This window comes from Tasmannia lanceolata, unplaced genomic scaffold (genome assembly GCF_043159265.1).
Source record: "Tasmannia lanceolata isolate RefF3 unplaced genomic scaffold, GAP_Taslan_0.1 ptg000008l, whole genome shotgun sequence".
Classification (NCBI taxonomy): Eukaryota; Viridiplantae; Streptophyta; class Magnoliopsida; order Canellales; family Winteraceae; genus Tasmannia; species Tasmannia lanceolata.
The window spans coordinates 25998406-26055895 of NW_027518685.1; the positions used below are offsets into that span (position 1 = coordinate 25998406).

Sequence of the window (57490 nt, forward strand, 5' to 3'; positions counted from 1 at the left end):
CCGTTGATTTGTGGTCATATCAGAGAGACACACGTCTCTATGTGAAAACTTGCTCAGAAATATTCTGTGAGAAAACTTGCTCGGAAATGTTCAAAAAAAAAACTTTCTCGGAAGTTCCGAGAGGCAGTGCCGTGCCTAGCCTCGAGGATTTCGGCCCGGCACGGCATGGCCCGTGAACCCTTCCGTGCAGTGCCGTATCCGACCCGCGGACCTATCCGGGCCTCATTTGGTCGTTTGCCACCTTGACCTCATCAGTGAACGATTTTACTTGAGGGGTTTTTGCAAATGAAGTCTCCTACTTTGCTTTATTTGTAAAAATAGTCTTCAAGTTTGACAATTTACAAATCGAGTCATCGCATTTGAGTGAAATTTGCAAATGCGGCCATGCCATCAATTTATGACCAAAATACTCGTGATAGATTTTTTGGTTCAAAAAAGAACAAAAATAAACTCATATAAAGATGAAAATTACCTTGTAAAAAGATTAAAATACCAGAGAAGCTCAATGACATGCTTTGATAGGGTGTGGGCTAACTTTCCCAGCCCAAGACTCACTCTCTTTGAGGCAGAGAGTGGTTTGGCCTCGGTGGAGGATTATGAGCAACAAGGAAGATTAATTCAAGAGCATAAAGAGTTGTTGATGCTTAAAGAAATCTCTTGGCGCCAAAGATCTCAAGTCAAGTGGTTGTTGGAGGGAGATAAAAACACAGCCTTCTTCCATGCCATGGCTAGTGCTCGCAGAAGAAGGAATAGAATTGAATCCTTAGAAGTGGAGGGGGAGATTGTATCTGACAATGAGCGAATTATTGAAGAAATTATTGAATTCTACAGATCTTTATACTCAGCTGATGGGATGTTACGCCCAATTCCTCAAGACATTTGTTTTGCTAGCTTAAGCCTGGAAGCCTCAGCCGGATTGGAAATCCCTTTCTCTGAGGTGGAAATCCGATCAGCACTATTTTCTCTGGCAAAAGATAAAGCCCCTGGACCCGATGGTTTTTTTTGGCTTTCTTTCAAACTTGCTGGGAAACAGTAAAATCAGACATTCTTCGATTCTTCATAGAATTTTTTGAGGGAGCCATCTTTGACAAAGGGACAGGTGCAACTTTTCTCGTCCTCATTCCAAAAATTGAAGGAGCAACAAAAAGCTCGGATTTTCGCCCGATTAACTTGGTGGGCAGCCTTTACAAAGTCCTCGCAAAGGTTCTGGCGGACCGTATCAAAGTGGTTCTTCCTTCAATTATATCGGTCTGTCAAAGTGCCTTTATAAGCAACCGGCAAATTCTTGATTGTTCTTTAACAGCCAATGAAGCCATTGACTATTATCGGAGGAAGGGGGAAGGTGGCATTCTATGCAAGCTTGACATGGAGAAGGCATATGACCGAGTGGATTGGGCAGCATTAGATTTTCTCATGGGTCGTATGGGCTTTGGGGGTCGGTGGAGAGGGTGGATCCGGAACTGCTTATCGTCCGTCTGGTTTTCTGTCCTCATCAACGGATCAGCAAAAGGATTCTTCAAATCTTCTAGAGGATTGCGGCAGGGCGATCCTCTCTCTCCTTTTCTTTTCCTGATTGTGGCCGAATCACTGTGCAGACTGCTGAAAAAAGGAAGTGAGTTGGGGCTATATCAAGGGTTCCTTATTGGCGAGAGTAAGGTGGAAGTATCGCTTCTTCAGTTTGCGGATGACACTCTTTTGTTCTGTTCTCCGGTCATATCCCAGATTCTTAACCTTAAAGCTATGCTTCGTTGTTATGAGATGGTTTCGGGTCAAAGATCTAATTTCGCAAAATCTCGGTTGTTCGCGATCAACGTTTCTGAGAGCGATGCATCCTTTTTCGCCGGAATTATGGGGTGTGGTTTAGATGTCTTTCCAGCAACCTATCTGGGTCTTCCTCTTGGTGTGGGTCGACCGAAACACAACCTATGGGCTCCTATTATTCAAAGGATTGAGCGACGTTTGGCCACCTGGAAGCGCCGGTTGGTTTCCAAAGGAGGTAGATTAGTGCTTATAAAGGCCGTTCTATCCAATATGCCGATATATTTTCTATCTCTTTTTCAATGTCCCGCCTCGGTTGCTAAACGCATCGAACAAATTCAGAGACGGTTCTTGTGGGGCGGATCAGGGTCTTCCAAGGGGGTCTCCCTGATTAAATGGAGTATGGTCTGCTTGCCTACTAAAAATTGAGGTTTGGGTATCAGGAGGGTTTAGAGTTTTAACCAGGCCCTTATGGGCAAGTGGCTGTGGAGATTTGGCGAAGAATAATCCTCTTTGTGGGTCCGGGTCATTGGAAGTAAGTATGGTTCAGATCATGGGCATTGGGACTCTGTTGATAATTTTAAACTCAAAGGTCTCACGGTTTGGAGGGACATCTTGAAGTTGAAGTCGTTATTTGCTCCTGGCGTCCGATTCAGAGTATATAGGGGGGATCGGATTCGGTTCTGGCAGGATCCTTGGTGTTCGGACGATCCTCTTCAAGTCATGTTTCCTGACTTATTCATCGTTTCATCTCAAAAAGAGGCCTGGGTATCGGAATGTTTTGCAAGGGAACATGGGATGGTGGCTTGGTCTCCTAAGTTTCGCAGAGACTTCTTTGTTAGGGAGTTAAACTCTTACAGTGCCCTCCTCTCCTTATTGGATTCTTGCTTCATCAAGTCTTCGGGCGTAGATCGTCGGATTTGGATTTGGAATCCTTCGGGGATATTTTCAGTCAAATCTTTTTATAACCATCTGATCCCTTCTTTAGTGGAGCATGTGTCCTCCTCGGTTTGGAGACAATCTTGCCCTCCGAGAGTTGCTTTCTTTGGGTGGTCGGTTAGCTAGGGCCGCATTCAAACTATGGATTTTTTGAGGAAACGAATGTGGTTGGTAGATCACTGTCCTCTATGTTTATCCGCTGGGGAATCCATTGACCACCTTTTCATACACTGTAAGGTTGCTCGCCATATTTGGGGTCTTATTTTTTCTCGTTTTGGAATCAGTTGGGTCCCCTCCAACTCTATGGCTGAATTCATTCAGAGTTGGGCCTGGACTCTTTGGAAAAGGAAAGGCAGAACGCTGTGGAAGATGTGTCTCCTGGCCTCATGGTGGTTCTTGTGGAAAGAGAGGAATGCTCGTATCTTTGAAGGGAAGGCTAGATCTCCCTATTGGATTTATATTCAGTTGATAGCTGCGGTCATATCCTGGGCTCGAAGCCTTCCTCTGTTTCGTTTTGTTTCAGCTTTCGACCTCTGGGAAGGATGGTCAATCATATGCTTGGAATCGGCTACCAAAGTGAAAATCCTCCCCTCCTGGATTCCTCCTCCTCCGGGGTCCCTGAAACTTAACTTTGACGGATCGTCTATTGGCAATCCAGGAATGGCAGGAGTAGGGGGGTTATGTAGAAACCACAAAGGGGAAGTCCTCTGGGCCTACTCGGGGCCTATCGGAGTGGCAGACTCAAACGAGGCAGAGGTCCGAGCCGTTCATAGCGGGCTTCTCTCGATGCCTCGTCTAGAGTGCGACAAAATTATCGTCGAAGGGGATTCCTTAAATGTTATTCGCTGGCTTTCGGGTAACGCTTCTCCCCCTTGGCGATTTTTGCCTCTCTTAGAGGAAATAGAGGACAGAGCTAAGGGCTCCTCAATAGTTTTTCGCCATGTCAGGAGATCAGCCAATGCGGAAGCAGACACCCTTGCCAAGAAATGAGTCTTTCGGGCCGCGTTTGAGTGCTTTGACTATCTACCTCCTTGAATTATTGTACTGCTATCTTTGTATTATCTTTGTTCCTTCAGGACCACCTCGGTTCTGTTTTTACATATATATATATATATATATATATATATATATATATATATATATATATATTCTGTTGCCCTTTTCAAAAAAAAGACTCACTCTCTTTGAACCCGACCCATGATATTTTTGACGCCGGGTAGGGCTGGTCAGGTAAAAAGGGACCCAAGTTGCAATCCTAGTCATATTTGCTTCAAGTTATATTTCTCTTTGAAACTCACACTTGGAAAAATAAAAATGTTTCTTTGATTTTTGGGTCATTCTTTTATTTGTGCGTTTGTGTTGATGAATATGCTCCAAGTATATGGCCCTTGTGTGGGAAGGGTGTTTCAGCAATAAATGATTGAGATCCTCTTGGATGCTCTCTGACTCCTGATTAGTGTATGAGATCTTCTTTTCAAGCCGGCTGGTCATTTATGGTAAGTTTACCAAACCGTTCCATTGGGTTTTAGCTTGCACTGTGCATATATTGGTGAGCCATCAGGGGACCATAGATGTCCATTAATGAGTCCTCCCATTTTTTAGCCTCTTTCCAATCCATTTAGTAAGTGTTTTCCAATGTCCTTTTTTTAAGGGTATGTCGTTTTAGAAGTGTTTTCCATTTAGCAAGGCCTTTGGGAGAGTAGGATTTATTTCAAAGAACTTTTGTTTGGACCGCTGGCACTTAGTAGAGACCAAAGGCTGAGATAGGGTAACCAACCACTCCCAATCCACGGGGCGCATTTAATGAGAGAACAATATGAGATTTGGACTTGTTAGAGAATAAGCTAAGAAGTCAGATAACGGTGTTGGAAATACAGTGGTGGCACTGATGGATAAGGAGAGCGAGATGAATAAGCAGAGCGAGATGGCTGGCATGTCCTCATGGTCTCAATAATAGGGTCCACTTTTGAGATAATTGGATTATAGATTTTGTTGATCCACATATTTGCAGGTAAAGGAACCTAGACTAGTAAATGGCTTAGCGTTGGGCCATATGCCGCTTCGAATGGTGTGTGACATATAATATTATTAGCTAAACTGTTGTTAGCATAGTCAACAACTCAACATGCGTGAATTCAATGTTTTTGTTATTAATCTTAACTGCTAGTGTAATATGTGCCATATTCCTTTTTAATGTTGCTGAATCGCTGATTATTGAAATTTAAGGGAGATTGCTACATAATATAAAGAAGTGGGTTTGTTTGTGTTTGTCTTCTAATTTTAATTTGTAATGCAGTAAAATACAGAAATCTTTACTTCCATGAGAATCACAATCTTCCTCCATTCATCATCACAAGCTTGAGCCCATCATAACTTCCCCATCTAACTTACTCTCCTTGGTTCCCTCTCCAACAATCCTCTTCCAGAACCAATGCTTCATCCATACTCGATTCATCTGTTCGATCGGTATGTTCTTAGTCTCCGGCAATAAAAGGTAGATAAATCCGGTCATCACCGCCACCCACGCTCCGAAAAAGAAGAAGAGACCAGACTTAAAATGACAGAGCATGGATAAAAATGTCTGAGCAATGATAAAAGTGAAGAAAAAGCTCACTGCCACTACTATACTCTGTCCGGCCGATCTGATCTCTAAAGGAAAAATTTCACTTGGAACCAACCAACCCAGTGGCCCCCAAGACCACCCAAAACCAGCAACATAAATAGAAATCAAAACCAAAACCAAATAAGCATAGCCAGTGCTCAAACCTCCATGATCAGAGAGTTTCGCTGCCATTATTCCTCCTATCAACATTTGCGAGATGAACATCTGAATTCCTCCAACCATAAATAGAACCCTTCTTCCCAATCTGTCCACTATCAGCATCGCTATGAAAGTTGAACCAGTGCCCACAACTCCCGTCACCACGGCAGACATGAGAGAAGCACTCTCGCCCAATCCGATCGTTCTGAATAAAAGTGGTGCGTAGAAGGCGATCACGTTGATGCCTGTTACCTGTGCGAAGAATGGGATTGCAATCGCCATTACCAACTGAGGCCTATACTTTTGTTCCATGATTTTTCTGAATGGGTGATCAACAGTTTTTGAGACCATACTAGCTTTAAGGAGATCATCAAACTCTGCTTGGACATCTATGGTACCTCTGATTTTTTGTAGCATTGTCATGGCGTTTTTGTGATCATGCTCGCGTTGGATGAGACTGTTGGGAGTTTCAGGGAGGAAAATGGCAGTGACAGTTAAGATTGAAGCTGGAACTGCGGCCATGGCGAGAGATATGCGCCACCCCCAATCTCCTTTGATCTTTTCTGTTCCAAAGTTGATGAGGTTTGCTGCAAGAGCTCCGATGCCGACACTGAACTGGAGGCCGCTGTTGAATGCTCCTCTGTATTGAGGTGGAGCCATTTCTGATGAATATAGAGGGGCTGCCTACAAAGAGAAGATGAACAGGTGGATGAGATATACATAGAGGAGCAAAAAAAACTAAATTCCTAAGAAAAATAACCACTGTCCTGAATCTCTATATCTAACCAATCAAAAAGAGACTTGCAAAATTGAAAATATAAATATTTAATACAGTATGATTTCTATATTTTTTTGTTTTAAATAGTTTTAAAAAGAATTTTCATATCTAGTTAAAATAATATAATATAAGGAAAATGTTTAAAAGTTCACTTTTAACCTCTTCCTAAAGACACTTATTTGGCCCCAAATCTGCCTCGCATATGTGATTAGATCCATTGATCCAAACAGCAACCATAAGGCCAGTGTGATATATGGAATATATGACCAGCTGGGTGGAGTAACAAATGCCGGTGAGAGCACCTTGATGGGATGATCCTAGACCCCCTAATCCATCAAGCATTAAGCGTTATTTAGGGATCTTTCAAGAAAATCTAAATTATAAATTTTATAGTGCTTAAGCTAAACTATGAATTTTATTGAATCCCTTATCTTACGCATGGGATGTTCGGTAGGGATGGGACAAGGACTATTTGGGTCATCACATCTTGTACAAGATCCACCCTCTTGATTTCCCACGCATCCCCTCTAGGATCCAAAAAGTGCCTTTTAACCATTGATTGTAAAAGTGACTTTGTGCATAGTGGTTAAAATAATTAAAAAAGGGACGGAGAGACCATGTCACATGGCTCACGATTGCCTCATTTGGAAAACGTTCAAGCTTTTTATCTCATGGCTATTGCATATGTTTTGTATTTAATGTTTTTTTGGTTTAGGCATCTGTCATTGCCTGGAGACTTCTGAATTAGAAAATATTGCAATTCATTGACAAAGTATTTCTTACACTTCGTCATATATTATACGAATAAAAATAATTTTAGGGAAATGATATCTGCACCAAGGTGTTTAGATAAACAAGCGCTCCACTTGATTGTCGTGTAGTATTTCAAGGAATTTCAGAGGATATTACGGTTGTCGTGTAGTATTTTAAGGGATTTCATAGGATATTACGGTTCTCAAAAAGCTCTTTAAACCCTTTAAATACTACACAACAAACAAGTAGAGCGCATGTTTATCGAAACACCTTGGCACAGATATCATTTCACTTATTATGTATAGAAACTTAAATTATTGAATGCGCAAATCAAGCAGAGCAAATTAATACTCTGATTCGGACTCTCCCTCATGTGTGGCTCCTCTTTTTAGGGTTAGCCTACACGTGTCATAAGTGGCTTTTGGCCATTACATTTGGATTTTTCATATTAAAGAGTTTTGAATATATCCAGCCCATTCGTGTGCTCTGATACCATGTGAAACAACTATTTACTCCAAAAGCTTAAGCATACTGGAGATGGCGTTGTTTAATCTTTTATACTTTAAGAAGTGTTATTATTTGGTTATGAGACGCACCCTTGCTTTAATTTTATATTTTCAGTGTTGTTATAAATGTGGTTGGGTAACGTGGATATAATGGGGCGCCCTTGCCACTGTATTTTTCCTTTTTTACAAGTTGCCCTTGACTGTGATAGATGAATGCTAAACTAAAGGGCACACTTGGAATAGAGGGCAACTTGGGTCGGGTTGAACCTTTGCTCAAAAATGTATTGGAATCAACCCGAACCCAACTGATTTTCATGTAACTCAGTTCGAATTCCCAAAAATCGACCTAGTTGCCCTTGACTGTAATAGAGGAATGTTAAACTAAAGGGCACACTTGCAATAGGGGGTCGGTCCACATCCCCCACGCATTATCTATATCTACTTTAATTTTGCATTTTTAAAAGCAGAAGAGCCATTACATATTATCAACTAGGAAAACACTTTGAAAACAAGATTCCCTGTTGAAAATAAAAACAGGAGTGGCACGCGTGACCGTTGATTTGGACCCTTTTCAAGGTGTATTTATTGCTTTTAAGGGATTTGAGCTTCCTTCATTTGTCTTTTAGTGAGTGTGGCTCCAATGTTGCAGCCTGTTTTTTTTTTTTTTCCACAAAACGGATTCCCATTTTCCTAGCAGTGAACATGGGTTGAAGCACAAACGATTTAGCTGATTGTCTAGCCAAATGCCAAATTAGGAGCATCTAGCAACTTATTGCATATGGGGTAATCTTTACCCCAATATGCTCTCTATCTTAATAAATTAGGTATCTATTTCAAAAAAATCTCACACGCAAATTTTCTACCTGACAAGCAAATCCGACCCCAACTCCGAGTAGAACACGGCCAAAGATAAGCATATAAATATTGACTGCTGCTCCTCCGAGAGTTGCACCGGCGAGAAAGGTAGCACCCCCGATCAGTATCGATGGCCTGCGCCCAAAGGTACGCGTGACGGACGAGGCGAAGAAGGTGGCAATTAGGCCAGCAATATAGAGGGACGATGTGAATGCCGTAAGGAGCTGGCTATCGAATTTGCAATAATTGCTGATCTTAGAATCCTCTTTCGCCTTGGTGTAGACTTCTGGGAAGAATTTCCTTAGAAAGGGCTCCATGGAAGTGACCCCACCTTCACATTTTCGTTTGGAATTCAATTAAATTGTTAGGAATTTTGTGAAGAGAAGTGTGAAACAACAAGTTAATCCAAAAGCATACGCTGTTGGAGAAGGCGTTATTTAATCTATTTAACATTTTAACACTCCCCCTCACGTGTGGCCCTTTTTTTTTAGGTTGGCCTACACATGGCACATGTGGCCCCACTTTTGGGTTGACCATTGCATGTGAATTTTTTTGACATCAAGGAGGTTTGAACTCAAGACCTTTGCTCTAATACCATGTGAAACAACCAGTTACTCCAAAAGCTTAAGCAGATGGAGAAGGCGTAATTTAATCTTTTATACTTTTTAACAAGCAAAATGCATTTCTAAAAATGATTTTGAGGAAAGGAATTTGAATTCAAAAGTTTTAATTGAGAAATTTAAATTTTAGATGGTAGGCAGTGTGTGGAAATTGAGATAGATTCAATAAAGTGAGAATTTATATGATGTATGGCAGTTTAAACCGTATTTTTCAAAAAGTATGGTACGGCCCATATCATAGACTGATCCAAACCGTCCATTTTTTGGGCCACTACGTAAATAGAGTGTCCCCCAAAAATCATTTCCATAGGATTATCCTAACCCTCCAATCTATAGAAGTTTCCATAATGTGCAGTCCCTCTATAGATCAAAGGGTTAGGATCATCCTATGGAAATGATTTTTGGGGCACAACCTATTTATGTTGTGGCCCAACAAATGGACGATTTGGATCATCTTATAATGTGCGCCATACGGTACTTTTTGAAAAATACAGGTTTATACAGCCACACATCATATAAATTCTCCAATAAAAGCATTAAATGAAGAAATGTGACTTGGGTAGACAAGTGAGACAATATGACCCACAAATAAAAACACAAGATAAGAGAATAAGGATTGGTAGTAAGAGAGACCTGAAATTCCAATGTCATAGCCGAAGATCACTGCTCCCATGGCTGCCATCATACAAGAGAGGATAACAAAGGAGGTTATTCTCCCATTGTAACGGCCTGTTTCGCTTTTCACTGCGAATCCGACCGCCATGGCTTCCCCTCAGCTCAGCTGTGTGTGTGTGTGTGTGTGTGAGAGAGAGAGAGAGAGAGAGAGAGAGAGAGAGAGAGAGAGAGAGAGAGAGAGTTCTATTATAGGTACTGAAGAAAACCCATAACCAAATGAGGATGGGTTTTCTTCACTCCAATTATTAGAGAGGATAAAGGCCAATAAAGAAACATAACAGTGAGTTACATTCTTTTTTAAATGTGAGATGCAGAAAGAGACGAAGGAGCAGTCTAACTTGACAGCTTGAGTGGCTTGAATTGAATGTGTTTCAGCAGCAAAAGATTAGGCTCCTCTTGGATACTTTTGGATTAGGGTCCTTGTTTTTAAAATTCACTTCTGATTACACTTATTGGATGACTTTGGGACTTCCATTGGAAACATTTTGTCGCTGTCAGGCATCTAAGATTTGACTTTTGCTAAAGCCCCGTTTGTTTGGATATTGATAACCTATTGGTTTAAGTCCAAAACTGATTATTGGACTCAAAATTAAACATAAATTTGAGTCCGATAATCAGTTTTGGACTCACAATTGGTTCTCTTAATCCAAAACAAACCGGACCTTTGTTTTTGGGGATTTGCTTGGGACCATTGCAGAAGGCATTTTGTGGCAGGGCTGTTGCATGTGAGAGCAGCCACACAGGCTCAGATTTGTCTCACTCTGTGTGGCTGCTCTCACATGTAACAACGCAGCCCCAAGATGCCTTGTTTTGGAATATGAGAAACATTTGCGAGTCCAAAACTGATTCTTAGACTCAAAATTAAACATAAATTTGACAGGGACAAAATGTTTCTAATCAGTTTGAACGTTTCTTGCCCAATGTTTCTACGTCACATATACGCAGGGGCGAACCATGTAGCATAAGGGGGGCAGCTGTCCATGTTCCTTAATAGGCCAATTCAATTGGGCCAGCCCACTTTAAAATCTGAAGCCTGCCCCCCTTGTGTATAAATCCTAGCTCCGTCAATGACATAGGTAAGTTGCAAAATCATCACTTCTAGTTCATATTTCATCATTTTTCCTCATCTCTTGATTACACGATCATCGCAAATGTCCATAGTTTCATCATTATGTCTATTTCCCATCCATTTTCACAATCTTCTAATCATTCTCGAATAATTTTTCAAACAGTTTTTTATTATTTTTAATCATTTCATAATCAGTTCTTGTTAGGTTTTAAACGAATTCTTGATCATTTTGTGATCCCTCCCTCATCCGCCACATCTTTTATGTTTAATTGAGTATAATATTCAGTTTTTGGACTCGCAATTGGTTCTCATAATCCAAAACAAACAAGGGCTAACGGTGTCAATGGGCCGAGCTACTGAGCTTGGTCTAGTTCAGAGATGAGCATCTTTATGTTCGAGCTTAAGAAATATGATCAAATGCTAATAGATGGATTGGGCTATTTTGTCTGGCCCACCGATCAATAAGCTTTTATAAAGGAGAATTTATATAATGGGTGGCCGTGAAAACACGTGAAGTCTAAAAAAGTAAGTACGGCCTACTTTTTTTCTATGATCCAAACCGTTCATCTGTTTGGGCACAACGTAAATAGGTTGTGCCCCAAAAATCATTTCCATAGGATGATCCTAACCCTCCGATCTGTAGAAGATTCCATAAATGATTTTTGGAAATCTCCATTTTCATATCAGTTCAGATCGGAGGGTTAGGATCATCCTATGGAAATCTCCTTTTTTCAGACTTCACGTGTTTTCACGGCCACCCATCATATAAATTCTCGGTAAGAGTATACATGCATTTGCTGTAAACACAATGGAGTCCGATCCACTTATGTGATGATCCAAACTATTCATCTCTTAGGCCTAACCATCTGATTTGTACAGATCATTTCCCATGGATCTGAACCGTGTTTTTTCTCTCTTCTCTAATCATCATCTAAAGTGCACAAATGGGAAGGCCCGGATTTGTGGGCCATGTCTTCCTTGGATGGACCCTATCTCAAAAATTACTAACTGGGATGATCCTAATACTCTGATTTGAGGATAAATGGCAGAAATCAAATAGCTAGGATCTAATTAGATATGTGGGTCATGCATGGACTATCAATAGTGAGTCCAATAGGGGATTGTCTTGGATAGTGGGCCCCACACTCACTTATAGGCTCCCCTGCTAATACCTTCTCTCACAACAGCACATAACAAAGCGAGTGAATGTAAATGAGCTATAAGCGTATTTTAGTCACAACCAGTAGATGAAAACCAGAAAAGCAACTGGTAGGAGAGGTGGAAAAAAAAAAGAATAGAAACATAGAGAGAGGAAGAGATGAAACATAGGAGAAACCCTAGATGCCCAAATATTTACAGGCTAGCCTTCTCAATCTCTATCCTTCTCTTATTCCTCTTTTTCTGCTTTTCCTACACTGAAATACCCAATTCCTTCTTACCCAATTCCGGAAAAACCCTAAAAGCCCCATTTCCCCAATGTAACATAGAAAAAACCCTAGATCTCTTCCCGAGAGGCGAGAGATTCCTCTGGTTCGCCCCACACAGCGGATTCAACAATCAGCTTTCGGAGCTCAAGAACGCGATTCTGATGGCCGCTATATTGAATCGGACCCTGATCATCCCGCCCATTCTCGATCATCATGCCGTGGCTTTGGGTAGTTGTCCGAAATTTAGGGTTTCGAGCCCGACGGAGCTCCGGATTTCAGTCTGGGATCACATAATTCAGCTCGTTCGGACTCGCCGGTAAGTTAGTTTTAATGGCTCGTTTGATTTTGGTATGGGTATTTTCAGGACTTTGCAATGGGTTTCAATTTTATGATTGGATTATGATTTATGAACAGAGAGGGAAAAACGATTATTTAATATACCGTTGGATATCTCATAATTAATGCTCCATAAATTTATAATCACTTCTTTTCAAAAAATAAAAAAATAAATTTATAATCTCTTATACCCTATGATCATACTACGAACCTGCATTGTTCCTATGTTGGTAATTTATAATCTCTTATTTCTAGTGCTTAATAGAAAAATCTAGTGATTTAAGTTATAAGAGAGTATCTTCTTAGAAAATTGTTGAAAGTACATAAAATTTACTGTACTTTATGTAGGCACAACATAGGAGAAGGTGATATATCGGCCTTATGAATGGGGTTTGAACTTTGAACTGTTAGAAATAGTTTCAGTTTTGATCACCGTTATCATATATCCGCACCTGGTTGAGTACATATGATCTCCTTTCCGAGTCAAGCCTTCGCCCTTGTCACAGGCACAAGCATTGAGGCGAATTAATTGTAACTTTTTGCTTACTTATTTGTAGAGAATTTCAGATTATGGTATAGTCAAGAAAACTCTGGTTAAATCCATCCATTTATTGTCCCTGATCACTCGAACACAGATAAAATGTCTTTGTTAGAAACAATCAAAAGGAAATATCCGTGTATATGTAATCAGAAGGGAAATTAAGTGTTTTCCAGACAAAAAAATGGAGGCGGACGTGATAGACTTATTCTCTAATACTTAATATTCTCTGATATTTTATATAAAATGGTATCACCGGGAATATAAAATATAAGAGCTCCAACGGTAGATGGAATTGGCTTAGAGAGTTTTGTGAAGATGGATTGATGGATAGATAGATATTGCTAACACTAGCTTTCTGTGTAGAAAATTGGAAATTGTAGGAGTTAGTTTGAAAAATGGCTGGAAAACAATTATCTGACCTGTCATATAAATATCGTTTTGAAAGATCAATCTAAAACGAAAACTGAACAAGATTTTCTTTTAGAGAATAAAGGTGTATTTAAGGATACTATAATAGAGAGATACCTAGAGAAAGAGAGAGAGAGATATTTCACGATCAAAGGTGTAGTACTGCTTGTAGTAGCGGTCCTTATATATCGTATTAACAATCGAAATATGGTCGAAAGAAAAAATCTCTATTTGATGGGGCTTCTTCCTATACCTATTCTTCCTATACCTATGAATTCCATCCATTTCTTGAAATCTCTCTTCTGATTCAAAATCGTGGTGTAACGTTAATTTCTTCATGCTCGTTCCAAGTTCGAAGTACCATTTGTACAAATAAGAATCCCCTTCCTTACATGATTTCTTCTTCATATAGATAGATATAGGATCTATGGGGATTTGAACACCTATTGATTCTAACAACTGATTGCAGAGTTGATCATTCGGACCTTTCAATTCATAGATGTGGATCTCGGACCTATGAATGGGGATATTCCCGATACTCGCAAAGAAAAAAGGAAGTAAGTCACGTGAGTGTTGAAATAGCATTACCCTTTTTTTCTTGTAGACGGTTACAATCTAAGGTCCTGAATAATCAGTTTTGGACTCACACAATCGTTTCTGAAAATCCAAAACAAACAGGACCTAGCCTAACGCGTTCCATCAGTCCTAGGGCTTTTGCCAAATTGGTTTGGTACCTAACATTTGGTATTAGAGCCTACAACATGTGTTCGAGTCATCGAAGGGGCGACTTGTAAAAAGGGCTACTTGGAGAACAACTAGAGTGAAGCCGTCACTGAGTGAGCTGTCGGTGATATCGGCTTCGGACCATAGCTAAATGTTACGATCCTAAGTGGTTTAAGGGCCTAGCCTATCATGTTCCATCAGTACTGAGGCTTTTGGCGTATAGATTAGGTGCCTTCGAGAAAAAAAAAAAAAAGGATTAGGCACCTTACAGACACTTGTGTAAGAGAAATCTGGAAACGATATCTGATTTTATGCAGGTGGTGATTTTATTCCATGAAATTTAGTCTGGACCATAAGAAGTGGGTCTTTTTTCTATCATATCGAAAACTAAGAATTTATTGGCTGTTTGGTGTTCTATTCTCTGAGGAAGAATGCGGAAACTTTGTTCTATATTTTTAGTATGCTTCGTCATTTGCTTTTTCACTTTTGATTATCTGCCTTCCCCTTCTCTTTGTATTTCTTGACTCAAGTGACATGTTACGATTTTATACTGCAAATTCGATTTTGGCAAATCTTTCTTTGTTCATTAGTTTCATAAGAGTCGGGATATTAAGCTCAGTCTTGAAACTCATGCATATTACTGTTTCAAAACTTTTTTTTGTTCTCATTTTCCTTAGAACTTCATTAGAGGTTCATATCGTTAACTCTTGCAGCTTCCAAATTGGGGCAAACTGCAGATTTCTTTATTTTGCTAGTTTATTTGAATTACTTTCTCCATCTTTTCTCTTACAGGTATGTCTCCATGGCGGATATTGTTGATCTTTCTTCTGTGGTATCCTCTTCTATTGTTAAAACAGTTGATTTTAGGGTCTTTGCATCGTTATGGTGCGGATTAAACATGGAACTTGCTTGTTTTGGCAGTCGATGTTGTGCCCTGTCAGCGATCAGATCTTTGTCTGAGAACTTTAAGCAATGCGGGTCTTTGTTATCTGGCACAAAAGGTAATGTCGATCAGTGTATACATGCTGTAGAAGAAGATTGTAGGACAACAGTTTGGACATACCAACAAAATGACGATGGTCTTTTGGATCCCTTCCAGCCCGATGAACAATTACAGAAAAAGAAGAAAATTTCCTATGTTCGGAAACACAGAGATGTATATAAGGCCTTTGGACCTGGATCCAAAGCTGAAATGGCCCCTATTCTGGCTTTTGGAAGTCTTTTCTCAGCTCCTTATAAAGGTTCCGAGCTTTATATCGATATCCATGAAGCTCCAAGAGACTCCCGGATTCAGTCACTACTTCAGAAAATTGAATTCCTTCCGTTTGTTCCTGAAATAATCAGTTTGGCAAAGGATTTGTCTGCAAATATGATAAAGGCACCTTTCCTTTGTGCGCAACTTAGGTTACTAGATGGGAAGTTCAAGAACCATTGGAAATCTACTTTTTCAGAATTAAAACAACAATTACAGTCTCTTTCGGTAGTCGATAAGGGGAAGACCACTAATCCCATTCACATTTTTATTATGACTGATCTTCCTAGAGCTAATTGGACTGGAACTTACTTGGGTGAGTTGGAGAGCAATTTTAACTCTTACAAGCTGTATAATCTGCAAGAAAGTGATGAGCTGGTGAAACTGACTGCTCGGAAACTAATGGCTGCAGAACATGGACTAAGATCTGGGTTTCTTCCAAGGGCTCGTGATGGAATGAGTAAGAAAAAAGAGTGCCCTTCTGTGCTGTTACCTGACATCCTTTTGTATGTAGAGGAAGCAATTTGCAGCTGTGCTTCACTGGGGTTTGTGGGGACTGCCGGATCGACTATTGCTGAAAGTATAGAGCTCATGAAAAAAAATAACATTTGCTTGAATTCATAAAACAACTAACTTGGTTTATTGATGGTTAATTAAATCATCAGAATTTGATGTTAGGTAGAAGAGTGCATGCTCCTCTGTTTTGTGGGACTTTGATGGATAGGTTGATGAGGAGTACATGCAGCTTTTCTTTGTGGGTCTTCATTCTACAGAAGTATCTTGATGGGTTGATGGTTACATATGTTTGGACTCTATGTTTTAATCCAGGAAGCCTTTGTCGAGAGGACATAATGAAGTCAAATTCATTTAAGATGATTCAAGATTTTTTATGGGTTTGTTTTTACTCTATAATTCCCATTATTGTTGATTTAGAAGGAGAATGCAACATTATTGGTCGAGAGTTTGGGAGCTTTCGGAAGGAAGATTTGGATTCCAAATACAGAGTTTTACAGCTCAATAACTGATTAGCCAAATTTATTGGGGCATTATGAACAGTCTAATGACTCAACCTTTCTCTAGCTCTAGATCATTACAGGATATATGAATGCCCGAGCAATCAATTTACGATACGGTTGGTCTCTCTCAAGCACGGTGTTCACATATTGTACACATCATGAGACCTGGTCTCAAAGCATCTGTTCTAACCACAGTAGAATCATGACTATACCAAGTTTCCTCATGAAAAACACCATCAGCGAGGACACATCCATTCTGCAATATTTTTTTTGTGGATTGATTAACCTAATCGAAGAACCACATGTCACAGAACAAAGAACATTCTAAACAGCAACGCATCCTATTGCTGAATGAAGGTATGTGATTTACTTGATCATTTCTGTTGGTTGGCTGCTTGTTTGGCTCTTATACTTATTGGGCTGTTCCTGGGGATAGCAAGCTGGGGTTTATTTATGGTTGGATAGTACTGCTATCCTTCATTCACATTGACCTTTGTTCTTTGATAAAATATTACCAAAACATATTTTGTGAGCAGGGCACATGATAATTTTAAGATAAAATTATATCAGCAGGATAACTAAACTGGACAGGAACTGCTTATCCAAGAATCTCTATCCCTATGGAGAATATTGAAATCACAGTATCCAGTGTTTCTGTGATTATTCTGTTATGGAAGCCCAACCTATCAAAGGTCTGAATAACCCTACACACATAGCCCAACCTCTCATCTCTCCCAAGCATCTCAACCCACTTTGGTTTTCAGTATATTATCCAAGGTAAAAATTTATTACAGAACCAGCCCCACTAAGAAAACCAAACTGTGAACATCACTAATTTTACACAATCATTGCTGGTGACTGTAGATTACAGCAGTGATACAATTTATTAGGCAAAAATTACACCAATTGGGTGGTTAAGATTAGTCAATTGTTGTGACATTTTAGGCTACAGCCAACCCATATGATACACACCAAATCAGTAGTCCGAGTCCCCACACTATGTGTGTAGGGTTATTCAGACCTTTGATCTGTGGGCACAATCTTGTTAAGCGCAGCCCAAAAATATATATATAGCCTCTGTTGGTTTGCAGGGCTTTTTTCTTTTGGAAAAGTTTGAAAGGGGAAAAAGCTCTGTTTTAGAATTCCTTACTTTTCCACTGTTTGGCTACACATGAGAAAAACACTTGAACAGCCATCAAATTATGATGGCATCTCTCTAAATCGACCTAGGCCTATCCTTTCCTTTTAAATGGTGAAGGGAAATGCTGTCGGTACAACCATATTTTGATATCTGCACAAACCCAGCTGTCTTTTCTTCTTTAATTGGGTTGTGAGAGCTTTTTAGGAAATGTAATAACCTTTTGATAGCTCTTTAAATACTAGACGACGAGATGGTTTGTGAAAATATCAAAATATAGTTGTGCTGATATCATTTCCCAGTTGTGAAGAGGGGGAAAAAAAATTCCAGCAGAAAATATTTTTCTTGCAATCCAAGCAGGGACCATAAAGAACTTCCTGCCTTGGGTTGGGTGAGTTCAGGACTTCAGGGAAGAGATTCACGCCCTTTTCTTCCCCGGACCATCCCAATGGTTTATTTCTAGCCAGCCTTTTTACCTTAGACCTTGATTTTTGTAGTTCTTTATCTTACGCATGTTACACATGGTACTCCGTTTGGGACCATGACCACATGGGTCCCATGGTACTCCGTTTGGGACCATGACCACATGGGTCCCCGCACGATGTTCTATAAGATCAACAGTCTGGATCGCACGTACATGTCCTTATGTGGGACCCTAGAATTAATCGTCACCATTGATTGCGGCAGTTCTGTCTGTGTAGTCTTCTTTACATGTGATGTCGACCTTTCAATTGGCAGTCAATCACGAAACTACTACGCCTAGGATACTAGTCTCCCACTCATATGTTGAATGGACATCTCATGTGCAAGATCAATGCCTACAAACCGTCAATAATTAAGTTTCTATTGGAAGAACCGTGAGACATTTCCTTGGTCGAAGGGCTAGGATCATCCACACTTGTGGTTGCCACCATAGGGACTAGACCTGATCATGATCATGATCATGTACACGCAAAACATGTAGGGCCATGGTTGATACTTAGGCCCTGTTCATTTCAGATTGTGACAACCGATGGTGAGGCCCCGACCGATTATTGGCCCAGAATTAAACATAATTTTTCCCTAATAATCGGTTGATCGGTTGTCACAATCTAAACGAACAGGACCTCAGGAAAAAAGAATTAATCAATGATAGTTTATGATATCTTTCCTCCTGACAAAAACAAGCAAAACAAATTTCGGTAGGCAAGTAGAGGTTAGGCGGGACCCCTACAAGAAATTTATAGATTGGCTTCTATTGCGTGAAGCCATTCAATAGATTCTAGTCCCAGCAGTAATTCTTTGATTTTTCTGTGGAGGAGAATGAGATAAATGAAAAAAGAAGAAAAAACTTGTTTGGGCCTGAACATGCAAAGCCCGATTCTCCAAATCCCATCATTTTTCCATGGGAGAAACTGATTTCCATCCATTTCCGAAGTTTGGCAGTCACTTCAGGTGATTCTGATTTCACCATTTTTGCATGTTTATTACAAGTGGAACAAAAGAAATAGCATTTCTCCATTGATATGTAACAAAGACAGAGAAACCGGACCGGACCTCATATCACCTTCTTCGGCATTAGGAGACCAATCTAATGAGGTTTAATCGGTAACGTTTTGATAAATGAAGCCTTAAAAATGAACTTATATTCGCATCAGACATCAGACATGACCAAGTTATTCACATCGCAATAGCGGATTCCAGTTTGGCCGTTCTTTATAAGCACCTTGAAGTTTTCTGCGGCAAATGTTGAAGGAGAGTTTAAGGAGACAAGCCTCTGTAGATGTGAATAAGCACAATATTCAACTTCGAACACGACCATGTCCTTCAGGAATGCAGACACTGCAACCCCAACTCCTTCACCTGCATATCAAATTTAAAAGCTCACAACCAACAACAAAAAATTTGGAACACATTTAGATGCAAATAAATATACATGGATAACGGGAGATGTAGCTTACCGTGTGTCACGATCAATAAGTTTTCGTGTGGATATTTATCGGCAAGCGCTGTAATAACCCCTTCATATCTACGCCTTGCAGCATTCACAGGCTCTTCCCACTCTGGCATCTGCATCACAAATTTCATAATTCACAAGTCAGTGCATGCATTCTTACTCATGCATTCTTTTAGGCCATGTTTGGAAATCATGAATTTTTTCTTTTCATGGAAAATTAGCTTACCAAGTGTTGAGAGGGGGGGGGGAGGGATTGAGAGGGCATAAGTGGGGAGATGGTGTGAAGTGGCTGAAAAATAAGAAAGAAGAAAAACTCTAATCAAAGTAGAGTTTTCTTTTTCCTGTTTTTCAGCCACTTCTCACCTTCTTCTTGCCCATGTCCTCAAATCTCTCCCTCTCCCACCATCCATGCCCGTCCCACCACTTGATAAACTAATATTTCAAGGAAAAAAAATTCATGGCTGCCAAACATGACCTTATAGATTCAACTTACACTCCTGTTTTAACAATAGGATTCCTCTCTTCATTTTACACTTTTCCAATAAGCTGTTAGGTGCTTTTATAATCCCCCAAAAGCTATGAACTTCAACAGCCAGCCAAAAAAGAGTTTATTCTAGTGAATGGCATCATCAAAGCAAGGGATTGTAGCTACTATGTTCCAGTATATGTTCAAAAGAAACTTGTACCCAAATATGAAGCAGCTTAGGATTTTATTACCTCTCGGTACACACAGTCAACAGAACCATCAAATGTTCCAGCAGGTAACATAGCTTCAAGCTCGGAGATGTCAAAAGTCCATTTCCCATCTTTAGGGGCCAAATCAATATTTATGGCCTCCCTACTTAAGACCTCACATAACCCGTATTCTATTGAGACCTATGGAATAACAAAGAAAGGATTAGAAAACAAACTAAACCATATTAAGCTATGCCATTATAGTGAAGGTCATCTGTTTATATAATTTGGTTGAGACAAGAACCATTAATGGTTCATTAAAATAATCAAAGCATAACTTTGATGGTAGATGAGACTAATTTGAAGTTTTGAACAGATAGACAGAACAACAATATATGCATAATCATGAATTGAAGGATTTCTCAAATTAGATTAACAATCTCATTCTTTGGTGAATGGATGAACAAGACTAGCTAAGACGCTGTGTGCAGGGGAACAAGACCTTGGTGCAGCCATCTTGTTGTGGTGTGCTTATCAAAGTGTTTCAAAATGAGGATGCAGACTAAAATGCAGCTAAAGCAAATCCTAGTCGACTCGGAGCAGTGTGATCAAGTACTTGGTTGACGCGGCTGAGTATTCGGTTGAAGCGGTTGAGTACTCAGTTGGCGCGGCCATAACTCAGAGAGTCAATAGAGCTTTGTTTCACTTTGTAGGGCAAAATGCGAACTCGTACAAGAACACATGCATGGCAAAAGAGAGTCGACTCGGGTGCATTGACAATGACGTGGGGGAGTTTTGAAACTATGCTCGCCGTATCATTCCAAATACTCAGCCACAGCAACAGCTAGATTTGCCAAACTGTCCACTTGTTGCATTTCCTTCGTGAAAGAAGGGAGAGGCCTGTGATTCCTTCCAAAATTGAGGCACGAAAAAGTAAGCAGTTCTCAACTATTGCTGCCATGTACTGATTTCAAGCAAAAAGAATTGTTAGCAGGGAAAAGTACAGGTGAAGCCATAGGTTTGATGATCTAAATCATTCATCTGTAAATGCATGTTGTAGATGGGTTATACCCAAAAAGTTTGTTCCATGGGAGGATCTTAACCCTCCAATTTGTGGAGATATTTTAGTTGAATGTGGACGGCTACCTTTCCCATTTAACTGGTCATTTATATGCCACAAATCAAAGGGTTAAGGTTTTCCTAATTGAGACATTTTGGGGGCAAGAACCATCCAAGGAGGGGGGCATATGAATGGTTTGGATCATCCAACAAATGGCCCCTGTCTTTCTAACACAGCTCTTATAAACAATCATAAGCGGAACAAGATGACATATCTAAAACAGCTGTATTCTTCTCAAGGTAGAAAAACCAAATCCCACACAGCAAGCCATTCGGATACAAGATCACCTTCTTTCTAACTAAAGAATGTATCTCGTTCGATCTGAAAACGCATCGTATCTTCTTTTTCGCATCTCTAATGAATGATTTACAGGCATTTTCTACTATCATCTATTGTTTCAATTCCTTCTCCAAATCATTAAGTCCATTGCATAACAATCACATACACAAAAACAAACGAAAAAACACACTTAAACAATGAAACAGCACTAGGAATCTTAAATTTTGCCTCAAATTCACATGCATCAAACGTCTGAAATTTCAAATTGTTTTTTTTTTTTTTCCGTTCATTTTCACGAATCAATCAGTATTAGAATGTGTGAAGATCTCATCGTTGAATTGGGTTGAGCTCACGTGGTAGATTAGGCAAGTAGATTAGAAGAGGTAACCTAGAGCGATTAGGAAAGTAGGTTAGATTAAAATGGCGTATCAAATCCACCTCTTCCGCTGGATTACTATCACTATTAGTATTAGTACTAGTATGAGTATTGATATTCTGATCGTTATCGGAATAAATTACCACACGTTTATCTTTTCTTGAATGAATACCAGCACTGCCGATTCTTCCTCATTTTCCGCCTCTTGCTCTTCCAAATCGTCGGATCATCGCCAATGGATTTATTTCTAATAGCTTGATCGTTTGGATCATTTTAAATGCATCAAATAGAAATTTCACAACGTTTCATTTGAATTCTTCTCAGTCCTTCCAAATTCAAATTTGGACTTGATTCTCCAGCTAATTCACTTATCTAGGTCAAGAAATGATCAATGTTCGGCAATAATAATTGTCCATTAAATGCATCTATTTTATCTTCAAATTCTCAGTAATCAAAAGATTAGAAAGGATACAATAAATCCAATTTATCCAAACCATTCCTACCTAATCATCCTCTATCAAAATAATATAACCTATCTTTATCTCTCTCTACAATTAATCTCAGGTTATCATTCCTATGCTTAAAGTATTTTATATAAACACTCATTTGGGCTTTCATATACTTCAAAACAGAGATGTAAATCAAGATCAGGGGTACTAAAATTCGAACCTTGAGCTTAGATGGATCGATGGAGACATTTTCACTAGTCTCAGAGAGGAGGCTATCGTCATCTTTAGCACAGAGAGCGGTAATGACCTCTGAAGCGGTCTGAATACAACGAATGAAAGGGGATACGAAAACCCTATCGATCCGAAACCCTAAATTCCTCAGCTTTTTCCCAGTGCAAAATGCCCTCATCTTGCCACCGTCCGTTAATGGTGGGTCCCACGGTCGTGGGGCCGTTGAGATCCATAACGGCTCGAAATTGTCGATCCGATCTCCGTGTCTCATCACGATCACGTTTTGTATGAACGAGTTCGACTCGGTTCCATTTAATTTTCCTTGGTTTGTTGTTGGCTCTGATGAAGAAGAAGAATTCATTGCTTGGATTTTCCGGTTTGGTTTTTGCAGTTTCTGAGAGGGTTTTTTTCCTTTTAGGTTGGTGTTTAGTCAGAATCAGATGCGATTTTGTTGGGGGAAAGTGGAAAAGAGAGGCCCAACTCCATCGATGGAATAGTAGATATCTAGAAAAAGTCACGTGAGCACTAACTTTTAATCAAGTATTGATCAATGGCTAAGATTAATTCGTGTGAGATGACTCTTTTACCCTAGTTGTCAATTGATGAGAGGTTGATGCTTAGGTTCTTTCTCAGAGAAAAACTTTGGGTCTTGTAACCCTCTAGCCTTGGAATGGATTTTTTTTTTTTGAAGAGGGCAACAGAATATGTATATATAGATGAATAAGCAGAACCGAGATGGTTCTGAAGGAACAAAGAGAGTAGAAAAATATCAATACAAGAAGTCAAGGAGGGAGATAGTCAAAGCACTCAAACTCAGCCCGAGAAACACCTTGGAATGGATATTAACACCCTCTATTGTTTTAACTCTGGTTGCAATTACATCTGTTGGAAGGTTTTTCACTCCGCTATCAAAATTGTTTATGCGCAGCGGAACTAGAAATCACGTAGAATTACGTTATGACCCGACAAATGAACAGTTAGATCATCTTATGAAGTGAGCCATACTGTAAAACTTGAAAAGATATTGGACTTCACGCACACATAACATATAAAACCTCTATATTATATCTCAACCCTTGTTCTAATAAAACAGTTTCACCCAAACACAAAAATCTATGCCTTCATATATTATAAAAGAGTAATGATAGATACACAGGCACCCCTCCGGGATAAATTTAAAAAAAAAAGGCGGCAGCGTGGGGTGTAAAGGGCACCCTCATTGGTCAATATCCATTTATTTATATTGACCGATGGCGGTACCTTTTTACCCCACCTTTTTTTTTTGCAAGGGCGCCTGTGAGTCGCATTCCTCCTACGCCTTTTACTTGGCTGATGATACACATGGTCTCTCAAACCCATATTATAATCCACGCTTCCATATAATAATATAATAAGGGAAGTGATATTTACGCCCCTTTTGATCAATAGGGACACCCAGCGCCAGTGTATCAATGACTAAAAGGTGGCTAATGTACTTGACTCCAGAAAAATCCAGTGGGTTTGATTGCCCCGGCGCTGAGTGTCCTTGGTGATCAAAACGGGCGTAAATATCACTTCCCTATAATAAGAGTGTGCACTATATGTTGTGTGCGCATGAAGTCTAGTATTTTTTGAAGAGCACAGTGGGATGGGATGCACTTTATAGGATAAGGATGATCCAAACCGTTAACCTATTGGACCACAACATAAATACACTTTACAGTGTTGATCATCTCCATAGGATGATCCTAACCATCCGATATATAGAGATTTCTATAATGAGCAGTCCCTTTAAAGATCGAAGGGTTAGGATCATCCTATGAAAATGATATACAGTGTACAATTTATTTACAATGTTGTCCAACAAATTAATGGTTTGGATCATCCTATGGAAATGATCTACGGTGTACAATTTATTTACAACGTGGTCCAACAAATGAACGGTTGGGATCATCCTATGAACCGGTCCCCACTGTGCTTTTCGAGAAAAATACTGGATTCATGCACAGGCACCATGTGAAATCTCATAAAATAAAAACTCTTTCCTAGATAAAGAAGTGGGATAATCAATTATAGAAAACTTGGTAGTCCGAGAATCAAAATATGGGGATTGTCTCCATACCGTCTTCAGGGTGATTAATACAAGCCAGATTTCAGCCTCCAATTTGGTGGCTCTCGGCCGGTGCTGCAGAGGATGTAATCAGCATACTCTATGGTATGTACCCCAATTGTTTGAGCTAATGCCTCAGTGGAGGTTCCTTCAGAAGCGGTGTGCAATGATTTAATTCTTAGTACAGTTTAACGAGATCACTAAATGGGTCTGTTGTTTTTTTTATTTATGTCTATAGGTGTGCTAAGAAAACCAAAGTGCGGAGTTGTTAAGACCAGGATGAATAGTTGGATATGGCTCCATGTATCGTGTAACTTTTTTTTATTTGCTTCTAGCTCTTATAATTTCTACAGTTCCATTTTTTACTCACATGGTTTTTGGGTTTAAGTATTTTGCCCCCTACTTGGTTCTACATAATTGGGATCTTCTATTTTGTTGTTCCTCTATTGAATATATTTTTTCCTGGCTTCAAGTTGTTTGATTTCTGTGTTATTTAGGAATGAAACCGAATGGACCCGATCCTTCCTTTTATAACTAACATGGACTAACCCTCCTGTCGCCTCAAGTTGTTTGATTTCTGTGTTATTTGGGAATGAACCCGAATGGACCCATTCCTTTCTTTTATTGACTCAACATATGGCTATGTTGAGTCAGTTCAAAGGTTATCTCTTGCTCCGACTCCCGTTGCCTTGATTGAAAAGTCTTTTAGTAATTTGGAGTTCTATGGAGATTGGCATATGGAGTACATGACAGCTATGAGGAAATATATGTTGTATTATGAATTTAGTTGGTTTAGCTTTGATTTAATATTCATAAATTTTTTGAAACATGACATGGAACTATGGGGCTTATGAACCAATTTTTTTTGTAGTTAAACACCGTGTTTTGTTTTTTTTTGGGGGGGTTAAACATGATTATTAATCAAAATTTAAAAAAAAAAACTGAATATTAAATCAAAACCTTGATTGAAATTTCAGAATTCGATTGAATCAATTTTTTTTTAAAGAACTAAAATTCACAAAGCATTTGGAAAAACAAATTTTCATCAAATTCTACTGTGGGCATATCTTTTTTTTTTTTAGGAGTTAACTTTGAAATTTTGTTTATTTGCATGTATGGATTCTTAATCATCTTAAGGTTTGATGACCATAATTAGATTCATGTTGTTTGATGGGTGTATGCAAGTGAAGCAAAGGACTTCTTGGATTGAAAGCTCCTCCAAATATTAATCTTTTAGTTCTGAACTCTAGGACCTAAGCTCTAGAAAATGGAGGATGACAAGGACTTAAACATCATGGTTATTTCGCTTGCCAAATAATGGTTTTCTTTTCTGTTGGGATTCTACCAGCCTTTTCCAAGTCAACAAATCAGTGAAAAAGTACTTCTGTTTTATTTTCTTTGAAAGAATTGCTGCCTCTTTCCCAAATAGTGGCTCTCCAATACCTTGGTATGCATAGTTAGCTGCTTTTTGTTTGAATCAACCAAACTTGATTTCTGTTCACATTATTTTGAACAAATATGACATAATCTGTGTAGTGATTTTGTCTGTTGCCTTTACTGTCAAGGTATGACATGTTAGTTATGATTAAATGAGGATGTGGGTTATCTCCCTCATTGAGAAGCGGTTGCTATTTTACCACAGGTTATGTGAGAACACCTTGGTTGACATCTTAGTTGCTATGTTTTTAATATGTTAGATCGCGCTTTGGAGTTTTGTAACAAAAACGATGTTATATCACGTTTTTAAGGTTTCAATTTGATCTCGATGCATGGTTTTTTATTAGCGAGGTTTTGTTAATTCAAAGTGGGTCACTGTTGGTGCTTTCGCTTCAAAAACTGTTTTGGACTTGCAAAGATACTGAACTTATTTTAATTCATTAATTATATTTAGATTTTTGCCTTAGATTTTTTCCTTCAAAAACTGTTTAATGCAATAATTATACAGTTTTGCCAGAATTTTATATAAGAATCAAAATGTTTATTTACATGGAGAAATGATAGGATGGGACTCTAATGGGAGAGATGGTCGAACAAATACGAAAAGCTACATTGTGAACAAACTCCACTTAGTTTCAATGAACAAATTATTCGATGTCTACCCTCATTGTTGGATTAGGGGAAATATGACTGTCATTTCTTATCCCAGTAGCTTGAAGAGTGGCTGCAGTTTTTCGCATATTGTTTGCAATCTGATGATGATGTCCTCTGGCAATGCAGTGAAGTCAGAAGAACTCAAGTGGTTGCCGAATGGAAGTGAAGTTCAAATGACATCTACAGACTCATCTTCAAAACCAAATGCCTATACTTCATTCAGTTACAATAAAGATTCCAAGCCAAAATTTTTCTAAATGTTCTTCCATACATATTGATAGTCATTGTACCTCTGTTCATGTTTTGGTTCTTCCAAATCTGTTATGTCGAGCATTAGAAGGATCTGAATAGTTTGAAATTAAAATGCCAACTTGATAATTTATTTCAAGATTTTTTAGCCCGTGTACATTCAATTGCAATATCTAAGATACATCCGTTATTTTCGCACCTGAAGCCTCATTAAACTTCATGTATTTTTGCAGTTCTCAATGTGGGGGTTTTACTGTTCACATTCACAGACACTTGTCCGACTCTCCTTCCTCTTCAAGTATCATAATCTTAATTATAAAGACGAAAGGGGGTTTTACTGTTCACAGACACGTGTCCGACTCTCCTTCCGCTTCAGCTCTATTTCCCATTTAAGAAAAGCAAGAAAAATATCAGAAAAAAGTGAGAAAATATCCTAAAAAAACCCAAAAAACAACGGAAAAGGAAAAAAATTCCACTCATTTCGCTAAAATCTCATTAGACTCGCGTCCTTCGCATTTTTGAAATCCCGAAAAAGTCGCCTCTGATGGAGAGAGCAGAACCCATGAACATTGTCATGTTGTTGATTTGGAACTTTGGGATTGGATTGAATGTTTCAGTTCAGGGGTTTCTGTTTTTTCCCCTTTATAGAGGATTGCATTTCTGAGAAAATTTCGGGCAAGTACGGAAAAAATTGGTGTCTGATAGGGGTTTTGAGAGTGGATTCCTCCGATAACTCTAATCTGAAGTCGGTCCTGCTGCAGAGTCATGGAAGATCTCAACTGCTTTCTCGGCTTCAACAGATTTTTGGATTGTGGCTTTCCAAGGTTGTTATGGTGGAAGAAGACAAGATTTTGGTGCTAGGTTTGTTCTTGTCATCCATGGATTTTTTCTCTCCAATCCATGATTGCAGAATTGTAATATTGAGTTTTGATTTTTAGGGAGAAAGTTATGTTTTAAATATCTTTTAATTCTAATTACAGATATTGCAATTGAAAATCCATAGTGCATGCATAATCTGATTTTTTTTATGAATTTATGATTACTTCCATATTTCTTCCTTTCTGTGGGGCTTTTCCATATTTACCCATGATTTATTCTTTGGATTTCTTTCCTTGAGGGGTTTCCCTTATTCTATGAAAATATAGGATTTCACCTGCAGAAATGCCATTTTCATTATCACCTATAAAAACATCTATTGCCTGCAGTGCAAGAAAAAATCCTCATTAAATGGGCCATGTTTGGGTTGCAAGGAAAAAAAACAATGGCCCATGTATCTCATGCCTTCCATTAAAAAAAAATGATATCTCATTCCTTAAAATTTTGTTGCATTAATTATTGCTTACATTGATTCTTTTACCAAACCGAAATTAGAACTCCACATAAACTTCAGTCATGTTCCCCATCAATTAGAAACCTACATGGAAACTATTGATTCGGGAAATTATATTCAAACTATGTTGTTTTGGTAATGGCAATCCACCCTTTCTATTATACTTTTCAAATTAACTATTAAAAGTCCAGTATGATTCAATACAAGCTGTCAATACCCAATTACAATAGTGTTTAATACAGTTAAGAGTTCCCCCCACTTGATATTTTTCATTTATTATTTTTTCTATTGGCAGCTTTTGCATTATTGAAGGATCGCACACTGTTCACGACTTTGAACAGATAATTCAAGGCAACATTAGGAATTGGAGGACCAAAATATTTTTCCTCATAGAAGAGGTGAGGCTTCTTGAAGGGTAATGTAGATATATAATTGTAGGTTCATTGCCAAGAGAGTTTTCATTTTTTTAAGTTTATGCTTATGCAGAATGTATTTTTTTGTTTTCATATGCTTTATTGAATAATGAATAATGTCACGAGATTAAGGGCATGGCGTGTTGAATTTCTCTCTCTCTCTCTCTCTCGCTCATTTAAATATTTTTGTTGCCAATATTAGGTTTTTATCCTAGATGGTTTTATCGCATCTCCATCTATTCTATTCCCCGGATAATGGGATTATGGTTGACGAACTGATTCTAAAATCGGAGTTGCCATGTTGTGTTTCTTTGGAATTGCTTTCTAAACTTGGATGTTGAGGTCATTGGGATTGTTCTATAATATTCAATATTCAATTAGCAGCTAAACATTTATCCTCATACATTTTTTAAGAATGCATCTATTTTTAAAAGTCTTTAAGAATATTTTTTAAACTTGCCCCGTGCATTGCACGGGTGTCTTACTAGAAAACAAGGAATTTGAAAATGAAAACAAGAAAACAAGGTAGAACTTAGAACTTTTGATTCCAAGTCTGCAAAGTAGGACCCATGTTAAGTATTTCTGTGCCGTATTTTTTCACGGTAATAGTTCTTTTTGATACTTCTCAGGTTGAGGAAAACATCACAGCTGCCATAGAACTTGCTACCTTCGGGAAAGATAATGAAAATTTTCAAGACAGTTAAGCTATTCTTAAGCCAGTCAAGAATTAGACTCGGCCCAATGGCATTCAACACAGCTAAGAATCGGTAAAATACTAATACTCTTGCTGTAGGATGTTTTTATTTTGTAGGGTGGATTGATAGGGCTTGATTGTGTACACTTTCATTTCTTTGAGATTTTTATTGTTGTTCTTTCCTTAGGGCCCTGTTTGGATTTTTTTTAAGGTTTTATGTATAGGCCCTATTTTCATTGCAGGGAAAAACTCCTGAATTGCTTCTGAATTGCCTTAAAGAATTGGGATGACATTTAAGAACTGGGATGGCCTGAAAGCAACCTCTTGAATTGCCTTCCCTTCCTTCTATCTCCCACAGCATGTTTGAGTTTGCCATGGCTGCATAGGTAGATCCACCTCTGTAATGTTTATGCTATTACACATTTCCAACTTGCATCTTTTTTATGCTTTGGAAAGGGCTGGCAAAAAACTTTCAGTGTATCGAAGCAAATTCTCTTGCATTGCTATCTCTGTCACTTATGCGGGCTCCAGTTTACATAACTTAATTAAATTTATCTTATGCACTAGAATTAGCACAGATACAAGTTAGTTTTTATCTTAATCAAATGAGTAATGAATCTTTTAGTGTCACCTAATGCTAGCCCTAGTTTATCTAGTAGTATGTTAATTAATTTTTTTTTCAACTTTCTGATATTAATATTACAAGTTAGAAAACATAAGAATTAGGTGAGCTAAAGTGGTGTGTCCGTGATGCTAAGGAATAACCACTAGGAAAAATCATGGGATTTTAATGTTACAGTTGTGGATACAATTTACCGTGGTTTGCAACAATGTTGCTAGAGCGGGAATCGAAACGGGAATCGAAAGCGGGAATCGAAGGCTCCCAGGGAAGAATCCTACTCAAGGTTGCCAGAGCGGGAATCGAAAGCAGGGATCGAAACGGGAATCGAAGGCTCCCAGGGAAGAATCCTGCTTCCTTGGTTTGCAATCTAGCTCATCTCTTTTTCTGCTATTTCTCTTTCATAAGAATATCTTTCTCTACTATATGCATAATCATAAGTCATATTTCATAAATGATACTAGGGATTCAAGAGTCCACAATGAAAGATACTTGGGTTGCATTCCCTTATTTACTCTTATGACGGAATCCATATGTTTTCCTCTATTTTTTTACTATGTCATTTGATTACCCTGTTTTATGTGTTGTTGCTATAGGTCTCTTCTTCGGGTTTTCATTTTTCATATTGGCTTTGCCTCGATTTCTGTGTGTGATCATTCATGGTGACGAATAAGAGCATTGGAAATCTGAGGGAAATGGATTTGAAGGGGAAGAAGGTTTTTGTTAGGGCTGATTTGAATGTACTTGCCAGCAATCTGGTGAGAACAACTAGATCACTTTCCTTTCATTCTCTTTATTTTTTTGGGATGCATTTTTTTTTATGAAACGGGTTTTTTTATCAGTTCTTGGGGGTTGAAGGATTGTTGTTGATTTTTAATGCCCTGTTTGTTTTGGATTGTGATTCACAATGGGTTCTCAAAATCCAAAACAAATGGGGCCTAATTGAAACTTCTTTGTCGCAAAATGAAGGATTTTGCGCAGAGGGCTTGAAGAAGGTGATGAAAGGATTGATCATTTTCTGCTATCAAATTGAGAGTTTGCCTCCCCTCTAGCTCTTTTATCTCTTAATTAAAATGTTCACATATTGAGCAAACTTCATCAGTTATTTTCGGAGACAAAACTTCAACATGCTTGTTTTTTTTATGATGACGTAGGGTATCCCTACCCCATTTTAGGACGGGACTAATCCCTACGGATGCATGCAATCACCCATAAACCACAGGTCGCCTGTGCATAGCACGGGTTTCTTACTAGTATTATATATAAGAGAAATGAAGAAGGGATTTGCCAGCATCCATCGCAGATGGTCTGTTGCATGTCAGACCGGCCACACAGGATCACTTTACAGCAACTTTTGTCTTCATTCATGAGGTGGTTCATCTGGCATGCAACAAACCATCTTTGATGGATGCTCGCAATTCCCAAGGAGGAATAGAGAGATGAAAAGTATAACTCCCAAGATTTTTCAAGCAAAATAAATTTTGGCGGGAGACAAAAATTCTATCTGACATGCAATAATTATCCAAGAGATATATTCACACTCTCAATAGAGTTTAATCCAATATTGGCATCCAAAACAAGGAATGACATAACAAATTCAACCAAAATTCAACGGCTGCTGAGATTCTGTGCAATCAAATCTCACCCCTTCGTTTGAGATTATAATAACCGATGGTGAGCCCCAAGACCCATTACTGGACTCATAAGTAATGTGATTTAAGTCCAATAATCGGTATTGGGTGCACACCATCGGTTGTCATAATCTCATAGGAAGGAATCATTCCCGAATATGGTTGCCAAAAGCAGCCTAAAAAGACTCTGCGAGTCAAAGATAGCTAACTCGAAAAGGAAACCGATAGTCCCAGTTGCCGTGCAGACGATGCAAGACAAACCTTCTAAAATATCTAAACACAAGACCAGATTTACACTCCTTACCCTCCACCCAATACGTATGTATTTCACGTGCTCTATTGACCGTCCGATCTAAAATCATTCGACGATCTCAAATTTACGACCAATCTGACGAAACTGCCCCTAGTTTCCTTTATAAGCGACCTTCAACTAAGGACTGAAACCCCTCTTCGAAGCGCGAGACTGTCTTTCTTCCCGGCACTAATACGCTTTGTAAGTAGTACTCTTCGATTTTCTCTTCTTATTCGATCCTTAAAATAACGATGAATCAATGAGATTTAGGGTTTTTGAGATCCGTTTCTAATACCCCCTCCCCTTTTTTTTCTTTGTTTTGAATCAATTAGATTTAGGGTTTTCAGATCCGTTTCGAATACGTCTTTCTTTCTTTGTTTTGATGTATTTCTCTGAAGTATCTCGTGTTTTGGTATAGGTCTGTTAGGGTTTTTGATGATCTGGTAGAATCTTGAAACGATGAGTAACTTGTTAGGGTTTGGATCTGGAGGATTTTGTTGTTTCTATTTATGTTCTTTTGTTGTGTATTTTCTTCTTCTTTTTTTTCTTTTTTTGCTTTAAGTTTCTCTTATTCGCAGGTCGAGCAAGAATGAGTTTTTCCCATCTAGGGTTGTTCATTTTTTTCTTTAAAATTTGACTCTATGTTGTATTTTTTTCTTGATTTCCACTCTATCGATTGAATTTCTCGATGTGGGTCCGTGCGATTTTGGATTTGGATTTTCTTTTTTAGGGGAAATTTGGGGGTTTTTTTGTTTTTGTTTTTTGACATCTTTGCTGGCTTTTGCGTTATCAATTGGACTTCATGATCTGGTTGCCTGTTTTTTATTCAAAAGATAAACCCTAGTAGCCGTTCAGTATCCCATGATCTTGGTAGTTAAAATTGTGTTTGGAATCCAAATATGAACAAATAATCTATTTGCTGTGGTTTACTAGCATTTTGCAATTTCATAAATTCAATTGATTCATGGCCATCAAGATGCTATGCTGATGTTTTATTTATGCATTTCATTGTTTTTTTGTTGAATTCAGGTATACCGAATAAACCGGGAAGTGAGATTTGGAGTCAGCTGTAGTTGTGAGTACATAAGCTGTGTTAATTTGAAGTGCTTCAATCATGTTTGGGCGTGCTCCGAGGAAGAGTGACAGCACCAGATACTATGAGATTCTCGGTGTTACAAAAGGTGCTAGCCAAGATGAGCTTAAGAAAGCATATAGAAAAGCTGCCATAAAGAACCACCCAGATAAGGGTGGAGACCCTGAGAAGGTCCACATATTCCCCATTTTCCTATCTTTTTGCCATTTTCTTTTGTTCCTATAAAATTTCAGACGTTTCATGACTCTATATTCTATCATCTTTTATATCTATTACAATGATTATTTTAATGAAAGAGGAACAACATTCAAGAGATTTGCAATTGGGCAGTGCATTCTTAATGCCACAATTGGGTCCAAACTGATTGTGAGGTTCTCAAATTTGTCAACAACATCAATTATCTTGAAAGATGTATGTAGCATCAGCAAGGTTCCATCAGATCTTCATCAAGTCTTCTAATGGAATTCCTGAGTTAATCAATACTGTAATCAATCACTTACAAAGTTGGGATGGGAATGGAGAAGCAAGAGTGTGCATTCATTGTTAAATCGCTGCATTATCTTTCTTTTAAATATTATGTGATAACTCTCGGCACTCCCAAGTCCTAACTGTTTGTTCACATTGATTTACAGTTAAGAAAACCCTCTAAGTGACCTTTATCATTGGTGTTTTTTAAGTAATCTATTCATCGACTGAAATAAAGTTACATTTCTACATCAAAAGGCAGTTAAACAGCCCAAAATACAATTTGGCTTGCTTAACTCTTTATCTCAGTCAATTGCCGGTCATCTTATTTGCACTTATGTGGATATGTTTACACACCTCTATACCTTTTTTTTAAAGAGAGCCCCTGTAGCATAGCTTTGAGCTTATATCATGTTGATTTACTTAAATGGGCTCATGATAATGCCAAAGCAAGTTCTGTTCATCATGTGTAAGTGTATACACCGATTGACACCTTATTGTTTATCATTTTATTTGTTTGTTTTGAGCAGTTCAAAGAGTTGGCCCAAGCCTATGAAGTTCTTAGTGATCCTGAGAAAAGAGAAATCTATGACCAATATGGAGAAGATGCACTTAAAGAGGGAATGGGGGGAAGTGGTGGATCTCACAATCCATTTGATATATTTGAGTCTTTCTTCGGCGGAGGAGCTTTTGGTGGTGAGATATTGTTATACTCATCTTTTTTTATGCATTGGACTCTTCTCTTGCTTTTTAGACGCTTGTGCTAATTATTTTTTGTTAATTTTAATGGTCTAGGTGGTAGTTCAAGAGGAAGAAGGCAAAAACAAGGTGAAGATGTAGTTCACACTTTGAAGGTTTCTCTTGAAGACTTGTATAACGGAACATCTAAGAAGCTATCTCTATCTAGGAATGTTTTGTGTCCAAAATGCAAAGGGTATGTCTTCTAATCAATTTTTCAATATATTATTATTTTTCCTATTAGTTTGTTAACATTATACTATCATTAATAGATGGTCCTAGCCACACTATATCATCTTGAAGGTATCCTTATGGGTTTTATTATGTTTGAATACTGATCTGAAGGCCTCCATCATTTCTAATATCCTTCTGTTTTCTGTTTTCTGTTTTCTTTTAAAATGATTCTTGGATGCTACTTTTCTGTTTTCTTTTAAAATGATTCTTGGACGCCACTTGGATTTGTCTTGGAGTCAAGTTGGTTAATCTTCCTTCTGTGTCGAAGTAGCAAACCCGCAAGCCTAATCTAAGTTATCTGCTTCAGATGCATGCTATTCATTTGTGAAGAGAAGTATAAAAAAAATAGAAACATGAAAAAATGGAGTTAATTAAAGTACTAGCAGAATATTTGAATATTTTTCAAGGCCTTTTGGCTATGTCTAACAAGTTTGGTTCCTCACCATGCGGTCCATGCCTAGTTGCCCAGCTATTCTTAAAGGTAGAGTTTGTATGTATGGATATGGGTGATGTGGAGCTTATATGTATCACGTGTATCTGTGGGAATAGCTTTTTGTAGCACATCATGACGAACTGAGATTGTTTCTGATGTATTATCACCATACACTTGCAGTGCAAAACCAGGGTTCACAAGTTAATTTTTCGGAACTTTGGAGCGTAAGGGGGTTTGAGACAAAGGCTTAGTTGAGTTGAGTTGGAGTGTAAAGGGGGGTTTAGTTCAATAAAGACAGCAACATGCATGCATTCCCAAATCAGAACAAACATAACATAATAGTTAATGATAGTTAAAATTTTCATGAAAAATGCTAAACCTTTGAATTAATTCATCAAATAGAAGCTAAATCATCCCAACCATTGTTGTCAATTTCGTTTTGTTCGGTGTTTCATTTTGGTCAGTATGATGTGATGTTTCAGTGTTTCTTCCGTTTTGGTGTTTTGTTTCTAAAAGACACTATGACCGGATGATTTTTTTTAATTGTTAAAATCTGAAAAATCCAAAATAAAAATTTGTTAGAAAAATATAAGAAGCCAGTATATCAATTATCAACCAAATTAAACAAAATTACACATTTGGCTATTTAATCTTAAGCATTATATTGACTCTTGATGGACCTAAGCAAAACATCAAATAAACTAACCATTTATCAGACTAAATGCTTACTATAACTATTACAAATAAAAATAAAGATACAACAAAAGAAACAATAAAAGACAAAGAATCCTCACTTTAGTCTAGAATGTTTTGTAAGCAGAAGAAGCACAAAAAAATTAAGAAAAATATTGTGCAAATGCCTTGCTGCTCTAGAGGGATATTTTGAGAATGTTTGATGCAGTGGGGATTTCTCGTGTTTTATCTTTACCATATATTTGAGGGGTAAAAAGTCATAAAATGCCTTAAAACAATCATAAAACTGGCTGAAAACAAAGCTAAAATAGGGAAAACCCGAAAAACCTTAATTTAAAAAATACAATTTCAGAGGAGACAAGGTTTTTTGCTGTATTTCGTTCAAAATGGACAAAACCAAATTAAATGGATCGTTACAAAATGAATTTATGATCCATACGTTTCGTTCCTACTTTGCGTACCGATTCTGCTACGTGTTCAAATGTTTTGGACGAAACAAAATGAATTCACAACAAATTCCCACACATGTTCTATTCAATAATCCCAAAAGGGAACAACTAACTAATGGATAAAAGAAATCAGATCTTAGTCACATGTCATGGAAATCAGGGCTGACAAAATACACCTAATTATAGCTTAAACAATACCTAATATGTAAGGGAATGATTATGGATACTAGATCTGGGTCGGGTGACATAAGTAGGAAAGATTATGGGAAAAGGTATAAATATAAAGTGAACAGTTCAATCTTCAAAAAAGAAAAAAAGGGAACAGTTCAACGGGGTGGAATATGTGGTATGCTATAGGAAAGTAAAAAGATGGAATCCATACCTGAGTTGGGGTGTCGGGCCTTGGTCGTCCTGCTGCTGGTGATCTCCAAGAGAAGTGAAGAAAGCTAGAGTGAGAATAAAAAGGGGCTGATCTCCCCCGCAAGAGAGAAGTGGAGAGAATGAAAATGAAAAAAAGAGGGGGAAAGTAGAAGTAAGTTGCAAGAAGGGAGGTTATGGAGCTCACAGACATGAGCTTCGGATGAAGAAAGAGAAGAGAGTAAGGGGTAAAGAGGGGGAAGATGAGAAGAAAATGAGTGGCTATGATGGGATCACAGAAATGGGAGAAGGGGAAAGAAAATGGAGTTAAGAGAGAGGAGGAGGAGGTGGCAGCTCATCCCAGCCGTGAGGGAGAATGCATGGGGAGGAGAAAAGAAAAAAAAAAGAAAAAGAGGAAGAAGAGGAAGAAATAAAGGAGTGGGTGTGGTTAGCCACTGCTCACAGCAGTGAGAATGAAGGGGGGTAAGAAGTAGGAAGGAAAGAGGGGAAGAAGAGGGAGAAAAGAAGGAAGAGGGGAGAGGGCTACAACACACAGCCGACAGAGGGGTGAGTAGGTGAAGGAGAAGAAAAGGAAAGAGGGGGTGACGCCCAAGACAGGAGGGAATATGCTTTTCAATATTTCCTAATTAGGGTTTTTGAGAGCTTATGAGGTTTTTTTTTTAAATTATAGGGGAGTATGAGTAAGTAGTGGTGGGCCATTAAGGAGTAGCCAATGGGACATGAGAAAGGGATACGATAAGGGGGTTAAGTCGAAATAATTAATAAAGAAGATATTGATCAATTAATCATAAATAAAACTAATCCTAAGGCTGTTGGATAACACCAACTTGGCTTTGTAGTCCGAGGATTCAAACTGTCTATAAAACAGTCCTTACTTTAGATGGGGCCGTGTACAAGAATATTGTGATCCTAATTGTCCAATAAGTGGGCTTCAGACAGATATTTAAAAGAACAAGTCAACAGTCGAAGGTCCATTGGTTTACAATTAGGATTGCTCAATCAGAGTGAATTTTTCTACCATGACCCATCCACAATATGGCTTGGGCACCCTCAAATTCACTGTTTAAATCCAAGTATGGTTTTTTTGGGGTTGCACAATGACCTGCTAATGGAATGTTAGGGAAAAATCAAAAGCTCATGGTCCGTGTTCAATGAGAAAATATCCATCAATCAAATGGCTGTGTATGTTTAATTGGGGGAGGTATTTGGGGCATGGCTGTGGTTTGGATCACCATATGATGGGCACCATATGCAGTTATACGCTCTTTGCTCAAGCAAAAACAGGGAGCATTGCATAATTCCTCTTATTGTATAATTCCTATCCTTTTCATATTTCTGGAATTCCAAAACTTGATAGTTTGTCACCTACAGATGATTCAAAAAAAAAAAGGGTTTGTCACCTTCATTCTGTTTCTAGATAACCCCATACAGGTGTGATTCGTCCTACGTCATTTCATCCTTGCTTCATCTACTTTTACATCCTCTTATGACACAACATAACCTAAAATTACAATATTATCAGCAAGAATACTAAAATTTTAATATCCAAGTAGAACTTTTTCTTCTGCAGTACTTCCAAAACCAGTCGTAAATTTCTATAAGCTCATGGGGATGTATGCTAAAACCAGAATATCATCAAAGTAAACAACTACAAACCTTCCAAGGAATGGATCATGAACTTAGTTCATAAACCGGTGCATTTTAAAGCCCGACATCACCAACCACTTGTAGAGTTCATTTCTTCTCATGAAGGCAGGCTCCTCTTGTCTCTAAGCTAGATGAAACTAAATCAATAATATCTCTAAGCTTGAAGGCAGGAGTTTTTTGGTCAAATCTTCTAGTGCCATATTTTTGTACTCCGTGAGAAGAGTTTGTTAAGTATGTCAGAATGATGGATGCTGAAATGACTTATTTAGGAATGAGTGTGCATTGTTCCAATATCTGTGGTCTTCTACGAACTTTTGCATTGTTAGGAAATTCTTAGCCTATTCTTTTTTAGATTTTGGTGGGATCGCTCCATTCATTGGAAGAGAGTGATCTTCTCTCCAGCTTTCATGAAGGAGTAAGTGTTTTTACACCCTTGATTGACTGAATGTCGGTCTCATTGCCATCTTGGAAATATGTGGAGTGCATCCATGGGCCTTTGGCCAATTGCAAGGAAATCAATCTTCTCTAATTTACTGACAACTCACATCTTTTCTCGAAGCGTTTGATTTTGCTGAGCTGGGGATGCTTCAGTGCTTCTCTTGTCAATCATATCTTACATATCAATGCTTTTGTTGGATCCTTTATCATTGATGAAACTGCAAACTTTTCCACCTGAGATGGATCTTGTTTCTAAAATATTGCATTACAGATCACTAAATTTACTTTTCCGTAGTTCACATGTCATTCTTATCTTCTTCAGTCTCTTTCTCTTGCAATTCTTCATCCTCTTGCTTCTTTGCTTCGGCAAGGTGTATGGGAGTACTGTGGAGATAGTTGGAATGGTGTCCTACTTTCTTGGACTGGTAGCATAGGACAGGATGGGTCTTACAACAAGAACTAGACTCATTACTATTTGCCCTCCCCCTATATTGGGGCTTGGTTGGAAAGTGGATCAGTTGCTGCATATGTCGCCATTGGTGCACGTGGCTTCAGTTTCACAACTTGTGTAGAAGAAGCGTGAATACCTTGTCAAATAACTCTAGACTTTCGGTTCCCTTCCATTGTCAATGTGTATGAGCATGTAGATCTTATCAGTTTGAGCTCCTTGAGTGCAAACTCCTGAATCATCAGGTGCAAACCGTTGAGAACTTGAGATAACACAATGCTTTGCTCCTGCTGCTTAATGACGTCAACTTGCAATACCCTTCCATTTCCAGTAAAATTGTTGTTATCTTTGTCAAAAAAAGGGCGGCCCAGTGCATGAGGCTCCCACCATTGCTGGGTCTGGGGAGGGCTAGTTGTATGCGGCCTTACCCCTGCTTTGCAAAGAGGCTGTTTCCGTGACTCGAACCCGTGACCACCGGGTCACATTGGAACAACCTTACCGTTGCGTCAAGGCTCGCAACAGTAAGTTTTCTAATTTGTCAAAAAAATAAAATCCATTATTACCGACATTTTTTTAGATATTTGAAATTTGCTATTCATGTCATATTTCTTTTGAAAAGTTAATTTTCTTGCTTGCGTCAATCAATGCCAAGTTGTTTTCTGGAATTGTTTCTAATTTGCAGTATTAATCATTTCAGGAAAGGCTCAAAGAGCGGGGCATCAGGGAGATGCTATGGATGCCAAGGCTCAGGGATGAAAATCTCAACTCGACAGATTGCACCTGGAATGATCCAACAAATGCAACATGTTTGTCCTGAATGCAGAGGATCGGGTGCATACCAGATCCACAGTTGTGTTTTGCTTCATTTTGCATTGTTATCATTGGTAACCTTTTTCCTGAAACACATTGAGAATGGCAGGGGAAGTTATTAGCGAGAAGGATAAGTGCACACAATGCAAAGGGAACAAAGTGAGTCAGGAGAAGAAGGTGCTGGAGGTGCATGTTGAGAAAGGCATGCAACATGGTCAGAAAATCGTATTCCAGGGAGAAGCCGATGAAGCTGTAAGCAACATTTCTACAGCTCACACTTTTGCTTGTCATGGTTGAGGCCTTAACTTTAATTGCATTTTTATTTTTTATTTTTTTAAAATAAGGTAATGATTTTATTAGTTTGGAGTAGTGGAGCATTTGGGGATATGATTAAAGCAGAGAACAGCTAATTATCCTAATTTTTTTCTCGGGTGTTTATACTAAGTATACTCATTTTTTTAGCAAATCATTCATATATCGACCATGACATGCTGTGCAGTGTCACCATTTTTGTCGCTTGGAAATCTGAGTCAATTCATTCTCTATGCTGGGGATTTATTCTTTCTCTATGCTGGGGATTTATTTATTTATCTATTTATTTTTTACATTCTGCAGTTTGACCCCATGATGTAACCATCTTCTGCCTGTTTGCAGCCCGACACGGTCACTGGCGACATTGTTTTTGTCTTGCAATTGAAGGACCACCCCAAGTTCAAACGAAAGTTCGATGATCTCTATGTAGAACACACTCTCAGCTTGACAGAGGCTCTATGTGGTTTCCAATTTACCTTAACTCATCTCGACGGTAGACAACTTCTCATCAAATCAATCCCGGGTGAAGTTATCAAGCCGGGTATGGATTCTAGTTATCAATTCTCCCTTGTTCATCAATCATCTGTCTTAATCTTGCTAAGGCGTCTCTTTATATATTTCCCAATCAGGCCAATACAAAGCAATTAATGACGAGGGGATGCCACACCACCAGAGGCCCTTCATGAAGGGCCGCCTTTACATACACTTCGACGTGGAATTCCCAGAATCGGGTCTTCTTTCCGTCGACCAATGCCGTACTCTGGAGACAATTCTACCGCCGAGACCAGGCACCCAGCTGTCCGGAATGGAAGTGGACGAGTGCGAGGAGACTACTTTGCATGACGTCAATATTGAGGAAGAGATGAGGCGGAAGCAGCAACAACAGCAGCAGGAAGCATATGACGAGGATGACGAACCCTCGGCCCCGCGGGTGCAGTGTGCTCAGCAGTAGACCTGCGGAATTAAATGCTCTCAGTCTTGCAATTGAGGTATTTTTATTTCTGTCATTTGCTAGGAGTTATGGCGAGGAACTTCAGACTTCATATTGCCGTGTATTGTTTATTTCATCAATCATCATTCCCTATCTATGTTTTTATTGGCTTATTATTGTATTACAACTGTTGGAAAGTCGAAATCACCATCTACACTGGTGTGAGTTCTTCATTGTGAGAATCTACTGGTCTAAGTTGTAATCCTTTTTTTTTCACTCTCTGAATTGGATACTAAGCTTTTGATGAAATCTAGTATTTTTCTACATTTTCTTTTCTTCTTTCCTGTGCCTTTTCACCCACACACTATAACCTTGTTTCATCATTATCAATCATCATTCTCTGTCTTTGCTGTTTTTGTTGGCTGATTATTGTATTACAACTGTTGTCAAATCAAAATCAGCATCTACACTGATGTGAGTTCTTCATTGTGAGATCTACTGGTCTAAGGTGCAATCAAACACCCCACCCCCCCCCCCCCCCCCCCTCCCCTCCCTAGGGATGCAACTCGGGTCGGGTTGGGTCGGCTTGAGGCCAACCCAACCCAACCCGAAAACTTCAACCCCCAACCCTAACCCAACCCAACCCAAGTTTCAACCCGGCTAACCCAACCCAACCCAACCCAACCCAAATTGATTTTTCCCTAACCCGAACCCGACCCGACCCGATTTCCCAAGTTGGTTCGGGTTGACCATGACAATCACCTGTTTACTTTTTACTTTATTTTGTTGTTTGCCTTTACTTTTTGTATATAAGTTAATATGATATATTAAACAAGTATTATAATTGTAAGGATGGAAAGAAAAAACAAAAAAGTCAACAAAAGGTCAAAAACTTAAAAAAAAACATGTATACTGACAAACTGTGTTTATCTTTGGCGGGTTCACGGGTCGGGTCGGGTTGCCTAGTCCCCAACCCGACCCGACCCGACCCGAATTTAAGTCGGGTTGCCAAATCCCAACCTGGACCCGAAATTGGTCAACCCAACCCGCCCAAAAATCGGGTTCAACCCAACCCAAGTTGCACCCCTAACCACCCCCCCTCCCCCCCTCACACACCTTTTTTGCCCTCTGTATTGGATACTACATTTGATGGAATCTAGTAGTATTCTACATTATCTTTTCTTCTTTCCTTTGGTCAGAACACAGCTACTTTGAGCAAGTGTAGCTGCGCTGTGCCTTTTCAAAAACACCCATACATTATAACCTTTGGAACTTCCATATTCCTTTCCTGCGTTGCCGACTGGGCTTGTGCTTTGCGTAAGGGTAATCCCAAAATTTAAAGGCCCTGTAACATTTTCTTGGGAAATTTTTTCTTTCCACGGTTTAGAGGGAAATGATACGGTTAATTTATATGAATATTATAATAAATTGAAGATTCTTCTAAGTAAAAATTGAACAGGGTTGGTTCAAGTTATAAAAAAAAAAGAAATATTTTTTTTCTATCTAAACTCTTTCAGAAAATTGGGTCCCACTGAGGTCTCATGTACGGGACTAGATCCGTTGATCCGAACAGTGGCCATAAGTCCGGCATAAGGATGATCCTAGACCCTTAATCCATCTCGCCTGCTTAATGTGCCTCCTAGAGAATTTATAGGCTACTGATATTCGCACTACCATGTTTTGATACTGCACTTGTTTGTCTTTCATTATTTAATTAGCCGTCAAAGGTTATTACAATTCATAAGAATATAGCAGCAGCCTATTAAAAGAAAAGACAAAGTGAGGTAGTGTCATTATCAAAACATTAGCCAAGTTATAACTATCGATTTTTGTAGTCGTTTATCACATGCATGGGATGCGGCCTGTTCTGGAATGCCCTGAGACCATGTGGGTCCTACAATATCAATGGTAGAAGGCAATTTTTATGCCCTACGTAAGGGTAACAGGTGTCATGTTTGTAAGATCATGACCGTTGATATTGTAGACCATTATGAAGTGGCCGACATCTCATTCGTAAGTTAAAACACAACAAAAATCAACGGTCATCAGATCAAGGTGATCTCAATGTCATTTGGTTTCCTCCTAAGAAAGAAAGATGAATTGAGAGGGAGAGAGTATAGTTTCCTTGTTTGTTAAGTCATTTCACCAGTATTCTAATCCAAGTGTTTTTTCTTGATGGGGGTAAGCTGTGGTTTGGCGGGGAGCCAAATTGGAAAATGATACATACTTGGGCACAAACCTTTATTTGAAATACACCAGGGAGGGAGATTCATAACTCAAGATAGAAGCACTCTGAACCTAGGAAATTGAACTGCTCAATACCTATGAGTTACATAAACGACTAATTTTATGGGAGTGTATTGGGTCTTTGGGAGCGGCTTGGCCAAGTTTTCTTTGGAACTTTCTGGCATGATTTGTTGGATTTCTCCAATTATGGACCCCCTCTTCTTTACTATCCTCTTGCCACACTGGGATTAAATTGACTGGATGTTACTTTCTTCCTTAAAGCTTCTTTGGGACCTTCTAAGGTATACTTTGTTGAGATATTGAAGGAGTTTTCTGATTTTTTAACTTGACTCTCTTCCAAGTACTCTGTTTCTGAGGCTGTTTCAGATGAAAGGTTTCCATCCGTGTCTGATTCATCTTCAATTTCTTCATCTTCTGAAGCCGATTCTTTCTCTTCCAGCTCTGAGTCTCTGATTGAGTTGCGGGAGGAATTCTCTTCTTGATCCATCTTTGCAAGGATGCTGAAGTTGTTTTTTAGAGAGATCTCCTCTTGGCTTTGGTTCTGCTTGTAATGCTCCAATCTCCTCATAGCTTCTAATCCAAGTTTGTGAGGGGCTAATATTGAAAACCATGTCCTTTAGTAATATCAAAGGCTGATTTCTAGACGACACACTTAGTCCAGACCGGAGGTGAAACAGCCTCTTCTTTAAAATTGAAACCATTTATTGTGGTTCGTGCTCATGCCATGCAGACTCTGAGCTGTAAGATCAATACATACAAAAAATAATAATAATACATCAATGGTTTAGATTCTCCTTATTGATAAAGATCTAAGCATATAATGCTTTGATTACTTGAATCATCTTTCAATCCAACCAAGTCTGGATGCTCAAATCAATGGAATCTTGAGCTTGGCCTTGGTAGATCAGGGATCACCCAAGGAAAAACCCAAAAATCACTTTTTTTCTTTTTAAAAGTGTTGATGCCATTAAGCTAACACTCATATTCATAAACCGGGATTGGGGTCAGGTCTCCCATGCACTACTCCTCTTTCTAATTATGGACTCTAATAGGGATTAAACCTTAATTGCCTTAAAACTTTAGTTTAGAAAACACTAATCTCTAATTAATCAGGAAGTGATATATTTAGCCATTTTTTTTACCTGGAACAGCCCCCTCTAGTGTATTTATGACTACTCTTTTACACCAGAGGAGGCTGTCCCAACTAGGGGGGCTAAAGAGGGCAATGTGAGCCACACTTATAGAGTCCTTTTGGAAAATTAAATCCTAAAATGCCACATAAGTACATAACCAGAACGCTTTACACATGTTTATCCTTGTCATCTTCCCACCCGCGGGCAATATCATTTCCCAATTAATCTAAGAGGGCAATGTGGGCCACCCTTATAGAGTCCTTTCTAACATCAAATCCTAAAAATAACCACAAGGTTTTCCACATGTTTTTCCTTGTCATCTTCCCAAACTTTTGCTTTTTTACTGTAGATACCTACAGACATTCCATCACATACTCAATCTCAGTTCCTCTTTCCTTTTCGTTTTAAATGCATTTCACAATAACTTTTTCATTGATTAGAACCCATCTCTCTTTTTATGGAGATTTTTCTAGATAAAAGAGATGGGTGGCAAAGACCAAAACAAGTGGGTGGCAATACCAGCTTCCTCTGGTTTTCCTCTTTCTTCTTTAATTATATGTTTACCTCATTTGGTATGTCTACTATTCTTCCAAACCTCCCAAGACATTTTTTAAAATTTGATTACTGCAAGTGCTCTCTATTTTGAGATATCTAAAAGTTACAAACCTTCTTTTAAACATTACTTAGAGCACTTGATAATAACCCTAGCTACCTTTTGAGGAAGTTGTGGATTTAGCAACTTTTAATAGAGAAAAGGGTGATCTATAATGTATTTTGTGGACCCACCACTTTGATGACTCCAATTACTATATACACCTTCCCTTTAGTCATTAGGGGGAGTGACTCTGTCCCTGGGGTACCCTACCCTCCATCGATAGCTAATTCTGCCAAGAACCGATACATTTACCCTGGGTAGAGTGGCCCACATCTCTATTGGTACTACTAACGCAGGTCCCTCCTTCAATCTCGACCCCATATGCTGCCAAGATCGCTCGGAAATCAAATATTGAGACCCTACCTGAAATTATCTAAACGATGAAGCCAAGTTGATCTTCCATTAAGCGATTATTTTAAGCAAATCAAGCACAAGTATTGATTAAATTAATTGTATGGCTTTGATATGAAGCTAGATGAACTTTTCTTAGGGTCAATAAATTTAAAAAATTTACACTGATGATCATGTGAATCCAGCATTATTAGTATAAACAAAAACGACTAGGGCTTACCCATAAAAAAAAAAACGACTAGGGTAAGACTCAGTGTAGGCGATACAATTTTTAATAATTAAGAAATTAATTTCCAGGTTCATTAAGAGTAAACAAAGGAAGGTTTTGGAGCGGTCGTCTGTGGTCAAATGGGTATATTGTGGGAAAGGAGTCCATACTAAACGTGTTTCTTTCCCATGTCTTTCATTTTCTTATTAGTTTAAACAAAAACGACTAGGCCTTACCCATAAAAAAAAAACGACTAGGGTAAGACTAAGTGTAGGCGATACAATTTTTAATAGGGATAATTACATTTACACCCCCTCTAGTTTCTGACACATCTACTTCCACCCCTATGGTTTAAAACGTGACAAATACACTCCTGTAGTTTCAATTTGTTTAAGGTTTGCCCCCTCAGTTGAAGGTTCCTCCATAGATTGAAGGGTTAGGATGATCCGATGGAGCTGATTTTTTGGGCACACCTTATCTATGTCAGGACCAGCTTTGGATCATCCAAATAATGTGGGCCCATACCCGAATCCAAAGCGTTTGGTAGTATTTGGATTCGGGTATGGGCCCACATTATTTGGATGATCCAAAGCGTTCATTTGATGGGTCCTGACATAGATAGGGTGTGCCCAAAAAATCAGCTCCATCGGATCATCCTAACCCTTCAATCTATGGACGAACCTTCAGCTGAGGGGGCAAACCTTAAACAGATTGAAACTACAGGGGTGTATTTGTCACGTTTTAAACTATAGGGGTGGAAGTGGATATGTCAGAAACTACAGGGGGTGTAAATGTAATTATCCCTTTTTAATAATTAAGAAATTAATTTCTAGGCTCATTAAGAGGAAACAAAGGAAGGTTTTGGAGCGGTCGTCTGTGGTCAAATGGGTATATTGTGGGAAAGGAGTCCATACACCGCCATGTATAATATATACTAAACGTGTTTCTTTCCCGTGTCATTCATTTTCTTCTCAGGGAAAACTTTTATTGGAATTTTTTTTACAAAAAAATTACTTGAATTTTTTCTACGAGGATTTTTCATACACTTCATATTTTGGTATAGTGCGGCCCACCATCTCTACCCAAAAACACATGTGGAGCCCTCCATTTTAGACCCATGATTGGCCCTCATCGATCTCCATTTTACACCATCAACGCGGCTCAAACCCACGCATTGGGCGGGGCCCACCATTTTATCTCACGTTTTGATGAGGTGGGTTCCACGATCTCCACCCAAGCCCATCCATAGGGTGGGGTCCCATTATTTTACAGCTATGCATAGCATGGGCCAAGGATGTTAGTAGAACAACATAAGCCACATAATATTATTTTGCTCCTTATTACTTCTGTGGCTTTTTTTTCCCCCGAGCTTGTTGAGGTTCAACGGCTATGCGACATGACCTCGTCTTCTATCTTTCTTATTGCAGACTGAGATACCTAGAAAAATTCTGAGTTTAAAAGAAATACATAATTAAAATATTTTTTACTCCTTAATGATTTGTGATTAGATATAAGATGGGCCATAAGCAATTGTTTTTTTCTTTGAACTAATCTAATCTTTTAAAACCATCGCTCTCATACCATGCCGCCCAGTCTACAGCCAACTTCATCGCAGATTATCTTGCTTGCTCAATGAGGCACACGCTATTTTGATTGGTTATGTTGATCCATGGGCTTTTGGTGCACCATTTTAACCATGGGATTTGCTAGGCAATTTCGCGGAAAGTCATTTTGCGGCTCACTTCTACAGCAGAGAACCTCAACGTGGGCTCAATTTTTTAGCAGATTTTGTCTTATTCATTTAATTAATCTGAGGTGTCTGTTTTCTCTTGCCAACGTGAGCCACGAAATCAAAATGACTTTCTGCGAAATTGCCTGTGGGGCCTATAGTGTAAGGTGACTATTGGATTATCCTAATAGCGATTATCGCCGTACAAGTTTGAGATAATAACAAGACAATGTGATGGTGACTCAATTTTCAATTCTTAATCATGCATTGGAAGTATTTTATTAGCTGTCTTAGTCTCTAGCCCCGAGTGGACCCACATTGAATGTTATTTGTCTGTAACAAGTGTGCCCACATTGATCATAATTTCTCCAAATTTTGCTCAAAGCCATTTCATTGCTCACTTTTGCAGGAGAAGACAAAATCTGCTTAAAAAAAGTGAGCCTCTGTGGCTGTTCTCTCATGCAAAAGTGAGCGGAGAAATGGCTTTCCTCAAAATTGCCTAGCAAATCCCTTTAATTTTCTTGGGGAATTCTCCAGGGATCACTGTCCCCACCTCTTGGAATCCTATGGACTAGTTACCCCCATAGGATTTGATATCTAACATTTTTGTTTCTATTAAAGAAATTGATAATTACACCACCTATCTAGGAGTTGTGAAATGCATGAGTATAAGGACAATAAAAGAGACAAGGAATTCAACAACCCAAATGACCCACAACCCATCTCTAGCGTAACAATCTGCAACCAAGTAGAGCAGTTGAACAGTGTGAGTTAGACATCTGGGGCCCAAAGCCAGCTCTCATTTGAACTACATGGTTTGAAGTGAGACTATTCTTTTTGGAAGGGTAGAAATCTTACATTAACGCCAATATACACATGAAAAATGCCTTTTCTATTCATATTTAAGTGTAATGACAAGAAAAAAAAAGAAGAATACCAAGCAAAAAGTACTGTAGAGATGATGTGGAAGCCATTCAAAAGCAACGTTAGCTTTGGTGACAAGAAATACTGCAGGGCCCATTGAAGAAGGGAAATGATATATTTGCCCACTTTTCTTCCCTGTGACAACCCCTTGCAGTGTAAGACAAGTACTCATTAATACACTAGAGGGGGTGGCCCGGGGAAGAAAGGGGGCGAATATATTACTTCCCATTGAAGAATAATAAAAAGGCCAACTCTTGAATATATGTAGCACTTCAATTTTCTCCAACTATACCAAAGCCTGTTGGCAATGAAAGAAGCAGAAGAAGCACCCATTATAGAATGTGAAGCTAATACTTCTTTCTCCTCTTCATGCTTCTCTTCCTCCTCTCCTATTAGTTGTTTTGGACAAGGCGCCTCGCCGGAATCCGGCAAAATTTTGAAAAGTCCCCATGTGACTCTGCATAGAAACTCCGAGCAGTTGTCGGAATCGGACGCGAATGGGGCCAAAAAGCGACAAAGGGGTGGCACCGACGGGAAGCACCCGACGTACCGTGGAGTAAGAATGCGTAATTGGGGGAAATGGGTGTCGGAAATCCGGGAGCCGAGAAAAAAGTCGAGGATTTGGCTTGGGACTTTCTCGACACCCGAAATGGCAGCTCGAGCCCATGACGTGGCCGCGCTCACGATCAAAGGCCAAGCCGCTTATCTCAATTTCCCCGAGCTGGCTCGAGAGCTCCCACGCCCAGCCACGGCTTCCCCAAAAGACATCCAAGCTGCGGCAGCCAAAGCCGCGGCATCCACTTTCGGGAAGCCGAGAAGCTGCGAACCCGAGCCGAGCTTAGCCGAGCCGCCAATTTCCCACTCCCCGAGTGCGATTTCCGGGTCAGATGACACACGTGCGTCTTCGAATTCTCCATCAACCAATGATGATGACACGCTTTTCAACCTTCCGGATCTTTTCCTCGGCACCAGCGAATTGACCCCTTTGACCGACGGGTTTTACTATTCTTCGTCGTGGTTGCCGGCCGGAGCCGACTCCGGATTCCTGCTAGAGGAGCCTTGGACATGGGACTACTATAGTTTATATAGCTCAACGTGATCTTCATGTACACTAAACTTTAAATGTTACCACAGTTAGTCGGAACAAAGAAAAAGACAATCCCAAAACAGTAAGCTCAATGGATTTGAAGGCAACGGTCAAATTTTTCAAGTGGAGGTGGGTTAATTTATCAATATGATTTTGTATGGTTTATTGTCAATATGATTTTGAATTTCACGATTGGATTTGAAGTGGAAGTGCGTTCTACCTCACAACTTTGCTAGCATGCACTCATAGGGTGTCTGAAGCTTAACCTTCACTTCCTTTTGATATAATATAGATAAGTGATATATTCGTCCCCTTTTCTTCCCCGATCCACCCCCTGTAGTGTATTAATGATTACTCTGTTAGACTATAAGGGGGTGGCCTGGGGAAGAAAATAGGGGAATATATCATTTCCCTATAATATATTGTCATTTTTCATGTATTCAGTGCGGTAGTGATTTTTTGTGCATTTTGACGATCACATCTTTCCTCCTATATTTGGAAATCTTTGTTTGATGTGATGATGGAATGACATCCTGTCCTACTTTTTCTGATAAAGTATTTTACAGAGGATGTTGATATTGGAACGACCACATTCTGATACTTGCAATAACTAACTTTGTCTTTTATTTATTTAACCAGCTGCCAAAGGTTATTACAATTCCCAAAAAGCTCTTAGAAGCCAATTAAAAAGAAAAGACAAAGTGAGTTAATGCAATTATCAAAACAAAGGTAGAGCTAATATCAATAACCTTTTTACAAATACTATATTGCAAGGGAGATGATATTTTCAACCCCCCCTTTCATTACTTTCCCACCACCCTTATACCTGATTTGACGTGAAAAGTGGGCAACTTTATGGCAAATCAGGTTATCAGGGGGTGTGCAAGTACTGCAGGAGGGGGTGAAAATACCATCACCTATTGCAAAGCTAATCTGCTAAATAAAGAAGAATCTGGGTACTACGTTTATGCCTGCAGGCTGCAGCATCTTTCCATAGAAAGATAAATTAAATAAGAGTCTGCTGAAGTGGAAATTGATATGGACACTCTACATGGAGACAGAATCTTGGGCAACTAATTTAAGACATATTTCTTCCTAGTGAAAGTAGAGGGAGGATAGGTGAGGGACCCACACCCCTCATAATTAGACCGACATAAATCCACTCAAAAGTTAAGAATCATCGCTACCACTTTAAGTGGTCTCTCTCTCTCCAGCTGTTTGGATGCAAGGACAGTTTTTCTTGGAATTTTTTCCACGAAAAATGAATTTTCGATTTTCCATATAAATTTTTTTCCCAAAGCAAAATTTTCCTTGTTTTCGAGGAAAGTTGCAAAGCTACTTCCCCTGGACAACTAGGCCGTATTCTTGAACCCGGCCATTTCCTCAAGTTCTAGGAAGAGAATGAAAAAAATGAGAATGAAGAATGGGAAGCTCGTAATTATGTTGGGAGAACGAATAGAGCTCCCTATATACCAATCACAATATAATAGGTTAAAAGTCTACTAGAGAAACACTGAAACACGGGTTTTAAGTCACAATGGTGTCCCGAAAAAAGACGCCGACAAAGGCTTAATGATGGTAAGTGGTATTAACTCTTAATTAAGGGGCCATAGAAGATGTTGATTTGTGATTAAGGGGTCCCTGGACAAATCAAATCATAATTAAGTAGTCATTTGAGATAGTTTGAAAATTTTCCAAGGGACACCAGTGCGGAATAGCATTGCCATTTTACACGTGAGTTGCGAGTCGGCTCAGCTGAGTTAGAGTAATCAACATGTATTAAAACTAGGGAAATGTTATCAGCACTATTGTATTTTGTTGAGGGCACTCCTCACTTTATTAAAAGTACTGTATGGCCCGCACCATAGGATGATCCAAACCGTCCATTAGATGGGCCACATCCTAAATAGACTGTGCCCCAAAAATCATTTCCATAGGTTGATCCTACCCTCCGATCTGAAACCTATTTAGGCTGTGGCCCATCTAATGGACAGTTTGGATCATCCTATGGTGCGGGCCATACCGTACTTTTAATAAAGTGAGGAGCGCCCTCATCAAAATACAGTAGTGCTGATAACATTTCCCTAAAACTAATTACTTATGCTCTGTTTGGATGTTGGTAGATGTTGGGAGGATTTGGAGAAGAAGAAGTCAAAGGGAAATTAAAAGCAAATCAAAAGAAAATCAGTCAACGAGGAGATTGAGAGCAAATCTCCCAGACTTAGTTTGGTTGCGTTAGGAGATGTGAAGGAGGTTTTTTGTCGTATTTTTAAGAATTTTTTGGGGAAATGTTATCAGCACTACTGTTTTTTTATGAGGGCACTCCTCACTTTATTAAAAGTACGGTATGGCCCGCACCATAGGATGATCCAAACCGTCCATTAGATGGTCCATAGCCTAAATAGGTTATGCCCCAAAATTATTTCCATAGGTTGATTCTAACCCTCTGAATGTAGGATCAACCCTACATTCAGATTGGAGGGTTAGGATCAGCCTATGGAAAGGATTTTTGGGGCATAACCTATTTAGGCTATGGCCCATCTAATGGACGGTTTGGATCATCCTATGGTGTGGGCCATACCGTACTTTTAATAAAGTGAGAGTGCCCTCATCGAAAAACAGTAGTGCTGATAACATTTCCCTTTTTTTGTATAGAAATTTGCTAGCCACATTCTCCGAAGCCACTTCTCGGCTTGTGGCCCATCCTTTGGTGCAAAGATTGGCACATGGGGCAAAGGTTGCTAGCAAAAACATAAAATAGCAAAAATAGTAATCATTAAGAAAAAAAATAGTAAAATAGCATAAGTACTAAGTTTTAAATGAAAAATTACGGAAAAATGGAAGCAAAGTAGGAAAAATACCAATAGGATTTAATAACATATGACAATTACTGAAAAAACTACAATGAAAATTAAAAAGTTATGACAATTACGGGAAAAAAGAATTTGCCTGAGAATTTCTCCTATTTTTTCTTCGATTCGGAGAAATTCATCCGGCGAATTTTGAGGGTTCCACGTCACCGACAAGCGCCCGACATCCCCGGTGGTCAAACTCCCCAATTTTGCTAAATTGGCCAAACACATCCCCGGCGGTCAAACTCCCCAATTTTGCTAAATTCCCTACCAAACACCCTTCAGCGAATTAGTAGAATTACATTCCCTACTATTTTTCTCAAAAAAAAGGAACCAAACAAACCATTATGGAAGGTTGCTAGCAAATCGGGAATCCCATTTGGAAAATAAAAGACAATAGTGTCTTCTCGTGAAACATGTGAAAGAAGACAGGAAGAGGCATGAACCCTACAAATTCCAAAATTCAAATTGAAATTGGTCAATTTTACCCCTTCTTTATTATATAAGCGGGATCCCGTTTTAGAAGTGTTTTCCTTATATAAAATAACAATTGGTTGGGAAATGGCATATTTGTCCCTATTTCTTCCTTGGGCCACTCTCTTGTAAGTGTAAAATGGTAGTCATAACCAAGGTTTAAAATTTTGATTTCGGTACTGGTTTCGGACTTCTGGAAAACTGAAATCGAAATTTGGTACTCTTGTTCGAAATTTCGGCCGAAATTTTGTAACGCTTTAAAAAAAAAAAAAAAAACGGTCGAAATTTAAAACCATGGTCATAACTCATAAATAGACTACACTTACAAGGGGATGGCCCTTGGAAGAAAAGGGGGAGAATATATCACTTCCCAACATTTATCATGTCTTGGGAATTGAGTGGCTAATAAAGAGATAATGAGCAGCTAATGAAGAAAAAGATGTGTATTTATCTTACACGACTTGGACCTAATCGTGCAAAAGGGCTACTAGAGTCAGCACAACCAAAGCATCTAATCTTTGGGAGGATATAGGTAGGCAACCATCACGTTGATCCTTTATGTCGGAAAGAACTTCATGTGTAGCCACATTCTAAGATACTTGAATGGTTGTATGCTTTTGATGCAAGGTTCTTTTTATTTTTGGTTTCCTTTGGGACCCCAAACAAAAGAGCTTCGTGTCGACAAGGGGAACAAGAGCAAGATGTGCCCATTACCTAACTATCAGGGATGATCCCATGGTCATAGGGGTTGATGAGGGAGGAGAACATGTGATGGGGTTGGAAAGAGGAGAAAATAAAGTAACTATTCTAAACAAGGGTCTTTTATTTCTAATTTCTGGCCCCATTGCATGCTCTCGTCACTCATCCTCTCACAAGTCTCTCTCTCTCACCAGCCCTTTATGTCCCTCTCTCAAATTGGTTAAACAAATATTCCATGATTTTTTTTTTCACGTTTGCAAAACAAGCCCTTGGGGAGTATTTGATTGCAATGAAAAGATTCCTAAAAAAGATTTTTTTTTCAAAAATCAAAGTTTTTTAGGCTTGGTAGCGCATTTCTTAAGTAAAAGGCTTTTAAAGTAAAAAAGATAAATCTAAATCATTGAAAAAAAAAAAAAAAACAAGAAAAAGGATTTTTAAGTGAAAAAAAAATCCATAAATTTTTTAAGTTTAGCCAAAGAATCCCTTAATATGTGACATGGTTCTAACCATCATTTCTGTGCAATTCTCTCCACGCTTACGAATTCTAAAACAATTGTTAAATTTGTCTGATGCCATTTGGACTACTTACTATAACTTGGCACAACTTAGACCCTGGTTTTAGATTTTGAGTCCAAAACTGACTATTGGACTCAAAAGTTTGTTTAAGGTGAATCCAATAATCAGTTTTGGACTCAAAATCCAATAGGAATAGGGGCCCGAATGTTTCTGATGATAACTTACGCCTAGATATCATCTCCACTTCTTCAAATAACTGGTGTCTTAAAATTAGTTAGGACTTAATCAAACTCCATTGGGCCTATTCTCTTGGGGGATTATTTTACCCCTGAGATGAGATGTGCGAGAGGAGATGAGGATGAAAGGAAGAGCAGTCGAGAAGGGAAGGAAAGAAAAGAGATTATTTTACATCTGTTGCCGGGATATTGAAATCTCATATCACCCATGAGATTTCAACATCCATAATTTTTAGGATTAAATAATCCCTTCACCTCTCTGCTCGACCCTTCTCTCGGCCCTTAATCATATGAGGCGTAAGATAATTATTGGGGTCCACTCCAAAGAAAAGATCCCACATTGGAAAAGTGAACTAGATGCAGATGGGCTTATAAGGGCTTGGTCACCCTACCCTTAACGGGTAGAGTGACATCAGAGCAAGAGAAAGATGTCAGTAACCCTAGTGTACCATCGAGGATGGGAAAATCCCTAGGGGAAGACCTCTGTAACCTATCTCAGTATCCTCACTGTACCCTTGAGTATGAAAAAATCCCTCGGGGAAGATCTTGTACTTCCCACGTTGCTTCCGTGTGTGTGTGTGAACCCAGGATGATTCAAGGGAAACTTTCTTGCGGGGGCTTACAAGGGCTCCCCCCCTCCTCAATGGCTAGCTTTTAAGGGTGAGTTCCACCTAGGTCCCAACAGTAATACCCCAAGAGAACAGGCGGTTTCTCATGTTACAGGGTAAGCTATATAGTCTACCTATAACCTCAGGGTTGCAATGCCTATGCACTGGCCTCCAACATGAGACTATTTCCAATTCTCACTAGTAATCTGTAAGTAGCAGACTGGCATATATACGTAAACCATAAACCGTATATTTTACACCAAGCCAAATGTTAGGTTTTGTTGTGTTTACCACTTAACACTTGCGGGCATTCCTTGTATGACTAGGAGAAAGATAGAGACCAGGTTTGGAAAGAGTTACAACAAATTAGGTTTAGGAAGAGTTAGGACTAGTTATTTCCTAAGGCCATGTTTGGCAACCATGGATTTTTTTCATGACCAAATTAGTTTCTAAAGCGGTGAGAGAGGCGCAGGGAGGGTGGGAGAAGGGCAGACTTGAGAGGGCAAATCGGTAAATAATGAGAAGTGGCTAAAAACAAGGAAAAATAAATCATATTTTGCACGAAGCAAGTAAACAAGGGAAAAAAAAAACTTGTTTTTGAGGCTTTTCTTTCCCTCTCGTGTCTATCCCTCTCGCACCCTTTTTGTTAGCTTGGTTTCATTACTACTGCGGATAAGAAAGAAATCAAAAGCATCTAAAGTTTTTTTATATCCACATAAAGGATGGATTGCAACTGTGAATGCTTGTACAAATGTTTTTCCATGGTTTTAAGAGGATAGCAAACCATTTTGACTTAAATTAGATAAGTTAGTTCATATTAACCAAATGAGAACCCTTGTCAATCTGCTCAATATAACTAAGTTATCTAATTTAAGTCAAAATGGTTTGCTATCCTCTTTGGAAGAAAACCATGGAAAAACATAGCATCACTTTTGCATGAGACAACTGCCACCTCAGATGAATTTAATGAATAAGACAAAATCTGCTAAAGATTAAGCTTGTGTGGCAGCTCACTCCTGCTAACAATGAGCACCGAAATGGCTTTAATGTAAAGATGAGCCTCGTAATTGCGTTCCGCGAAATTGATAGCTGTAAACCCCTTGTAAAGATTAGAGAGGAAGGAGACAAGAGAGAAAAGCCGCACCTCCGTACAATAAATGATGAAGGACACTACACAAAGGGTACCTCTAATGTGATTAGATCTGAAAAGGACACTTTACCTTAAAAACGAGACATATATATGAGAGGTTGCTCTCCACCCTTCTCAAACACCACATGGAAATAAATGATGAAGGACACTACACAAAGGGTACCTCCAATGTAATTAGATCTGAAAAGGACACTTTACCTTTAAAACGAGAAACATACATGAGAGGTTGCTCTCCACCCTTCTCAAACACCACATGAAAATACACATTCCTTCTTCCAAGGCTACGTTTGAAATAAAATTATTGTGAACATGAACTTGTCTCTTGTGTACATTTGCTGCTATTCTTAGGCCCCATGAAAGAGATAATCCATAGAAAGGATGACAGGATCAATGTTTTGTCTTATAGTAGAGATGAGTCGTTTCCCATGAAATCCAGGTTTTTAGTTTGAAAACAATGTAAAAGAAGTTTCATGATCAAGCTGTTGCCGCTGTCCTGACAGCGTTTCTTGGATTTTAAGTAAGAAAACTAAGTTTTAGAAATCTAAAAGGTTTCTAAAACCTAGTTTTCTTACTTAAAATCCAAGAAACGCCACTGGGACAGCAGCAGCAGCTTGATCATGAAACCATCTTTTACACTGTTTTCAAACTAAAAACCTGATTTCTAAAATCCATATCCAAACAGCCATAAAAGTGAATACAAGAGAGAGAATATTGAATGGGTTGTGTGGATGATTGGTTGTGAAGGGTGGGACCAAACCCAACCCATGAATTTAATTGGGGAATGATATATTGTCCCCTTCTCTTCCCCGTGCTGCTCCCTTGTAGTGTAAAAAGAGTAGTCATGACTCATAAACACACCTGAGGGGATGGCCTAGTGAACAAAAGGGGGCTCCCCAAATATATCTCTTCCATCCTCGATTACAATAGCCACACAAACACTCTAACGTCTCTGTTTTTTCTTACTGAATTCAGCGTGAGCTACCATTCAAAAGTATGAAATTTGGTTACTAGTAAGTACAGGTTGATAATCTAGACTAGCTCAGTCAGTCTGTACTGAGGACTCGAGGTGTTTGACATTTATTCTTTTTTTGTATCTCTATTTTTTTTTTTTTTAAACTCCATTTTTATCTCGTTTTATATATGCACGTGAAGTCCAGAAATTTTCAGAAAGTACAGTGGGGCCCACTTCTTAGGATGATCCAAACCATTCATTTGATAGATAGGATGTTCCCCATAAATAATCTCCATATGATGATCTAGCCCTACGATCTGTAATGAGACCATACAGATCGGAGGGTAAGGATCATCCTATGGAGATGATTTACATGATACGACCTATCTACATTGTGGCCCATCAAATGGACGATTCATAAAACATCAACATCACCAGAGTTTTTAAAATCGTATACCCAAGTCGAGTATATAGTTAAGGTTGGCAAATAAGAGAAGGAGGGGCCCGGATGTTAGCTGAAATCAAGTGTAATGAGCCCCATGTTAGATTCCTCAAATCTACATTGACTATG

The 57490-nt window shown here is 38.9% G+C and overlaps 5 protein-coding genes and 1 pseudogene across 13 annotated transcripts; 4 read left to right on the top strand and 2 right to left on the bottom strand.

Moving 5' to 3' along the window:
• Nucleotides 1–4884: 4884 nt before the first annotated feature.
• On the bottom strand, nt 4885–9982 carry LOC143884981 (hexose carrier protein HEX6-like). The gene is made up of 3 exons (XM_077388887.1): nt 9604–9982; nt 8359–8681; nt 4885–6142 (listed from the first exon to the last, which is right to left on the bottom strand). Exons 1-3 carry the CDS (start codon nt 9731–9733, stop codon nt 5048–5050), a joined length of 1548 nt encoding a protein of 515 aa, XP_077245002.1. The 5' UTR covers nt 9734–9982; the 3' UTR covers nt 4885–5047.
• A 1932-nt stretch (nt 9983–11914) lies between these two features.
• LOC143884982 (O-fucosyltransferase 30-like) lies at nt 11915–16901 on the top strand. Its single transcript, XM_077388889.1, has 2 exons — nt 11915–12457; nt 14942–16901. The coding sequence occupies exons 1-2, from the start codon at nt 12033–12035 to the stop codon at nt 16023–16025; spliced, it is 1509 nt and encodes a 502-aa protein (XP_077245004.1). The 5' UTR covers nt 11915–12032; the 3' UTR covers nt 16026–16901.
• A 1959-nt stretch (nt 16902–18860) lies between these two features.
• Nucleotides 18861–23062, bottom strand: LOC143884983 (uncharacterized). Its single transcript, XM_077388890.1, has 4 exons — nt 22611–23062; nt 20209–20367; nt 19496–19604; nt 18861–19397 (listed from the first exon to the last, which is right to left on the bottom strand). Exons 1-4 carry the CDS (start codon nt 22980–22982, stop codon nt 19189–19191), a joined length of 849 nt encoding a protein of 282 aa, XP_077245005.1. The 5' UTR covers nt 22983–23062; the 3' UTR covers nt 18861–19188.
• Nucleotides 23063–24340: 1278 nt separating this feature from the next.
• On the top strand, nt 24341–31922 carry LOC143884985 (uncharacterized). Of its 9 annotated transcripts, none has more exons than XM_077388893.1 (8): nt 24342–24815; nt 24949–25020; nt 26928–27023; nt 27284–27470; nt 27812–27911; nt 28676–28778; nt 29423–29560; nt 29730–31922. In XM_077388893.1, the coding sequence occupies exons 3-7, from the start codon at nt 27006–27008 to the stop codon at nt 29495–29497; spliced, it is 483 nt and encodes a 160-aa protein (XP_077245008.1). In that variant the 5' UTR covers nt 24342–24815; nt 24949–25020; nt 26928–27005; the 3' UTR covers nt 29498–29560; nt 29730–31922. The 9 variants fall into 9 exon arrangements, with proteins under 9 accessions (XP_077245007.1, XP_077245008.1, XP_077245009.1 ...); XM_077388894.1 differs by having other exon boundaries at nt 24949–25013; XM_077388892.1 differs by lacking the exon at nt 26928–27023 and having other exon boundaries at nt 24341–24815; nt 24949–25013.
• A 174-nt stretch (nt 31923–32096) lies between these two features.
• Nucleotides 32097–41424, top strand: LOC143884984 (chaperone protein dnaJ A6-like). The gene is made up of 8 exons (XM_077388891.1): nt 32097–32230; nt 33059–33293; nt 34118–34283; nt 34383–34521; nt 39743–39876; nt 39965–40107; nt 40510–40708; nt 40797–41424. The coding sequence occupies exons 2-8, from the start codon at nt 33144–33146 to the stop codon at nt 41117–41119; spliced, it is 1254 nt and encodes a 417-aa protein (XP_077245006.1). The 5' UTR covers nt 32097–32230; nt 33059–33143; the 3' UTR covers nt 41120–41424.
• Nucleotides 41425–48470: 7046 nt separating this feature from the next.
• LOC143883500 (ethylene-responsive transcription factor ERF039 pseudogene) lies at nt 48471–49641 on the top strand (annotated as a pseudogene).
• The last annotated feature ends 7849 nt before the right edge of the window (nt 49642–57490 follow it).

Excerpts from the sequence above, each read along its gene's own strand:
- LOC143884981 (XM_077388887.1), bottom strand. The coding sequence starts at position 9,733 with ATGGCGGTCGGATTCGCAGTGAAAAGCGAAACAGGCCGTTACAATGGG. Across the intron at positions 8,682-9,603 it reads CTATGACATTGGAATTTCAG|GTGGGGTCACTTCCATGGAG; the intron begins GTCTCTCTTACT and ends GAAAATGTGAAG. Across the intron at positions 6,143-8,358 it reads GGGTCGGATTTGCTTGTCAG|GCAGCCCCTCTATATTCATC; the intron begins GTAGAAAATTTG and ends TTCTCTTTGTAG.
- LOC143884982 (XM_077388889.1), top strand. The coding sequence starts at position 12,033 with ATGAAACATAGGAGAAACCCTAGATGCCCAAATATTTACAGGCTAGCC. Across the intron at positions 12,458-14,941 it reads CAGCTCGTTCGGACTCGCCG|GTATGTCTCCATGGCGGATA; the intron begins GTAAGTTAGTTT and ends TTTCTCTTACAG.
- LOC143884983 (XM_077388890.1), bottom strand. The coding sequence starts at position 22,982 with ATGAATTCTTCTTCTTCATCAGAGCCAACAACAAACCAAGGAAAATTA. Across the intron at positions 19,605-20,208 it reads TTGACTGTGTGTACCGAGAG|ATGCCAGAGTGGGAAGAGCC; the intron begins GTAATAAAATCC and ends TTTGTGATGCAG. Across the intron at positions 19,398-19,495 it reads CTTATTGATCGTGACACACG|GTGAAGGAGTTGGGGTTGCA; the intron begins GTAAGCTACATC and ends TTTGATATGCAG.
- LOC143884985 (XM_077388892.1), top strand. The coding sequence starts at position 24,990 with ATGAATAGTTGGATATGGCTCCAT. Across the intron at positions 27,471-27,811 it reads AAGAAAAATATCAGAAAAAA|AGTCATGGAAGATCTCAACT; the intron begins GTGAGAAAATAT and ends GTCCTGCTGCAG. Across the intron at positions 27,912-28,675 it reads AGACAAGATTTTGGTGCTAG|CTTTTGCATTATTGAAGGAT; the intron begins GTTTGTTCTTGT and ends TTCTATTGGCAG.
- LOC143884984 (XM_077388891.1), top strand. The coding sequence starts at position 33,144 with ATGTTTGGGCGTGCTCCGAGGAAGAGTGACAGCACCAGATACTATGAG. Across the intron at positions 33,294-34,117 it reads AGGGTGGAGACCCTGAGAAG|TTCAAAGAGTTGGCCCAAGC; the intron begins GTCCACATATTC and ends TGTTTTGAGCAG. Across the intron at positions 40,108-40,509 it reads AGGGAGAAGCCGATGAAGCT|CCCGACACGGTCACTGGCGA; the intron begins GTAAGCAACATT and ends GCCTGTTTGCAG.